At 32.1% G+C, this 72,089-nt stretch overlaps 3 protein-coding genes and 1 non-coding gene across 4 annotated transcripts; all 4 read right to left on the bottom strand.

The window, feature by feature from the left end:
- Positions 1-4,586: 4,586 nt before the first annotated feature.
- LOC124909765 (agamous-like MADS-box protein AGL80) lies at positions 4,587-5,090 on the bottom strand. Its single transcript, XM_047450410.1, has one exon. The coding sequence runs from the start codon at positions 5,088-5,090 to the stop codon at positions 4,587-4,589; it is 504 nt and encodes a 167-aa protein (XP_047306366.1).
- A 20,905-nt stretch (positions 5,091-25,995) lies between these two features.
- LOC124909764 (agamous-like MADS-box protein AGL80) lies at positions 25,996-27,003 on the bottom strand. Its single transcript, XM_047450409.1, has one exon. It carries the CDS (start codon positions 27,001-27,003, stop codon positions 25,996-25,998), a length of 1,008 nt encoding a protein of 335 aa, XP_047306365.1.
- A 17,779-nt stretch (positions 27,004-44,782) lies between these two features.
- TRNAK-UUU lies at positions 44,783-44,855 on the bottom strand. Its single transcript has one exon. It is a non-coding gene; the product is annotated as a tRNA-Lys (tRNA).
- Positions 44,856-61,304: 16,449 nt separating this feature from the next.
- LOC124945597 lies at positions 61,305-63,310 on the bottom strand. Its single transcript, XM_047486060.1, has 5 exons — positions 62,884-63,310; positions 62,469-62,804; positions 62,074-62,383; positions 61,930-61,998; positions 61,305-61,852 (listed from the first exon to the last, which is right to left on the bottom strand). The coding sequence occupies exons 1-5, from the start codon at positions 63,139-63,141 to the stop codon at positions 61,716-61,718; spliced, it is 1,110 nt and encodes a 369-aa protein (XP_047342016.1). The 5' UTR covers positions 63,142-63,310; the 3' UTR covers positions 61,305-61,715.
- Between the last annotated feature and the right edge of the window lie 8,779 nt (positions 63,311-72,089).

Below are 72,089 nucleotides of genomic sequence, written 5' to 3'. Positions count from 1 at the left end.
TTTTAACCGTTTTAAATTTAAAAACGGGTCAACCCACAATCCGACCTAAGTATCCAAATTAACCACATCTCTCGACCCGGCAATCCGGACACTTTAAAAATTAAGCATCATTATATATATATATATATATATAGATTAGATAGTTAAAAAGTTGAACTTATATTAATGTTAAAACGTCTTTCATTTATCAAATTTGGTGTTGAATTTAAAATATAAAGTATTAGTAGCCTAGTTGGTTAAAGAGTTGGACTTGTTTTATTAGGTTTCAAGTTTGAAACATACCTCTAGCATTTTTAATTTTATTTTTAACCGTTTTAAATTTAAAGGCGGGTCAACCCACAATCCGACATAAGTATCCAAATTAACCACAGCTCTCGACCCGGCAATCCGGACACTTTAAAAATTAAGCATCATTATATATATATATATAGATTAGTTAGTTAAAAAGTTGAACTTATATCAATGTTAAAATGTCCTGCATTTATCAAATTTGGTGTTGAATTTAAAATATAAAGTATTAGTAGCCTAGTTGGTTAAAGAGTTTTACTTGTTTTATTAGGTTTCAAGTTCGAAACATACCTCTAGCATTTTTAATTTTATTTTTAACCGTTTTAAATTTAAAGGCGGTTCAACCCACAATCCGACCCAAGTATCCAAATTAACCACAGCTCTCGACCCGGCAATCCGGACACTTTAAAATTTAAGAATCATTATATATATATAGACTAGTTAGTTAAAAAGTTGAACTTATATTAATATTAAAACGTCCCGCGTTTATCAAATTTGGTGTTGAATTTAAAAAATAAAGTCTTTATAGCCTAGTTGGTTAAAGAGTTATACTTGTTTTGTTAGGTTGCAAGTTCAAACATACCTCTAGCATTTTTAATTTTATTTATAACCGTTTTAAATATAAAAATGGGTCAGCCCACAATCCGACCCAAGTATCCAAATTAACCACAGCTATCGACCCGGCAATCCAAACACTTTAAAAATTAAGCATCATTATATATATATATATAGATTAGATAGTTAAAAAGTTGAACTTATATTAATCTTAAAACATCCCGCGTTTATCAGATTTGGTGTTGAATTTAAAATATAAAGTCTCAGTAGCCTAGTTGGTTAAAGAGTTGTACTTGTTTTGTTAGGTTGCAAGTTCGAAACATACCTCTAGCATTTTTAATTTTATTTTTAACCGTTTTAAATTTAAAAACGGGTCAACCCACAATGCGACCCAAGTATCCAAATTAACCACAGCTTTTGACCTGGCAATCCGGACACTTTAAAAATTAAGCATCATTATATATATAGATTAGTTAGTTAAAAAGTTGAACTTATGCTAATATTAAAACGTCCCGCGTTTATCATATTTGGTGTTAAATTTAAAATATAAAGTTTTTATAGCCTAGTTGGTTAAAGAGTTGTACTTGTTTTGTTAGGTTGTAAGTTCGAAATATACCTCTAGCATTTTTAATTTTATTTTTAACCGTTTTAAATTTAAAAACGGGTCAACCCACAATCCGACCCAAGTATCCAAATTAACCACAGCTCTCGACCCGGCAATCCGGACACTTTAAAAATTAAGCATCATTATATATATATATATATATAGATTAGTTAGTTAAAAAGTTGAACTTATATTAATATTAAAACGTCCCGCGTTTATCAAATTTGGTGTTAAATTTAAAAAATAAAGTCTTTATAGCCTAGTTGGTTAAAGAGTTGTACTTGTTTTGTTAGGTTGCAAGTTCGAAACATACCTCTAGTATTTTTAATTTTATTTTTAACCGTTTTAAATATAAAAACGGGTCAGCCCACAATCCGACCCAAGTATCCAAATTAACCATGGCTCTCGACCCGACAATCCAGACACTTTAAAAATTAAGCATCATTTTATATATATATATATATATATATATATATATATATATATATATATATATATATATATATATATATATATATATATATATATATATATATATATATATATATATATATATATATATATATATATATATATATATATATAGATTATGGAGAATCACTAGTATTAAGCATATAACTCATATCCTCAAATTCTGTATTTGATTCTTCAAAACCAAACCATTTATTATATATATATATATATATATATATTAATAAACATGCATGATATTTTGAACAGTAGGAAGATGTAATTGTTTTATATATCTGCTTTTCTACTTTAAATAAATCTTCTTACTGTAACACACTCAAACATAAAACTTTTTTCTTAAGATGGTTTTAATTATATTGGTTTCTCCTTGATTAACAGATGACATGAATGATCACTTATACATGACATTGTTTTTTTATTGAATTCAACTACTGTTCATAAGATATTAAAAAAATGTAAGTACTAATAGTTTCTTTTGCCATCATAATTGACCATCATGAAGAAACTTGTCCCATTTTGCAAATGTTACTAATCTAATTACAGGCTAAAATTAAAAATAAGATTGGACAATTATTCAAGTTATTGGATGTATCACAGAGATCTTCCAAATGTATTAATTTTATTGTTTAAGTTAAATGTTCATAAAGCCACTACACAATTGTGTGCCGAAGAATCTTGTTTTCGCTTTTTGAACAATAAGTAGAATAGATTAGCTATCCGCTTTTAGGATTCAGAAGTCATGTATTATTTTAAATATTTTTTGAACTATTTTATATTCCAGATAGGATAATAAATATTGTGATTCATTGGTAAATTGATTTTTAATTATCTAGAAATCGGAAATGTATAACCATTAACATGGTTAAAACAAAACAAAATGAAGTTCAATTTATTATCATTTTGTATTTTGACCTAAATTCCTTAACCTATCGAGTACTCAGTTAAGACCCTCAAACAATATGTGGTTGCCAATATATCTTGTGGTTATAAGAATGTATTTTTATGAGGTATACAAAGGTTCATTCTTCGCTTCATATCATGTCGACTTGTAAACTCTTTTTAATATTATTTTGGAAACCCAAATTCTCAATCTTTATTGATATCTAAAATTGAATGTATGGTAGAATATAATACAATCTTCCTCTCTTTATTTTAACATGGTATTAGAGCTCTCTCAGTGAAAGATCTCAATTTGTTCTTATGTACAGAATCTAGTCTTCCGTTGTTTCCATCAATGGTTACTTTAGCCATTGATGGAGGGCTATAATAAAACATTATTATTATTATTATTATTATTATTATATATATATATATATATATATTTTAATAATAATATTTTTTTCTTTCAAATAATTTTATTGATGATCTTATTTTCTTCGCCAATCATAATCTCTGAGTTGTGTTTTCAATTGTAGTTTTATGATAGTATTCAGTGCCCATATTTTTGTTTGTCTTAATCCAATTATATGTGCGTATTGACGTTATTTAGTCAACACACTACCATTCTTCTGTTACCATTTTATTCTTATAGGGACTACCTTTTTCGCTGGTTTTTAATTTTAGGCAACAGTAATCTCTTTTTAATCACTGAGTTTCTTTTTAATATAAACAGTAAGTTCAAAATATTGAAAATTAAAGGGCAGAATAAAAACAATGACATAATATAATGATAATGAAAAAATATGTAGTTTGGTTATAGGATCGACCATTATAGATTGTTTCCCAATGTAAGATTGTTCCTAGAATTGTGCAGTCTATCTCAGTCATTTGTGGCTCGTTGGATCCCTCTGATTTTTCTTCTATGTACTATCAATATGTTTTTATGTAGCAAAGATAAACGAAAATGAGTATTTCAATGAAATGATGAACTCCTCAATCAAATAAAAACTTATATGATATAAATATCAAATAAACAAAACAAATGAGTCCAACAACTAACAAGCTTAAGACACACACAAAACACAACTAAGAACCTTAAGCAAAACAAACAGACACACAACCTTAACACACAAACCATAAATAACAGCCTTAATCTAAACAAATAAACACACAACCTCGGCACACACAAAACACAACTGACAACCTTAATCAAATCAAATAAAGACACTAAACACAACTAACAATCTTAATCAAAACAAATAGCAACAATCTCAACAAAAAAAAAACTTAAAAAAGAAAGACAAGAAACACGCATATTTGAGAAGACATTCCCTTAATGTGAAGAGGGGTCATGTGGGCCCATGTCATTGTTATGGTAGTAAGGAAATGTGGGCGGGTTTCTCGGGTATGACATTCCCATGTTGGGATCTACCATGTATGGCATGTCATTTTGCGGGAAATCAGTGGGCAGAGGCTGAATTCCCATGTTGGCCGGTTGAAAATCAACATTTGGAACCTGAAATCCCATGTTATCGGGTTGAAAACCCATATTGGGAGGCTGAAATCCCATGTTGGCATGTGGAAAATTGATATTTCGAGGCTGAAACATCATGTTATCAGGTTGGAAATTCATATGATGGGGCTCAAATCCCATATTGTTAAGTTGAAAATCTATGTTGGGAGGTTGAAACTCCTTGATCGGAGCAGGAGGATATGTTATATTGGACGCCATGAAAGAATCAAACCCCCTATGATTTGGAGGCATGAATTCAGCTTGGGTTAAACCAATTTATTGGCTACCACCACCCTCACTGCCGCCAGTGCCAAATTGAGGAGGAGGAGGACGGTTGAAAGAAGAGGAATCCCTCAAACGAATCTCCATCATCCTCTGAACCTCCACCAGGTTCTGGTCGGTAACTCGAGCCAGCTCCTCGAAATCTTCCACATTCAGCCTTGACATCGCTGTTTGTGGATGCATCATGGATTGAAACATGATTTGTGTCATCTGAATATGATGGTTTTCTCTTTGTTGTTTTCTAAGCTTTTCTTGTATCTTTTCAAGCCTCTGCCGAGTGAAGGTCTCTTGATTGACCTTTCGTTTTCCTTGACCAACCTTTGGAAAACTCTGGTACTTTGTGATAATTCTGTGTACTTCTTCTATCGATGGCCAGACAGAATCATCGGCACTATAGATGACAGTACACGCTTTAATGTCACACAGAGTGGTCAATTCATCTAGTTTCTTCACGATGCCAACTTTTCTCTTCTTAAGCTTGACTTTTTTTCTAGTCATGATGTTTCTACTAGGAATTGGACTTTTCTCTTTTTGTTCTCAATGGGTTGATGGTTATGGTAAGACTCTATTATGGGTTTATGGGATTTTGTTCATATTAAAACTCTTCTTATATAGATTTTTTCACAAAAACTTGATGAAAATTTGTTTGAAAGGCTCCCACTTTAGATACATTGTAATCAATATTGTCAACCAAAATTTCAAAAATTAATTTTTTAGATTTTGTATTAATGGTGGTAAAATTTATTACCATAAAAACTAATTTCCTATATTATGAATATGAGTAGATTGAATAAATAATTATGTTATAAAATTAACATTTTTATTTAAAATATTTTTTCTTTTGGATTATAACGGTAATAAATCATAAACACGGTATTTTTATTTTATAATAGTTCAGTCTATCAATGAAATATACTTTTACCAATTCGGTCACCACAGACACAATAATAGAAAGAAAAAATTATTTTCAATGTCATTTAGCATTTAAAACGAAATCTGTGTTTTATATTTGCTTTTAATAGGAGGATATATATATATATATATAAATGTAATAAAAATCTAAAGAGTTTCATTTTGAATGGTTATTAATATATCAAAATGGTTTACTTTTAAATTTGAATCAATTTTTTTTGTAAGACTATGAATTATAGTGTCACTCTATAACCATTGTCATTAATGATAACTAAAATTAATTAATTCAAAATAATATCTATAAGATTTTGTAAATCATGAAAAATATTTACTACCATAAAAGTGTCTCCCCATTTGTTATTATTATAAGGAAAGTAGAATGAAATAATTTTTCATATATTCTCCCATATTCATTTGAATTTTACAAATAAGAGTTCTTAATTTATAGATAATTAATTAAAACATTTCTTATATTTCTATAGAAAGTATTTCCTTGTGTAATAATATAAATATAGTTTTAAAGTTATTTATTTTTAACAAGAAATATTATGTTAATAAACATGATAGTAAGAATCACCCTTTCTCATTTCTCTCGTAAATTTAATAAGTATTTTTTTTATAAATTGAATTTTTTTATATTAAATAATAATTTTACGGTAAACCGTCACTTAAATACAACTTTTTTTTCTTTTGATAATTAAAAAATGTACTTCAAAATGAACAAAAACAAAATAATCCAAGGTTAACCAAGCACCTCAAGGTCTCCAAGAATCATGAAGGTAGTAGATCATATATGCTAGTAGATCTTTTCCAACTTTTGTAGCCAAAGACCCTATTTAATGAAAAATCCATTATAACCAAAGTAAATCATTTGTAACCAAAGGATCATGTAACTCTCTTTTATAATTGTATCCAATTACTCCTCTTGTAGCCATGATGACAAGAAGCCCATTTGTAAACCCTTGAGCCTATACCTTTTTTAGAAAACAATAAAAAAATAAGTACCTTCTTGTAACTCAATTAACCTATTTGTAGCCAAAGACCCTATGTAATCAAGATCTATAATTGTCAACCAACCATTATACATTCAATTATCCAAGTAACCTATTTATAACATATTTACCAACTAACTCTTTTGAAATTGTATCCAATTATTTCTTTTGTAGCCATGTAAACAATAATACCTTTCTATCCTCATAAACATGTACCCTTTGTAGAAAAACAACTACCATTACTCAATTAACTCTTTTGTAGCCAAATATCCCAAGTAATCAATAATCCATTTTTAAAGTCAAGTAACCCTTATATATTCAATTAACCAAGTAACTTATTTGTAACAATTGACCAAGTAACACCTTTGTAATTATATCCAATTATCTCTTTTGTAGCATGATGGCAAGAAACCCTCTAATAGTACCAATCAAAAATAAAATACAAATTCTTTCAAAATGAATTAGCAAAATAGTCCTGGATCTTAATGAATCAACATGAGATGGTAACTAATTTCAAAGAAACCAATGTTACGGAGAACTCTATACAAAGCACAAAATTACCTCATCGATTCCAAGATCAGTCGGGTGCCCCAATCAGTGGAGCCCTGGATGCTAGGACCCATGGCAACAAGTGAATTTTCATTGACTCCATAATTCCTCTCTGCTTTGTGGAACCATATCGCACTAGTGTAAAAGTGCTTAATAGCGACAGTAAATAATGTCGTTATTATACATTCACATGTCGCTAAAGGTCAATAGCCATAGTAAACTGACTCGTCGCCAACTGACACTATTGGTCCCTTAGCTAAAAGTTGGCTACTGGAGGAAATACTGTCGCTAAAAGAGTGGCTACAGGAATAAATTATTGTCGCTAATGAGTAGCTACTGGAATAAATTACTGTCGCTAAAAAGATGAATACATAAATTTAAAATTATCTACTCATGTAGCTATTATTAATAAAAAAAAGAATGTTAAAAAAATCTTGAAAAACAATTTTCTAATATTAAAATTAAATATTTATATTACTCAAATAACCAATCTTATAAAGTGAGTATAAAATACATCAAATCAAAATTTTAACTCTTTAACAAGTTCCATTCAATTCGTTTTTAATAATCTCTTTTTACTATTGTAATCCATAGTCATCAAAGTAATTTCTGCCAAAAATAAAAAAAATAATTAGATCAAACATGATTAGATGTCATTCATTGTTCAATCAAGAGGACGAAAGTCAAAAGAAGTTAATTGAATTACCGATATCTTGGATACTTCTCTTCCAAATACTGCCAAAATTGTTCCAACATCAAAATTCAGTTCAATTAAATGATCTCTATCTAAAATAATGAATGAACTAAAAAAAATTTAATTACGAACCAGAAGAATTGTAAGAGAGTCAGCCACAACAATGTCTCTGTCAATTAGTTCTGGTACAACACAAAAAGATGATTCAGTTTCTCAAGTTTTTCATGCCAACAATAAAATGCCATATTCAAAATAATTATGTTAGGACACATCTATCTCGAGTCTCGACATGCACAACTGGAAATAAATCAGTATTTTGATTTCAGTAAAACCATTGAAACCTCCCCCTAATCTTTCTCATGGTTAACAATGCTCACAAAAGCTTCTTAGCCCCAAATACCACGAATCAAACCTCTCCGAACGAATATTCCACATTCCAAGATTATCAAGATAAACTAAAATGGTTTTCTATGCTCCTAGGTACACCTATCATTTTATATAAATTAAAAATTTCCAAACTTTAACTTAGTTTTCAAATCTGACTAAAAGGGTATTTTACGTAGGTCGTGCAATGAGCAACTACATCCCATTTATTGCAAGTTCCTATACTATTCTCTATCCATACCCCATAATCCATTCTACACAAGAGAGTTCAAACACATTAGATCTTTCAAAATTCTTTAAAAACACTCACCCAACAACAAAGAATGCATAACCGTCCATGTGATAGGTCTGGATATTTTTTGTATAATTATTCTGAAATATAATTTTCATGAAAGCCTTGTAAATTCCATTTATGACAGATGTATAAACATTCAAAGTTTCTACACGTAACATGTTCTAATTTTGTATTCTGAAATTCAAGCTAATGGAGATTCTTATGAACTATGAAATGGTAGTTCTTTCCTGGTTCAATAAATATTCTCTCATAAACATTACATTTAGGGACAAGTGATTGATCATAGTAAGAAAGACCTAATTCGTTAAAAAGAATGTGATCAAGAGATCCAAGATTTTTCAAATAAATAAGACCGATCGGTACAGTCCAACCAAAGAAGATCAATTGACTCTGCCTATAGATAATATAGGAATGAGGCGGCAAAGAAACCCTAGGGCAATCTCTGTAATATATATAAATATATATATATTAATAAATGCGTATCTAATCCTTCTCCAAAACAAACTAAAAGTTACGTGCACTAGTATAATTAAGTGCAATTGCGACAGTATTTAATGTCACTATTGGTTTGATTAATGTCGCTAAAGGTCAATAGCCACAGGAAATTCACCTGTGGCTTAGGGTCGCTATTGGTTCCGTAGCTAAAATATGGCTACAGGAATAAGTACTGTAGCTAAAGGATTGGCAACATATATAAATTACTGTGGCTAAAAAGTGACTAAAGGAATAAATTACTGTCGCTAAAAAGTGGCTAAGGGAATTAATTACTGTCGCTAAAAAGTGGCTAAGAGAATAAATTACTGTCGCTAAAAAATGGGGCACAAATTATTGTGGCTAAAAGGGTAGAATCATCCCCTTAAATATATATATATATATATATCAATACTTTTTTTTAACAAATTTACTATGAATAAGAATAAAATAATAAAAAAATTAATACTAAAATAAATCATTTATAATATCAAAATAAATAAATATAACATTTTTATCAATTACAAATATTATTTCTCAATCTTAAAAATGCATACAAAATATATGAAATATTAATTTGAACTCATAGAACATAAAACTCTCATCCATTTATCAAAATATCATTTTATTAAAACCATCCAAGTAGTCCCTGTCAAAGAAAATACGTCATAATATAAATTAGTTCTTACACATTCATCAATTTAATGTGCAGATGAAATAGACCAATTTTTTATCAATGTCTTTAACTTGAATGAATAATATTTAATTAATAGGCTTAATCTAGTTAAGGAAATCAAGTAATTGACATTCACTGTATATTATTTTATGTCTCTCTAAATGCATGAAGGTTGGTGTTGTTCTTGCAATTCATCAACATGTAACAAATAAACAAAGCAACAAATAAACAAAGCAATGAAGGACATGCGCATGTCTAAAGTTCTAATTGAACAATTTGCAAGTTCCTAGGTACTCTAACACATTCATGTGATTGCGACAACAAGATTAATTTATTTTTTATTTAAATTGCAGATATAATATAACCATGAGATACTACTAAAAACTGGAATCTCAACATTAACCTGTCATACAACAAGTTATATAACTAAAGACTATCACTATATTAACCTTAAAAGACAAAGAGAATTTTTGAAATCAGTTAAAAAGTTTTGGAAACCAGATCAAGGAAACGATAGAAATATGAAGTAAGAAACAAATGAAAGATACATTACCTTCTACAATAGCTCTTTCCTTTTGATGATGATGATGATAGCTATATCATTTCACTGTCCATAACTACAAGACAATAACACAAATTTGTAAATATGAACCTTCATTATCCAGTTTCTTAATAAACTAGCCACCAATCAATAACCCCATTGAATTTTAGAAATCCATGTTTGAAACTTGCAATTACACAAAATAACTAAAATAAAAACAAGAAGTGCCTATAACAGTAACATCACATATGGATTGGTGGATTTCTCATAGTGTGCGCTGCTGCAACATGATTTAAAAGTTGTTGGTAGTAAGTTAGATAATTGTTTATGGTCTATAAGAGGTAACATCAAACTAGTAGAAGTTTTTACTTTTGTGTTTATGACAATGGATCTTTAATAAATTAATTAAAAAGTTTAATGAGTAATCTAATCTCCATCTATAACTTAAAGGGTCTATTTGATCTTCTTCTTTCCAAAAACATTGTATTCTAGATATTATCTTATGCAATCTTTCATCCATCATTAAAATTTCAATTCAATACTAAAAAACCTCAATCATCATATTAAAATCACCCACTAAAGCATATCAATCACAAAATGTCAATAGATTATAAACAAATATTTACAGAAACATCAAAATCTACAACAATTATCAAATTAGTAGAAGATTGAAAAATGAAATTATCTAGACTTAGAGAAAAAAAAATAGAAGCATCAAATATAAAAAATAAATCCACAATCGAGTAACTAATAATTCATACCTCAAAATCTTTTAGTTACTTCATGTCGTAGATCCTTCATCAATATAGTTCTCGGTGAACCAACCCCTTCATTATTGACATTAAAATTAGAAAATATTATTACCAATTATTACATTGAGTTATAAAATTAACCTTGACCTCTTTTGCACCTTCTTAGAAGATGATGCATTCAACTGCACATTAACTTGAATATTGTTGTTCTTTAACAACTCCTTTATAGTTTTAACTTCAGCTTCTAAGTTCTCAACTTTTGATTGTAGCAAATCATTATTTAGATTCATATGTTTAGAAAATATTGGGAAGAAAAAGGATGTACCAGTAATGCAGACAAAGTAGATTTTCCACATCCACTAGTTCCACACAACAGAACAGTCACTAATTGCTTCCTTTCTCGTATTCTGAATCACAAATATAAGGGTCTTGAAGTGATAGATCTACCAATTGATTCATAAGTGTGATTCTAAAGTTGAAGATTATGAACATATACATACTTGCAAGCTAAAATTAAGTAAAAAGAAATGTTAAGACCACTAAGCAAATAAATTAAACATATTTTGTATTTAATCTTTACAATGATATTTGAAATTCAAGGAAAAAGAAATGAATTTATCATACAAAACTATGTACTTACATCTCTTTGAAGTTTCATAGTTGTCCAATATTTGCCTTACAATAACTGGAACAAAGAGGTCTAAAATTCAAGATAGTAGCAACCAAATAAGTATAGTAAGAGTCAATTAATTGCAAATAATTGATATGATGTCTCGTTCATCTTCAAGCATATCAGTTCAAAAAAAGTACAATAAGGGTTGAAATCACGCAGAAGACAATAATTACCTATATTAACACATATCGGTTCAACAACAATCTCATTTCATTGATTTATACGTAAACAATGAGAAACATAAATCAAAAGCAACTAATAAATGATTTATGATAAGCTTAATTAAACACTAAAGCAATGCTTTACTAATGATTTATTGGTCTAAAAAGTGATTACATTCAGACAAAGTTTTTGCAGTATAGATCTAATGTATAAGACTGGACAAAGATTCACAATGTATTTAAATGATTAATAATGACAAGTTTAACCAACAAACAACAAATTATGGATAAAAGTTTTAACAAAACTTAATACTATAATTAATTGATACTTTTGAGTCAAAACAGTTTTATATCCTCTGGATATCTTATATAAAACAGGAAAAGATAAGAGTATCACCTCTTCCTCCTCCACCGTAAGCTAACAATGCTTTTATATCTAGAGACGAGAGCATAGAATAGAGTTCATTTTATTAGTGTTTATATTTAAAATATAGGGGAAATGATATAGTGTGCTTGTATAGTGATAATCAATTAAGAACTTGAGAAACGTAGATAGTATATCAAATAGCCAAAATACTCACCAATGCACTATAATTACCTGCAACTTTCAGACGGATCTTCGACTTCCGATCAGCAATAGACACAACAAACGACCTTCGATTTTTGGAACACCGAAGACGGCCTTTAATTCTTGAGAAGTGCAAATCTTCGATTTGAGAATGATAGTTTGCAATTTGAGAAAATGACAACAGATAGTATGGTTTTCTAGAACATGAGCGCACAAGAGAGACGTGGAGAGGGAGAAATGAAACCCTGGAGTGTTAAAGTTGAGAGAGATGGTCGATACCGGCTGGGTAAGCTGGGTATAAATTATTTGATACTAAATTCAGTTTGGGTTATTTGGGATTTTATTTTCAAATAATATAAGTTATTTTACAAAAAATACTTATGAATATATATATATAATTAAATAATTATCATAAGCAAAATATATGACAGTATTTTTATTTTTTTTAAACTTAAGGATATATTGATATATAATAATAACATATTTTTTATAAATAAAATATATGATATTTATTGTCTCAATATTTCCAAACAGGGCGCAAGGAAAGGCGAGCTTGGGCCTTCAAATTTACGTTGATAATACATACTAGGAAAAAAGCTCACTTAGACGTATGTACTTGTACAACTAGCTCACTTAGACGTATGTACTAATAAAAGATCATTTAAACATATGTACTATCAAAAATTGGCTCATTTAGCCTCTTTTAATAACCATGGTTAACTTTTATTTTTAAATTTATATATTTATTAATTAAATATTAATATATTTTCTCTCTCATTCTTTTTCATTAATATATTTTCTCTCTCATTTCTTTTTCATTAATTACAAGTACATACGTCTAAGTGAGCTTTTTTTTTGGAAAAACGACTTAGCGTCATTTCATTAAAAATTCCCAAAAATGGGAAAAAAAACCACGAGTTTAAGAGATCATTCTAGACAGGCCTAGAATGATTTTGAAGTCGTAACATTCTGAATAAAAGCTAAAAAGCTAAAAACATAAATGAATTATCTGATTACAATATTTTCAATTCTAGTGAGTTTAAAAAACAGTAAATTCTAATTCCTACAGATATTCCAGTTCTGCTCCGTACTTGGAATTCTTGTCCACGTTCCCGCGAGGGCGCTGAAATCCGATACAATATCTTTCCATAACTCTTCAACGCTCCTGCGGGCTCTTCCATATACCCTTGCATTCTGTTCTTGCCAAATGTTATACACCACTGCTCCAAATCCGCACTTGAACACGCTTGTTGCAAATCTATTTCCCTTGGCTTTGAATAGTGCTGCATCTTTGATTTCATTCCATTCGTTCGGGAAACTGTTCAGCTCCAGGTTTTTATAGAATCTGTCCCAAAGCTCTAAAGCAATACAGCAGCTCCTGAATAGGTGATCTATGGTTTCTTCATTTCCTCTACATAGAAGACAGCTCGCGTCCGAGATACTCATATACTTGCTGATACGATCACGAGTGCTGAGTCTTTCCTAGAAGGCGAGCCATAGGATGAACTGGTGTCTAGGGATAATCTTCGTTGACCATACAATAAGAGTCCATTCTACTTTCTGCGCTTTTTCTCGGGTTACCTCCTATATTTACTTCGATATCAGTTTCCCATTGTCCTCAACTTTCCATTCATGAATATTCGGTCTGTCGTGTAGTTGTATGTTACTTATATGATCAAGTATCCACTGTCCTTCTGGATTTCTTCTCAGGAGTGAGTCCCAATTCCCATCTTTAATGTCTCTGATTTTTGCTTCTGTGCAGTCCCTTCTGATGCGGGTATTTTCCCACAGTAGTCAAGCACTTGTGCCTAACTGAATAAGCAAAAGTAGCGCACGCTGCACCTGCCAAGACTCGCGATCTGCCCAATCTTCATAGGTGCTCAAGCGGCTCCCCCTTCACTCAATGGGATCCATTTTTAATCTAGGCTCTTCTACTTCAGCTTTATTTTTATTTACTTATTTTTCCCTCTATTTTATTTTTTTATTTTCCATTATTCCTTAAGTGCCTTAGGTTTGATCCTGTAGAATCTGACTCATTTTCTCATTGAGCGAAAGGTACGAAATAAATAATATTTATTTTTCGATCAAAAGTACTATGTGAAATCTTCGGTTTTTTTCCTCTTTCTCTATCCCGTAGTGGCTAGAAAAGCTCCGAAAATTCTATGGAAAATTGGAAACGTCGAAGTGAGTTGTGCCTTATAAATAGGAAGATGAGGAGATGACGGGCGAGGAACTCAAGTATGCAAGAGACCTGGGCTACAAGGTATTACCAACCAATTTGTGGGTACCTCTTCCAGAAGATAGAAAGCCTATTCAAGGACTACGTTAACTCTCTCTTTGAAAGCAGATCCAATTCTAAGAAGCAGGGTAATAATGCAATTTCTCATGTATATAAGAATCTTTTAAATTCCCTATATAGTTTCGAAAGTAGGTAGGTGCTTTCGGATGTCAAAGCGGAGTCCAAGCCGAAGGGAATCACAGCCGTAGTCAACCGACAGGGTTCATTTCTAAGTAGGTGTGGGCTAGGTAGCACCTCTTTAACCCGCTAAGGAAGGGGTTCGGAGTAAGGCTTCCTGTTCCTGCCACCAGGAATGAGGGATTGATGCCAGCCAGAGAGCAAGAGAGTGCTCGATCGACACCGAGAGAGAGGGTCCTAAAAATAGACTTCAAGTTGAAAAAATGAACCATAATAATGATATCTCGAAGAGCATTGGGTCTTCTAATAGTGGTCTAGCGTGAGGCTAACGAGTCAGGTGGGCTGACAATGTAGCTCTTGTTCGGAAAGAAAAGAACATCCATCATGTTAGTAATGGGAAAGAACGCCTAGTTATTGGCAGCAACATCCCCAATTGTAATGATAATGAGCTTGAAGGTTATGGTCTGTCAAATGGAACCGGAATCTCTTCGAACTAGAAAATGAAAAAAATGAGATCGTAAATTTAACCGGGCTAAGGAACTAGAACAGAAAATTAAAGTTTCAAGTCAAAAAGCAAGAAATTACATTGACAATGGAACGAAGTGAACAATTGAACACCAATTCAATGTTCATTATTGGTAGGATTAGAGCTTGCTTGATAAAAAGCAGTATGATGAAATTGTCAAGTGGTCGGTGAGTTTAATTAAGGAAGTTTCCAAGTGCACTAAGACCCAAGTTTATACGCTTAGAATAAGCCTCATAGAACATGGCAGGAAGGCAGGGTCTGGAATAAATCAGCTACACTAGTTCCGGGAAAAAGAAAGTTTAACTTTGTCCTTGGCAGAAATTACATTGGATTGATCACCCTCAGAAATTCAAACTCCCACTAGAAATTGTGGAAAATGTGTCAAGACCTGGGAATTCGTAATCGTTGGTCACTTCATAGGTAATACCAAGGTTCTGTTCGCTGTAGTTAGAACCACTCTAATGGAATTATGGGAGAAAGTTGAATTTGAAAGAATAATTGTCAACGATTTCGGGTTCTACTTTATCTCCTTCCGCAATGGTGAATTCAAGGGATCATTAAAAGTGAATATACTTTTATCAGGAAGCAAAGGTTCAAACTTTACAAATGGAGCAAAGAACTGAACACAAGCCACAAACCACCGGAATTGGAGCAAATCTGGGTCAACCTAAAATATATCCTGCCACATATGTGCAATCCAACTGGGCTAGCATATATTGCAATTATAATTGGAAAGTCCTTGATGTTTAATCCATCCATGGAAGGTTATAAAAGAGCGTATGTTGCTAGAGTTAGTGTGGAGATACATTCGGGCAGTTATCTTCTCTTGAAGCTTGAGCTGAATGATAGACTGGAAAACTATTTTGATATTGGGGTGCAGTATGAATGGCGCCTAAATAGATGTCATAGATGCAGTACATTCATCCATTCAATCAAGAATTTATCAAGCAATAATGAAAGGGTGCAAGGTTCTACTGGTCGGAATCTAGTTGAAGGGGAAGTGGACGGTCTGAATGAGGGTCGGGTATAAGCTATTCAAGAGACTGATAATCGGTCCAAAAGTCAGAAGACTGAAATGTCAAGTCAGAATCAGGTTGTAAATTAGAAAAGGGTTAAAAGGAAAAGTATGAAAAAAATCAGATGGGTCAAGATTCAGAGGAAAATTGAAAAACGAACTTGGGATCAAAATGAGGTAAAGATTCAAAATATGGGTCAAGACCAGTGTACACAATTGTTGAATCAGGTTGAAGATTTGAGTAGAGTTAGAAGAAAAAATGTTAGAAAGTCATAATGGGTTAGAGTTTAGAGAAGCGGTGAAAACCAGAATATGGGCCAAGGAAATGGTCTGAAAGTTGATTTGTTAGAACATGATCGAGTTTAGGGGAAAAGTAGGTCTAGAATAGTTGATAGATTGGGGGTAATATTTAGGAAAGGATAGATCAAGTTAAAGATCAGAGGATAGATTGTTCAGTTTTGGGTCAAAGTTAGAGGCATATTACAGTTATTATCCCAGGTTAAATTCAGAAGAGGCTAGGTCAGGATGAAAATCAGATGGTTGAGGTTTTGAGTTAGGGTCAGAGTGTTGGAAAATTGGGTCGAGAGTAGAATATCAGAAAATTGGGTCATGATCAAAAGCAGATTGGGAATATTGAGGATGGAATTTTAGGTCATGATTGGGAATTACATCAGGATAACCAAGACCGGGATGTTGTGGACACTAGAAAGTTGAATAGTAACCGAAGAATCCAGGACACTATGGAAGCTGAGGTTGAATAGTGATAGAGGAATGCTGAATCCTCTAGACATTAACAATCTAGAAAGCGACCGAGAATTTCTGGGTCCCAAAAATGGCACAGATCTGAATTGCGACCGAGATCTCCTGGATCCTAAGAATGTTTCAGCATTGAATTGTGACCGAGAAAACCTAGGTCTAAGGAATGTTTCAGTTTTGACAATAACCAAGAGAAACTAAAACCTAAGAAGGCACTTAGCCTAAACTACGAACGAGAATTTCAGAGGACCAAGGGTGTCCCAAAAATGGGTCAAGACATAAAACTCAGAATCTTCAGGATGCTTTTCATATAAATTGCAATCATATTTTGAATCCTTTTAGTTAGGGCGATTTTGATCTAAAAGAGAAGGTTGGATGTGACCTAGAAATTGTTGGTACTCGAAGTGAATTATCTTCAGGTCCTGACCATGAAATTCTAAGCCCTCGGTCTGGGAAACGAGGTCGGTCTGTGATTGGAAAAAGTGTGTAGGCTAACAAGGAAAAGACAGAAATGGCTAAGAAGAGAAGTAGGGTCGGATTACATGTTTTGGGTAATAGGGTTAGTAATGAAAAGATGGTTAGTGATCAGATTACAGCAGATCTTGGGTTGGCAGGGTCTGGGTTGAATGTTTTTGGCTCGACAGTTTCTGGATCTGCAATGTCTGGGTCAGTAGGATCTAATTCATAAGTTTCTAGGTCGGTTGGGAAATGTAATAAAGTAGCTGAAAGAAAGCAGGTTTTGGGTAGGAAAAGAGATGAAGTGTGAAGTCTGGTTGTGAGAATTATGTGGATGGTTGTGAGCACATTTTATGTGGGTGTGCTAGGTAGAGTAAATATGACTCGGATGAAACAGATCTGATCTCCAATGGTAGCCTTGACCAAGACTCACAGTCTTTGTCCATTGGGAAAATGGAGAACCATGAGCATGAATGCAATGAGAAAGGAGATGATTGTAGTGACCCAATCTCCCTATCTTCTAAGGAAACAAATAATTTTGTTGCCATAGAAGATAGACAGGACAGTAACGCTTATAACTATTCCAACGATGAATGCACCATTGGTTGTGAATGTGACATGGCTGAATAGCAGGCTAGTCATGAGAAACCCAAATAGCAGGAAATTAATTCGTATATCCATTCATGAATACAATGACTTGGAATATATGAGGTCTAAATGACCCCATCAAATTCAAGGAAATTAGAAGGATTATCGATGACCAGAAAGTGACTATTATTGGTATTTTGGAGACTAAGGTCAAGAGTCGAAATGTGGAGAGAATCGGTGGACTTTGTATGGATAGTAATTAGAACTTGATGCATAATTCGAATACAATAATAGGAAGGGTATGGGTTACATGGGATACAAAAGAGGTTGATGTTAAATTGTTGCATTCTAAGGACCAAGTTATCATGGTTGAGTTAAAAAGCAAAGGCGAGGAAAGTTGCATTAGGTTGGCTTTTGTCTACGGAAGTAATTCCGGTTCAGATAGAAGGTTATTGTGGAACTCTTTAAGGGCTCGAATTGATGATAAAGAGACATGGAAAGGTTTAGGTGACTTCAATGTCACAGGAACCGGAAATGAGAGGAGCCTAGAATCTGACTTCACGTAGGACATGGTCCTCGGTGAGGGGTGATGATCAAGTTAGGAAGAGCAGAATTGATAGAGGTCTCATTAATGCGAGGTGGGCAATTCGGTATCCAAGAAGTCATGTACATGTTATGAACATGGGGATATCCGATCATTGCCCAATCAAGCTCTTTAGGGAAAAAGAGAAGAAGATGAAACACTTATTTAAGTTTTTAAATTTCTGGATGGAAAATGATAACTTCAAATGTATTCTCTTTTTAAATGTGATTTTTCTCGAATATCATTGAGAATTTAAGTGAGCTTGACTTTATTGTTGGGTCTTTGGGTTCAGCCCAATCAGGCATTTAATTAAATGAGAAAAACCTAAGAATGTTTCTCATTCTATCACTTCTAGAGAGAGAAAACATTCTGCAAAAAAGAGAAGAAACAGAGGAGAAGAAACAGAGGAAGAAGAAGAGAAGGAGACAGTAGATCTCTTACATTTTCACCTTCAGGTTCCAATTTCTTGTTGTCTTATATCTAGACTAGCTTGAGTCTGAATGAAATTGGTTTTCTCTGTTTGTATACCTCAACTGTTAGGTTTAAAGTTGAGAAGAACATTTGTATTTGTTTCTTGTTTATAGTGAAATTTTCTGGTTGGCCCTATGGTTTTTTACCCTCCAGGTTGAGAGGGTTTTTCACGTAAATCTGGTATTGTTTTGTTCTGTGTTTGATCTTCTGTTTTAGACCTGGATAACCTGTGCATTTACCCATCTCACATTGCTAGATTATTGTATAAAAGTAATCTTCGTTTCAAAATTCTCAACAAGTGGTATTAGAGTTGTTAGGTTTATTTTTAAGAGTGCTTTTGTAGGTTGAAATAGAAGGCAATAGCACAATGATCAGGTTGACAAATAATAACTGGCAGATTTGGAAATCCAAGATGGAGGATGTCCTTTACTGTAAAGACTTGTATGAGTCGGTTGAAGGAGATAGTGCGAAGCCAAAAGATATGACTGACGATGATTGGACAAAATTGAACAGAAAAGCAGTTGGAACAATCAGACAGTGGCTTGATGATAGCGTGTACCACCATGTAGCAAGTGAGAAGAGTGCACATGAGTTGTGGAAGAAGCTGGAGTCATTGTATGAGCAGATAACAGCATGTAACAAAGTGTTTCTGATTCGAAAGTTTAGTAAATCTGAAATTCAGAGAAGGTGCATGTGTTGATAAGCATTTAAATGAGTTTTAGAGCTTGATTAATCAATTGTCAGTTATGGAGATGACCTTAGAAGATGAGTTGCAAGCTTTATTGCTCTTAAGATCATTGCCCGACAGTTGGGAGACATTGGTTGTGATAGTCAGTAATGCAGCTCTGAATGGTGTTCTTACTATGAGTATAGTTACTAGCAGCTTGTTCAATGAGGAGACAAGAAGGAAGTCAACTAATACAAATAGTGCACAGGCCCTTGTCACAGAGAACAGGGGAAGAGCTAAATACCAACAACAATCAAGAGGCCATAGCAAGTCTAGAGGCAAATCAAAATCTAAGGGATGACAGTGTTATCACTGTGGTAAAGAAGGTCACATAAAGAAAAATTGTAGAGCCTGGAAAAGACTTCAGAATGAAGACAAAAATCAGAAGAAAGATGATGAAAATAGAAATACCACAGCCACAGTAACTGCAGATGATGTAGTGATTCTTTCTTGTGAAAAAGAACAATATCTACATATAGAAGGTCACCAAGGAGTTGAGTGGATAGTTGATACAGGTGCTTGCTATCATACTACACCAAATAGAGAGTTCTTCACGACTTACAAGGCTGGAGATCTTGGTACATTAAAGATGGGTAATACTAGTCACTCAAGCATTGTGGGTATTGGTGATATTTGTTTGCAGACAGAGCTGGGATATCAGTTAACACTTAAAGATGTGCGACATATTCCTGATTTTGTCTAAACTTGATATCAGGTGATGCATTGGACAAAGATGGATTCAAACATTATCTTGGTAGTGGGGAATGGAAGCTCAGTAAGGGATCAATGATTGTAGCAAAAGGAAAGTCATGGCACTCCTTATACCGAACCCATGTGAAGATACTCAATAATAGTTTGAATGCAGTACAAGATGAAAGCTCTTTAAATATGTGGCATCGACGTCTCGGCCACATGAGTGAGAAAGGGTTATGAATTCTGATGAGGAAGCTTCACATCCCCTCAACTAAAGATGAGGTTCTGGATCTATGCGACTACTGCCCATTTGGTAAGCAACACAGAGTCTCTTTTAGTCAAACATCATAAAGGAAATATAATGTGCTGGACTTGGTTTATTCTGATGTGTGTGGTCCTTTTGAGGAGGAGTCATTGGGTGGCAATCGATAGTTTCTAACATTTATTGATGATGCATCTAGAAAGGTGTGGGTTTATTTCATGAGAACGAAAGACCAGGTATTTAATTACTTTCAAGAGTTCCATGTCATGGTAAAAAGAGAGACAGACAATAAGTTGAAATGTCTTCACTCTGATAACGGGGGAGAGTATATTTCCAAGGAGTTTAAAGCATATTGTGTAAAATATGGAATTCGACATGAGAAAACAGTTCCTGGAACTCTACAACACAATGGTGTGGCTGAGAGAATGAATCGCACCATTGTAGAAAAGGTGAGATGCATGCTGAAGATGACAAAGTTTCCAAAACAGTTTTGGGCAGAAGCAGTTTGCATAGCTTGCTATCTCATAAACAGGTCACCCTCTGTTCCTTTGAAGTTTGAAATATCAGAAAGTGTATAGTTTAAGAAGAATATTTTATACTCGCATCTAAGGGTGTTTGGATGCAAAGCATATGTGCATATTTCAAAGGAGGAAAGATCCAAGTTGGATGATAAAGCAATTCCATGTATTTTCATTGGGTATGAAAATGAGGAATTTGGGTACAGATTATGGGACCTAGAAAAGAAGAAAATTGTTAGATGCAGAGATGTTGTGTTCTTCGAGGGTCAGAATGGGATAAATCCAGAAATCATTGAGAAGTCAGAGAGAGTTGATGAGTCCATAGAACTCATATCAATTCCTTCACATGTACAGTCAACAGTAACCGATGAAGATGAACATAATGAATAAGTAACTGAGGAAACCTCTAACATGAATGGTAGTAATGATGATGAGATTATCTATTATGTTCCTGAGAAGGGGGAGCAACATCATCAAGAGGAGCCAGAAGAGCCCCCATTAAGAAAGTCTAAGAGAGAGCGCCAATCTTCTAAAAGGTACCCTTCTTCAGAGTATATTCTATTGACAGAAGAAGGAGAGCCAAAATGTTTTCAGGAGGCACAAGTTCATAAAGACAAAGTTAAGTGGCAGAATGCAATGAAAGATGAGATGAAGTCATTGCAAGAAATGGGCACATATGAGCTGGTGGAACTTCCTAAGGGCCGAAAGGCATTGAGAAACAAATGGGTGTTCAAGCTAAAGAGAGATGAAAATGGAAAAATTATGAAGTACAAAGCTCGACTTGTTGTAAAGGGTTTTGGACAGAAATAGGGCATCGACTTTGAGGAGATTTTCTCACCAGTGGTAAAGATGACTTTCATTCGTACAGTGTTAGGTCTAGTAGTTAACTTAGACCTTGAGCTTGAGCAACTTGATGTAAAAACTGCATTTCTTCATGATAACTTAGAAGAAGAGATCTACATGGTGCAACCAGAGGGTTTTGAAGTGAAAGAAAAGGAGAACATGGTTTGCAAATTGAAGAAGAGTCTATACGGTTTGAAACAAGCCCCGAGACAGTGGTACAAGAAATTTGACTCTTTTATGATGAGTCATGGGTACCAGAGAACCAAGGCAGATCCATGTGTTTACTTCAAAAGATTTTCTAATGGAAAGTTTCTGATCTTTTTACTTTATGTTGATGATATATTGATTGTAGGACATGATGCTGAAAAAATAGCAATGTTGAAGAAGGAGATGTCCAAGACATTTGATATGAAGGACATGGGCCAAGCACGTCAGATATTGGGAATGCAGATTATTCGTGACATAAAGGCTAAGAGACTTTGATTGTCACAAGAGAAGTACATTAAAAGGGTGCTTGAAAGATTCAACATGCAAGGAGCAAAGGAAGTAAGTTGTCCACTTCCTAGCCATTTTAAATTGAGCAAGAAGATGTGTCCATCAACAAAGAAAGAAAATGATGAAATGTCAAGTGTTCCATACTCCTCAGTTGTAGGGAGTTTGATGTATGCAATGGTTTGCACTAGGCCAGATATAGCGCATGCAGTTGGTGTGGTAAGTAGGTTCCTCTCTAATCCAGGAAAACAATATTGGGAAGCAGTGAAGTGGATTCTTAGATATCTAAGAGGCACTTCCAATTTGTGTTTGAGTTTTGGACATGGTGAAGCTGTGTTAGAAGGTTACACAAATGCTGATATGGCTGGAGATCTAGATCACAGAAAATCCACTTCGGGTTATGTGTTTACTTTTATAGGGGGAGTCGTGTCATGGCAATCCAAGTTTCAGAAATGTGTGGCTTTATCAACAACAGAAGCAGAATATATTGCAGCAACTGAAGCTGGTAAGGAGTTATTGTGGATGATTAGATTTCTTAGAGATTGGTATGCAACAAGAAGATGCAATTGTTTTCTGTGATAGCCAGAGTGCCATAGATTTGAGCAAGAATGCTACATATAATTCCAGAACTAAGCATATTGATGTGAGGTTTCATTGGTTAAGAGATGTAATAGAAAACCAACAGATGAAGCTGAAGAAAATCCACACGGATAAGAACCCATCAGACATGTTTACGAAGATTGTTCCAAAAGACAAGCTCGAGCTCTGTTGTCAGCTTGTCGGCATGAATACCAAGTGATGACTTAAAGATCGGTATGCCTCTCTCCGTGGGCTGGAGGGGGAGATTGTTGGGCCTTTGGGTCCAGCCCAATTAGGAATTTAATTAAATAATCAAAACCTAAGAATGTTGCTCATTCTATCACTTATAGAGAGAGAAGATATTCTGCAAAGAAGAGAAGAAATAGAGGAGAAGAAACAGAGGAAGAAGAAGAGAATGAGACAGTAGATCTCTTACATTTTCACCTTCAGGTTCTAATTTCTTGTTGTCTTATATCTAGACTAGCTTGAGTCTGAATGAAATTGGTTTTCTCTGTTTGTATACCTCAACTGTTAGGTTTAAAGTTGAGAAGAACATTTGTATATGTTTCTTGTTTATAGTAAAATTTGCTGGTTGGCCCCGTGGTTTTTTACCCTCCGGGTTGAGAGGGTTTTCCATGTAAATCTGGTATTGTTTTGTTCTGTGCTTGATCTTATGTTTTAGACCTGGATGACCTGTGCATTTACCCATCTCACATTGCTAGATTACAGTATAAAAGTAATATTCGTTTCAAAATTCCCAACATTTATTTCTAGTCATCTTATCTACACGTGACTAGAGAAAGGAGACTTTTATATATTTCTGAATTTGTTGGGATATGGTTCATAACTAGAGCTCTTGAGTTATTTTAACGGAGAATCAAACCTCATTTGATCTTTTAGAACGATTCTGGTTATTTGAACTATCATAATTGGTTACAATTATAAAAAATTCTAATAAAATGTCACTGGTTCAATCTAAAGAATCCACTAAAAAATATTGTCTTGTTTGTAAATACATAAATATACTTTCAAACTTATTAATTTTTAACAAAGAAAAAATTATATTAATTGTGAAAAATGAACACTAGTGTTAAGCATAATAACTCATATCCTCAGGATAATGTGTTTGAGTGTTGGCACTCAAACCATTTAATATATATATATATAGGTGGAAGAAATAATTGTTTTATAAATAGAGCTCTCTCAGTGAAAGATTCGTTTTGTTCTTGAGCACATAATCTAGTCTCCCGCGGTTTCCATCCATGGTTACTTTAGCCATTGATGGAGGGCTATAATAAAATATTATTATTATTATTATATATTTTAGTAATAATATTTTTTTCTTTCAAATAATTTTATTAATGATCTTATTTTTTTCGCCAATCATAATCTCTGAGTTGTGTTTTCAATTGTTGCTTTATTACAGTAGTTAGTGTCCATATTTTTATTTGTCTTAATCCAATTATATTTGCTTATTGACGTTATTTAGTCAACACTATCATTCTTCTGTTAAGATGTTTTTATTTTCAGGTGTTGTTTCACCCACCATTTTATTCCCATAGGGACTACCTTTTTCGCTGGTTTTTAATTTTAGGCAACATTGTCATCCTGTTATTGGATGGATATCTTGAGATTCACGAGTAACTTCGGAGTTTCTTTTCGGTTGTTGTTTCACCCTACATTCAAAGGTCGTGGGATTCTACTTACTCGCTGGTTCTTTTTAGTCAACACACTGCCATCATGTAATTTGAAGAATTTAAACAGCTCAAGAGCTTATGAAGTTTGAAGAATACATCATCAACAGTTCAACATCTCGATTGTCTTCAACTTCAAATTGTTCAAGCGTTTTTTTATCTTAAGTTTGAGGAGGGATGTAGAATATAATATAATATAATATATGTACGATATTATTACAATATAATAAATTGTGATAATATCAATATTATATTATATTATTATATTAATTTTCTTATAAATTTAATTATGTAAAATATTATAACAATATGATAAATTGTGATAATATCAATATTATATTATATTAGTTTTCTTATAAGTTTAATTTAATGTCTATATATTAGACATAACCTATGTAACTCTAGGACACATCATTCAATAGAATTTTTTTCTTTATTCTAATATTTAAATATAATATAATATTTATATTATCACAATTTATCATATTATAATAATATCTTACAGATATATTATATTATATTATATTATATTATATTATATTATATTATATTATATTATGATAATATCTTATATATATTATATTATATTCTACATGTATTAAACACGTATGAATGGAGGAATAACATGAATTTTGTAGAACTTTTTACGAAAGTGATTCAAAATCATTAACTTTCCCAAACCCGTCTTCAATTTGGATGTCAGCCGGCTGTTAGTGTCAATTTAAATTCAAATATGAAATTGATTCACCCCCTTCATCTTTGAGACCTAGTTTAAAAATTCCAACAATAAAAACTTATATGATATAAATATCAAATAAACAAAGCAAATGAGTCCAACAACTAACACGCTTAAGACACACACAAAACACAACTAAGAACCTTAAGCAAAACAAACAGACACACAACCTTAACACACAAACCATAAATAACAGCCTTAATCTAAACAAATAAACACACAACCTCGGCACACATAAAACACAACTGACAACCTTAATCAAATCAAATAAAGACACTAAACACAACTAACAATCTTAATCAAAACAAATAGCAACAATCTCAACAAAAAAAACTTACAAAAGAAAGACAAGAAACACGCATATTTGAGAATACATTCCCTTAATGTGAAGAGGGGTCATGTGGGCCCATGTCATTGTTATGGTAGTAAGGAAATGTGGGCGGGTTTCTCGGGTATGACATTCCCATGTTGGGATCCACCATGTATGGCCTGTCATTTTGCGGGAAATCAGTGGGCAGAGGCTGAATTCCCATGTTGGCCGGTTGAAAATCAACATTTGGAACCTGAAATCCCATGTTATCGGGTTGAAAACCCATATTGGGAGGCTGAAATCCCATGTTGGCATGTGGAAAATTGATATTTCGAGGCTCAAACATCATGTTATCAGGTTGGAAATTCATATGATGGGGCTCAAATCCCATATTGTTAAGTTGAAAATCTATGTTGGGAGTTGGAAACTCCATGATCGGAGCAGGAGGATATGTTATATTGGACGCCAAGAAAGAATCAAACCCCCTATGATTTGGGGGCATGAATTCAGCTTGGGTTAAACCAATTTGTTGGCTACCACCACCCTCACTGCCGCCGGTGCCAAATTGAGGAGGAGGAGGATGGTTGAAAGAAGAGGAATCCCTCAGACGAATCTCCATCATCCTCTGAACCTCCACCAGGTTCTGGTCGGTAACTCGAGCCAGCTCCTCGAAATCTTCCACATTCAGCCTTGACATCGCTGTTTGTGGATGCATCATGGATTGAAACATGATTTGTATCATCTGATTGTGATGGTTTTCTCTTAGTTGTTTTCTAAGCTTTTTTTGTATCTTTTCCAGCCTCTGCCGAGTGAAGGTCTCGTGATTGACCTTTCGTTTTTCTTGACCAACCTTTGGAAAACTCTGGTACTTCGTGATAAGTCTGTGTACTTCTTCAATCGATGGCCAGACTAAAGGTTGATAATCATAGGCACTATAGATGACAGTACATGCTTCAATGTCACACAGAGTGGTCAATTCTTCTAGTTTCTTCACGATGCCAACTTTTCTCTTCTTGAATGTGATTTTTCTAGCCGTATCATTGAGAATGTAAGTAAGCTTGACTTTCTTTCTAGTCATGATGTTTCTACTAGGAATTGGATAAGAAAACTCTTTTTGTTCTCAATGTGTTGATGGTTGTGGTAAGACTCTATTATGGGTTTATGGGATTTTGTTCATAATAAAACTCTTCTTATATAGATTTTTTCACAAAAACTTGATGAAAATTTGTTTGAAAGGCTCCCACTTTAGATACATTATAATCATTGTTGTCAACCAAAATTTCAAAAATTAATTTTTTAGATTTTGTATTAATGGTGGTAAAATTTATTACCATAAAAACTGATTTCCTATATTATGAATAGGAGTAAATTGAATAAGTAATTATGTTATAAAATTAACATTTTAATTTAAAATATTTCTTCTTTTGGATTATAACGGTAATAAACCATAAATAAAGTATTTTTATTTTTAAATAGTTACAGTCTATCAATGAAATATACTTTTGCCAATTCGGTCACCACAAACACAATAATAGAAAGAAAAAATTATTTTCCATGTCATTTAGCATTTAAAACGAAATCTGTGTTTTATATTTGCTTTTAATAAGAGTATATATATATATATATATATATATATATATATATATATATATATATATATATATATATATATATATATATATATATATATATATATATATATAAATGTATTAAAAATCTAAAGAGTTGCATTTTGAATGGTTATTAATATATCAAAATGGTTTACTTTTAAATTTGAATCAAATTTTTTGTAAGATTATGAATTATAGTGTCACTCTATAACCATTGTCATTAATGATAGTTAACTAAAATTAATTAATTCAAAATAATATATATAAGAATTGGTAAATCATGAAAAAGATTTACTACCATAAAAGTGACTCCATTTGTTATTATTATAAGGAAAGTAGAATGAAATAATTTTTCATATATTCTCCCATATTCATGTGAATTTTACAAATAAGAGTTCTTAATTTATAGATAATTAATTAAAACATTTCTTATATTTCTATAGAAAGTATTGCCTTGTGTAATAATATAAATATAATTTTAAAGTTATTTATTTTTAACAAAGAAATATTGTGTTAATAAACATGATAGTATAAATCACCCTTTCTCGTAAATTTAATAAGTACTTCTTTATAAATTGATTTTTTTATATCAAATAATAACTTTACGGGTAAACCGTCACTTTAACACAACTTTTTTTTCTTTTGATAATTAAAAATGTACTTCAAAATGAACAAACACAAATAGAAAATAATTCAAGGTTACCCAAGCACCTCAAGGTCCCTAAGAATTTTATATGCTAGTAGATCTTTTTCAACTTTTTTAGCCAAAGATCCTATCTAATGAAAAATCCATTATAACCAAGTAAATCATTTGTAACCAAAGGACCAAGTAACTCTCTTTTGTAATTGTATTCAATTACCCCTTTTGTAGCCCTGATGAAAAGAAGCCCATTTGTAAACCCTTAAGCCTATACCTTTTTTAGAAAACAATAAAAAATAAGTACCCTCTTGTAACTCAGTTAACATATTTGTAGCCAAAGACCCTATGAAATCAAGATATATAATTGTCAATCAACCATTATGCATTCAATTAACAAATTAACCTATTTATAACATATTTACCAACAAACTCTTTTGAAATGGTATCCAAATATTTCTTTTGTAGCCATGTAAAAAATAATACCTTTCTATCCTCATAAATAGGTACCCTTTGTAGAAAAACAACTACCATTACTCAATTAATCCTCTTATAGACAAAGATCCCAAGTAATCAATAATCCATTTTATAGTCAAGTAACCCTTCTATATTCAATTAACCAACTAACTTATTTGTAACAATTGACCAAGTAACACCTTTGAAATTATATCCAATTATCTCTTTTGTAGCATGATGGCAAGAAACCCTCTAATAGTACCAATCAAAAATAAAATAAAAATTCTTTCAAAATTAATTAGCAAAATAGTCCTGGATCTTAATGAATCAAAATGAGATGGTAACTAATTTCAAAGAAACCAATGTTATGGAGAGCTCTCTTTCCCTAAACACCAAACTGGATCCAAAACTACCACATAAACATCAATACAAAGCACAAAATTACCTCATCGATTTCAAGATCAATCAGGTGCCCCAATCGGTGGAGCCCTTGATGCTAGGACCCATGGCAACGAGTGAATTTTCATTGACTCCATAATTCCTCTCCGCTTTGTGGAACCATATCGGTACAGTCCAACCAAAGAAGATCAATTGACTCTGCCTATAGACAGTATAGGAATGAGGCGGCGAAGAAACCCTAGGGAAATATCTCTAATATATATAAATATATATATTAATAAACGCGTATCTAATCTTTCTCCCAAACAAACAAAAAGCTACGTGTCACAATTTGGTTGATCAATGTTACGCGTGTGACGTGTAGACTATTCTCTTTTTATTTATTATAATTAAAAAAATTAAAATATAAGTGCCTCTCTTGTATCCATATGCTATATAATCACGAGTCTACTATGGTCTTGTCCCGTATAGCAGTGGCGGACCTACAAGGGGGGCCCGGGCCTCCCCCAACCTTAAGATAAATTATTTTTTATATATATATTTGACAAGTAAGTCTTAGTCCAGTTGGTTAGGTAACCAAACTCTGAAGATGAGGTCAGGTGATCAAACCCTGGCCTCACCTTTAATTTATAAGAAAATATAAATTAGATTTTCATATTTTGCATTTGATGAAAAAATTATTGGGAATTACAAGTGAGTTGTCACTTTACTTTGCCTACAAAGAGGAGAGCAAAATATAGTTCAAGGCATGTCATTGATTTCGAGTTCGAAAAATCAATTACAAAAATTTAGAGAAGATGGATGACATGATATTTTGGACCAAGTTAACAGTTTTTGTCAATTACACTCGATCTTAATATTTGATATGAATAAACATATGATAATTGATAGCAATGATAGGCGGAGAAGAAAAGAGGAACTCATCACTAATCTTCATCATTATCGTGTGGAAATCTTTTGTCAGGTATAATAAAATTGGCTGCATATCATGTCTTCCTCCCAGAAATTCATTCTCCCAATTTGATATTCGTAAACTCATTCGTCTTGCCAAACTTTATCCCAAAAATTTCACAGACAGTGATTATTTATTTTTGGAACAACAACTTCGGGCTTACTTATTTAATTTGCGGGATGATCCTCAATTTTCTTAAATTGAAGACTTGGGAATTCTTGCTCAAAAATTGATTGCAACAGAAAAACATATAGTCTTTCCATTGGTTTATCGATTGATAGAGTTGGCTTTAGTTTTATCAGTTGCAACTGCATCCGTTGAAAGAGTTTTTTTCTGCAATGAAGACCGTGAAGACTGATTTGCGTAATCGAATGGGAGATGAATAGATGAATGATAGTTTAGTTGTATATGTTGAGAAAGATATTTTCTCAACAATTGAAAATGTGCCAAATATTGTAATATTTTCAACAAATAGAATCTCGTAAAATAAATTTGTCTTCTTCTGAACCGACTCATGAACAAGAATAATTTAGTGATTGTGTTTATTAGTATTTTGTAATTGTGTTTGTTAGTATTTTTATGTAATTATCGAGTAAAATTTTAATTAGAAGATGTATTTAATTGATCACCAAAAAATGTTACGTTACTATATATTTGGCCCCCCCGAGAAAACATTTCTGGGTCCGCCACTGCCGTATAGTCCGTGTCTAATATTAACATATTTTAATATTATAACACAATGATATAATAAAAAAATAATAATATATATATATATATTACAAAATCAACTAAAGAAAAACAATCAAAACATTCTTTCAATTTTGGCTCTATTATTTCTTTCAATAAAATTAGTCAAAGAGTTTATGAGAATATGATATATAAATTACACCAAGTTGAGATTGTTCCAACACATAAATACCGACGCATAATATGCGTCAGTAATCTAAGGAATTAATAAATCCTTAACCAAAACACAATTATGTATAGCCTTATATAGGTCCCTTTATGAATTATTCCATTCAATTAATAAACATTTTTAATCAACCATCGTACACTTTTTTTATTTCCTTCTAAGTTTATTAACTAAAATCCGGTTCGAACAAAGAATTTTCTAGCTAGCTTGATTAACAAACTAGTTAAACTATAAACTTAAAAATATATTTATTTATCCTATTAATAAATAATATATATGTATAATTATTCTTATCAAACAAACCAACATATAATATATATATATACATATAATTAATAAAATAAATAATTAGTATATTTTCTCTTTAACATACTCATATTACTCATTAAACTACTTAATATTATTAAAGTAATTATATTATTTTGTTTCTCAACTTTGTAAAAGAATTTTTTCACCACTATTGGAATTAGATCCTGAATCAAGGGTGCATATGATGAGAAAATTATTCATGCCAAGTGTCCACTAGACTCTCTCTCTCTAGAAGACTGACCCTGAACTCGGTCTCATTTCTGCCTTGGCAACCGTTCTCATTATGTACACAACTGTCCCCCCTTCGATCGACTTTTTTTGGCCCCTGGCTTACTTTTCCCACAGTAGTCAAGCACTTGTGCCTAACTGAACAAGCCAAAGTAGTGCCCGCTGCACCTGCCAAGACTCGCGATCTGCCCAATCTTCATAGGTGCTCAAGCGGCTCCCCCTTCACTCAATGGGATCCATTTGGAATCTAGGCTCTTCTACTTCAGCTTCATTTTTATTTACTTTACTTATTTTTCCCTCTCTTTTATTTTTTTATTTTACATTATTCCTTAAGTGCATTAGGTTTGCTCCTGTATAATCTGACTCATTTTCTCATTGAGCAAAAGGTACAAAATAAATAATATTTATTTTTTTTATCAAAAGTACTATGTGAAATCTTCAGTTTTCCTCTTTCTCTATCCCGTAGTGGCTAGGAAAGGTCCGGAAATTCTATGGAAAATTGGAAACGTCGAAGTGAGCTGTGGCTTATAAATAGGAAGATAAGGAGATAATGGGCGAGGAACTCAAGTATGCAAGAGACCTGGGCTACAAGGTATTACCAACCAATTTGTGGGTACCTCTTCCAGAAGATGGAAAGCCCATTTAAAGATTACGTTAACTCTCTCTTTGAAAGCAGATCCAATTCTAAGAAGCAGGGTAATAATGTAATTTCTTATGTATATAAGAATCTTTTAAATTCCCTATTTTTGTTTCGAAAGTAGGTAGGTGCTTTCGGATGTCAAAGCGGAGTCCAAGCCGAAGGGAATCACAGCCGTAGTCAACCGACAGGGTTCATTTCTAAGTAGGTGTGGGCTAGGTAGCACCTCTTTAACCCGCTAAGGAAGGGGTTCGGAGTAAGGCTTACTGTTCCTGCCACCAAGAATGAGGGATTGATGCCAGCCAGAGAGAAAGAGAGTGCTCGATCGACACCGAGAGAGAGTTCTGAAAATAGAGTTTATGTTGAAAAAATGAACCCTAATAATGATATCTCGAAGAGCATTGAGTCTTCTAACAGTGGTCTAGCGTGAGGCAAACGAGTCAGGTGGGCTGACAATGTAGCTCTTGTGCGGAAAGAAAAGAACATCCATCATGTTAGTAATGGGAAAGAACACCCAGTTATTGGCAGCCGCACCCCCAATTGTAATGAGAATGAGCTTGAAGGTTATGGTCTGTCAAATGGCACCTGAATCTCTTCAATCTAGAAAATGCAGAAAAATGAGATCGTAAATTTAACCGGGCTAAGGAACTAGAACAGAAAATTAAAGTTTCAAGTCAAAAAGCAAGAAATTACAATGATAATGGAACGAAGTGAACAATTGAACACTAATTCAATGTTCATTATTGATAGGATTAGAGCTTGCTTGATAAAAAGCAGTATGATGAAATTGTCAAGTGGTCGATGAGTTTAATTAGGAAAGTTTCTAAGTGCACTAAGACCCAGGTTTATACACTTAGAAATAACCCTCGTAGAACTTGGCAGGAAGGTAGGGTCTGGAATAAATCAGCTACACCAGTTCCGGAAAAAAGGAAAGTTTGACTTTGTCCTTGGCAGCAATTACTTTGGATTGATCGAGGAAAATGTGTTAAGATCTGGGAATTCATAATCGTTGGTCACTTCATAGGTAATACCAAGGTTCCGTTCGCTGTAGTTAGAACCACTCTAATGGAGTTATGGGAGAAAGTTGGATTTGAAAGAATAATTGTCAACGATTTCGGGTTCTACTTTCTCTCCTTCCGCAATGTTGAATTCAAGGGATCATTAAAAGTGAATATACTTTTATTAGGATGCAAAGGTTCAAACTTTACAAATGGAGCGAAGAACTGAACCCAAGCCACAAACCACCGGAATTGGAGCAAATCTGGGTCAACCTAAAATATATCCCGCCACATATGTGCAATCCAACTGGGCTAGCATATATTGCAAGTATAATTGGAAAGTCCTTAATGTTTAATCCATCCATGGAAGGTTATAAAAGAGCATATGTTGCTAGAGTTAGTGTGGAGATACATTCGGGCAGTTATCTTCTCTTGAAGCTTGAGCTGAATGATAGACTGGAAAATTATTTTGATATTGGGTTGCAGTATGAATGGCGCCTGAATAGATGTCCTAGATGCAGTACATTCACCCATTCAATCAAGAATTTATCAAGCAATAATGAAAGGGTGCAATGTCCTACTGGCCGGAATCTAGTTGAAGGGGAAGTGGACGGTCTGAATGAGGGTCGGATTTAAGCTATTAAAGAGACTGATAATCGGTCCAAAAGTCAGAAGACTGAAATGTCAAGTCAGAATTAGGTTGTAAATTAGAAAAAGGTTAAAAGGAAAAGTATGAAAAAGATAAGATGGGTCAAGATTTAGAGGAAAATTGACAAACAAACTTGGGGTCAAAATGAGGTAAAGATTCAAAATATTGGTCAAGACTAGTGTCAAGGAACATAATTTTTGAATCGGATTCAGGTTGGAGGTTTGAGTTGAGTTAGAAAACAGAATGTTAGAAAGTCATAATGGGTTATAGTTTAGAGAAGCAATGAAAACTAGAATATGGGTCAAGGCTAGGACCTGAAAGTTGATTTGTTGGATCGGGATCGAGTTTAAGGGAAAAGTCAGTGTCTAGGTCAAGAACAATTGATAGATCAGGGTAAGATTCAGGAAAGGATATATTTTTTAGTTTCGGGTCAAGGTTAAAGGCAGAATACAGAGTTATTATCCAAGGGTCAGATTCAGAATAAGTTGGGTCAGGATGAAAATCAGATGGCTAAGGTTTTTGGTCAGGGTCAGAGTCAAAGTGTTAGGAAAATTGGGTCGGGAGTAGAATATCAGAAAATTGGGTCTTGATCAAAAGCAGATTGAAAATGTTGAGGATGGGATTCTAGTCATGACTAGGAATTTCATCAGGATAACTAGGATCGAGTACTATGAACGTTGGAAAGTTGAATAGTAACCGAAGAATCTAGTACACTATGGAAGCTAAGAGGTTGAATCCTCTAGACGCTAACAATCTAGAAAGAGGCCGAGAAGTTTAGGTCCTTCAAGGTGCTATGAACTCAAGAAGTGATCATGAAACCCAGGGTCCTAAGGAAATTCATAAGTTAGGGTGCAACCGAGAAAACGGAAACACTCAAGATGCTAGAAATATGAAAGAAGACCGAGGGTTTTTAGATCAATAAAGTGCTAAAGGGTTCGGTCAGGACCGTGAAACTGATAGCATTAAGGACTAGGAAAAATTAGGTTATGATCAAGGATTACGAAATATTCAGGGTGTTAAGGATCTGGGTCGCGATCGAGGATTTTGGAACCGCTAGGGTGCTAGAAAAATGGGTCTCGGTAGAAGATTTCGTTAGGGTGCTAAAACAATGCACCCCAACCGGGAATTTCTAGGTTCCAAAAATGGCACATATCTGAATTGTGACCAAGATCTCCTAGATCCTAAGAATGTTTCAACATTGACTTGTGACCGAGAAAATCTGAGTCTAAGGGATGTTTCAGTTTTGGACTATAACCAAGAGAACCTAAAACCTGAGAATGCACCTAGCCCAAAGGACCGAGGGTGCCCCCAAAATGGGTCAAGACCATAAAACTCAGAATCTTTAGGACATTTTTATATAAATTGCAACCATATTTTTAATCGGTAATTTTGAACTAAAAGAGAAGGTTGGATGTGACCTGGAAATTGTTGGTACCCGGAGTGAATTATCTTCAGGTTTTGACTGTGAAATTCTAAGCCCTCGGTCAGGGAAACGGGATTGGTCTGGGATTGAAAAAAGTGCGCAAACTAACAAGGAAAAGACAGAAATGGCTAATAAGATAAGTAGGGTGGGATTACAATAGGTTATAGGTAATAGGGGTCAGTAATGGAAAGATGGTTAGTGATCAGATTACAGCATGTCTTGGGTCAAAAGGGTCTTGGTCAAAATTTTATGGCTCGGCAGTTTCTAGGTCGGCAGTTTTCTCGGTCTGCAATGCCTAGGTTAATAGAATCTAAGTTAGTAGTTTCTAGGTTGGTTGGGAAATGTAATAAAGTAGTTGAAAGAAGGCAACTTTTGGGTAGGAAAATAGACAAAGTCCAAAGTCGGGATGTGAGAATTTTTGTGGATGGTTGTGAGCACATTGTTGTGGGTGTGTTGGGAAGAAATAAATGTGACTCGGATGATACAGATCCGGTCTCCAATGGTAGCCTTGACCAAGACTCAGTTTTTTTCTATTGGCAAAATGGAGAACCATGAGCATGAATGCAATGAGAATGGAGATGATTGTAGTGACCCAATCTCCCTATCTTCTAAGGAAACAAATCATTTTATTGCCATAGAAGACAGATAGGATAATGACGCTTATAACTATTTCGACAATGAAGGCAACATTGGTTGTGAATCTGGCATGGTTGAATAGCAGGCTAGTCATGAGGAACCCGAAGAGCAAGAAATTAACGTGTATATCCATTCATGAATATAATGACTTGAAATATATGAGGTCTAAATGACCCCATCAAATTCAATGAAATTAGAAGGATTATCAATGACCAAAAAGTGACTATTGTTGGTATTTTGGAGACTAAGGTCAAGAGTCAAAATGTAGAAGAAATCGGTAGACTTTGTATGGATAGTAGCTGAAACTTGGTGCATAATTCGAATACAAGAACAGGAAGGGTCAGGGTTGCATGGGATACAAAAGAGGTTGATGTTAAATTATTGCATTTTAAGGACCAAGTGATCATGGTTGAGGTAAAAAGCAATGGCTAGGAAAGTTGCATTCGGTTGGCTTTTGTCTATGGAAGTAATTTCGGTTCAGATAGAAGGTTATTGTGGAACTGTTTAAGGGCTCAGATTGATGATAAAGAGACATGTACAGTTTTAGGTGACGTCAATGTCACAAGGACCGAAAATAAGAGGAGTTCGGAATCTGACTTCACGTAGGACTTGATTGATTTTAATGAGTTTATTAGGGACATTGGCTGCATTGAACCCGCCATCTCCAGAAACTTATTTACATGGTCCACAATGAGGGGTGATGAGCAAGTTAGGAAGATTAGAATTGATAGAGGTCTCATTAATGCGGAGTGGGCAATTCGGTATCCAAGATGTTATGTACATGTTATGAACCCGGGGATATTCGATCATTTCCCAATCAAGCTCTTTTGGAAAAAAAAATAGAAGAAGATGAAATGTCCATTCAAGTTTTTTAATTTCTGGATAGAAAATGATAACTTCAAAGGTATTCTAAATGGGGTAGAGGAAAAACAAGTTGACGGCTCCAACATGTTTCGAGTTTTGGGTTTCGGAAAAATTGAGAATCCTTAAAAATCAGGTCATCAAGTTTGATAAGAAAAAATATTGCATCATCTCTAAAAGGGTGATGGCTGCAAAGGCTGATTTGGAGGAGGTTCAAGGTCGATTACTTGGAAATGATGGTGAAGTTCAACGCCAAGAGGAGGAGAAAACTGCCCTAACCTTATTTAGAAAACTGAGTTCAATTGAAGAGAGCTTTGCAAGGCAAAAGTCGAGGTAAAACTGAATTTCTCTTGGTGACAAGAATAATGCATTCTCTATCGGAAATTCTCATCTAGGAACCTTCAAAACAGCGTCCATAAACTTAGGAAAGACAATGGGGAATTTGCACAAGGGCAGGATCAAATTCAAGAGTTGGTTGTCCATTTCTATCGGGGTCTTATGGGTACAAAAATCGGGCAACAACATAGTCACCTTAACACGCTTTATCATATTGTTGACAAGAGGATATCGATTGAGGATAGTCGGGGTCTAATTGAGGTTGTTACAAGGGAAGACGTTAGGAAAGCTTTGTTCAGTATTAACAGGAATAAGAGTCTGGGTCCAGACGGTTTTAACGTAGAATTCTTCAAGGAAAACTAGTACGTTGGTCACAATAATATTGAGGGAGTGTGGAGTTCTTTAGGAATAGGAAGATACTAAAATAGTGGAATATTACTATATTAAACCTAATCCCAAAGAACTTTGTGCCTGAGAGGATCCAAGACTTTAGGCCTATCTCGTGATATACAAGATTATTTCAAAAATACTTACTAAACGTTTTCAAAAAGTGATTTCTAAAATTGTTAGTCTAGGTCAATTAGTATTTATTCCCGGTAGATCGATATCACATAACATTCTCTTAATGCAGAATATTCTTAAGGATTATGGTATGAGGAATATATCTCCGAGAGTTGCGTTTAAGATCGATATCTGTAAGGTTTTTGATTTTGTCAAATGGGAGACTGTCCACAATTTTCTTGTTGTTTCTTGTTTCCTGAGCATTTATATAGAATGGGAGACTATCCTCGTGGAATGGAGTGTTTCCTTCGTAAGCCCCAATCTGAAAGGACTTTCGGGTAATGGATTTGAAGAGCATCAACTTCTTCCCACGAACTGTCCTCCAATTCCCTGTCAGCCCACTGAATTAGTATCTGGTGTCGGCGCCTCCCATCAACCACCACATTTCTCTCATCTTGTATCGCCGATGGTATATGGTTCTATTTGTTTATGAGAGGAATAGTTTCAATAACTCTGTGTGTGCCTTGGTAGCGTTTCAATTGGGAGGTATGAAAAACATTATGTATTTTAGCTCCTTCTCCCAAAGCTAAACGGTAAGCCACTGCACCCACTTGTTCTGTGACTCGAAAAGGACCAAAGTACTTTGGTGAAAGTTTGTGACATCGTTTACGCACAGACAATTGGCGATAAGGTTGCAGTTTCACTAGGGCCCAGTCCCCAATGGCCAATGTAGCATCCATCATGTACTTGTCTTGCGATTGTTTCATTCGATTTTCAGCTCGTTGCAAGTGGAACTTAAGCAACTGTAGTGTGGCCTCTCGCGATAATAAAGCCTAGTCCACAACTTCTACCTTTGAATCCCCTACCAAGTATGGAACATGGATCGGTGGTTTACGCCCATATACAACTTCAAAGGGAGTCATCTGGATAGCTGAATGGAAATTGGTGTTGTACCACTACTCTACTAAAGGAAGCCATTGGGACCCATTCGTGTGGACGTTGACCTTCCATACAACGCAAGTAAGTGCCCAAAGATCTATTCACCACCTCCGTTTGACCATCTATTTGTGGGTGGTAAGCGGTTGAAAGTGATTCTTGCACCCCTTGAAACTTCAAAAACTTTTGCCAAAAAGCACTTAGGAAGATCTTGTCCATGTCACTGATAATAGATAAGGGCATGACATGGATCTTGAAGACGTTGGTCATAAAGATCTCAGCCACTATTTTGGCTATGAACGGGTGTTGCAGTCCCATAAAATGAGCCATCTTTGACAATCTGTCTACGACTACAAAAATCATTGTCTTCCCTTTAGACTTGGGTAAACTTTCAATTAAATCCATGGAGATTGATTCCCAAAGTTCATTAGGAATGGGTAACGGCTGCAAGAGACATTTGTAAGCCGAGTTGTCCATAACTTTCAGCTTATCTGGGTCTACTGCAACTCCTTGCTTGTTTATAATGTGACCCAGATATGAAATTTGTTCACAACCAAATTCACACTTTTTCTTGTTCAGGAATAAATTGTGTGTCCTTAATGTCTCCAAAACATGTTTCATATGAGCCAGATGGTCTCTCAATATTGAGTTGTACACCAAGATATCATCAAAAAAACTAGGACACATTTCCTTAAAAATGGTTTGAGAATGTTGTTCATAAAGCTCTAGAAGGTAGAGGAGGCATTAGTGAGTCCAAAAGGCAATACTAGAAATTCATATAATCCTTCGTGAGTTCTGAAAGCTGTTTTGTGACAATCAGGGGGATGCATTCGAATTTGATGGTAGCCAGACCTCAAATCCAACTTCGAAAAGAACTATGAGCCATGTAACTCTTCCAATAACTCCTCGATGATGGGTATAGGAAACTTATCATTGACTGTGGCTGAATTTAGCTTTCTGTAATCAATACACAGCCTCCACGATAAGTCCTTTTTTCTGACTAAAACAACAGGGGCCGCAAACGCGCTATGACTGCGGCGGATGATTCCTTTCTCCAACATTTCGTCCACCATCTTTCAATCTCGGTCTTTTGCAGAGTTGGATATCTATAGGGTCTAAGACAGATTGGCTCAATACCCTCTTTAAGAGGAATATGATGATCGTGTTCTCTCATTGGAGGAAGTTCCACTGGCTTTAGAAATAGATCTCCAAAATCCTGCAGCATCCTTTGGAGTTCAGTGTTTAATTTCCCTGTAGTTGTTGCCATCAATGAAAAGAATTGTCCTTCACCACTGCAATCCCTCATTTGTACCAGTGCAGCATTGTTCCCCTTTTTCAGCAATTTAGATAGTTGTGTTCCTTGCATCACCTCAATTTGAACATGACTGACACCCTGAGTAGAAGTGTCATTCCTAATGAAGGATAGTGTTAGTTTCTCAAAATCCCAGCAAGATGGGCCTAGAGTGATCAGCCACTCTATTCCCAAAACAATATCATAACCGGTCATGGTCAACACTTTCATGTCTGCAATATATTCTTCTCCATTCATGGTCCACTGCAGATTATGATAGTAGCATGTACTAAGTATGTTGGAACCATCAGCAACCTTCACGGAAAGGGCTTGGGTAGGTTGTGTGGGGTGGTTAATGTTTTTTAGAATCCGGCTATTTATAAAATTGTGCGTACTTCCAGTGTCTATGAGAATGATCATAGGAAGAAGACCCACTAGGCCTGAAATCTGCAAGGTTTGATAATGCTTGGAACCTGTCAAAGCATGTAAAGAAATGGATGGTTCATCAATTGAGGCTGGTTGAGATGGGTAGGCAGTAGAACCAGTTTCATGGTTTTCAGGTATGGCTAAATTCCAAGCCTCTAGATCGCTAGTCAAGACCATAAACAATTTTGTCCTTGTATTGATGTGTTCTATCCCATTTTTCGTCGCAAGTATAGCATAAGCCTCTTTTTCTCTTCTCATCCATACTCAAGTGGTCCACTGGTTTCATTTGATCTGGTGAGAATGTTTTGGTTATAGGATTATAAGGTGTGATTACTTTTTGGCTGGAATATGTTGATTTAGAAGGGCTCGTCCAGGCTGATTTAGAGTAGGGTGATTTAGGAAACAAGGGAGGTTTAGGGATGTATAGGTGACGACTGTTCATCAGCGATCTGTATGTAGATTCCTGCACTTTAGCTATTTCCATGACTTCATTCAGGGATTGGGGAATCATTAGTCTTATAGCATTAGCAATTTCTTCTCTCAGGCCACTAAGGTAACATTCAATAATATACTCTTTAGGCATTTGTATTAACTTTTGAGAGATAGACATATACCTGACATTATATTCTTGCACAGAAGTTGTTTGTTTCAGGTTCATAAGTTAATTCATCGGCGTCTCATGAACTGATGGTCCAGATTGCTGCAACAGATCACTCCTGAAGTTGTCCCATGTAATGGCAACTATCAATGACCTAGTTTGTAAGTAAGAACCATACCAAGTTCTTGCATCACCAGTAAAGTGGATTGGAGCTATGTCCACCTTCGTTGCATCTGAGGTGCGATCGACTCGGAAGAACTGCTCGGCGGAAATCAGCCAGCCTTCCACGTCCGATCCATCGAATTTTGGGAAGTCCACCTTTGTTAGACGAGTTGGAGGGATATATTGTATTTCCCTTGGCAAGGGTCCTCTCGACAATCCTTCTGAGTCGAAGGTAGGATCTCGATTGGGTTTGGAAGAGAGTGATTCAAGGCATTATTCAAGGTGTCCAAACTTACCTTCCAGTGAGTCCACTCGCTGATTGAAGTTGTTCTGCATTTTGCTTAGGGTTTGATTCAAAGTTTCGAAGGTAGCGCACAACGTCTCGTTATCCAACTGATGGAGAGTCTCAACCATCGTAGATCGTTAGCTCTGATACCAAATGGTGTGATTCACAGTAAGAAGAGAGGGAAGAAGATTGTTAGACAAGAAAATATTATACCAAAGAGAGAGATGAGAGATTAGAAAATTGAGTCTAGCTCATTCATTTCATAAAACATTCCAACTGAAAGGAAGTCTTAGGATATACCCTAAAATTCCTTCAGCTATTTGACATAGGTCATATTAGACCTAAAAGAAATACAGGTGTTCAAATAGAAATTAAACAAAGTTCAAGGACGAAATTAGTAAATTTTAAAAACAGAAAAACTAGTTCTCATGGTTTCATCTTCAACATTCACGTGTCGCCTTTCTAGCCCTTCGATCAAATATCATTTGTATCAAGAACTTAGATACAACAAGTAAGTTGAAGAGTCATAATCTAATGTTTACAATTTCATTTATATTAAAAAAAACAAAAAGTTAAGATTAACAATTCTATATTTTATTCCTTAACATTATAATTCAACATCAATTTCATATAGACTAGGAATTAGAATTCAATATCAAATTCCCCTCATCTAAACATAATCTAATGAAAGTGGTATCTACTAGGGATTCTGATTAGAAGGACAAAAAAATAAATGAATGAATATACAGAAAATTGCGAAAAACAAAATGTAACGGTCACATCAGATAGAGCGTTGAGGTATTTTCTCACGTGTAATCAAATAACGAATCCCTAAGAAATCTCTTTTCGATGGCGTTATTATTTTACCCAACAAAAATTTTCAAAATAAGTGGCGACTCTTAAATCACAAACTGATTTTAACCGATACTCCAATTTGATTAAATTTAATTATTTTAAAATATTCAAATAGATTTATATATTTATATTTATTTCTAAATTATAAAAAAAAAAGCAGTTTTCGGACATAATGCTTTAAACGCGTACAAATATCATTCAAATTTGTAAGGTCTCTCCAATCTATTAGCTATATTTCCTATTTTTCTTTTTAAATTTTTTTAACAAATGGTTTGTAAATGTTAATGAATAGTTGTCTATACATATGTTAAATTGTTAATTTTTTTTATTTGATGTTTGAATTTTTATTATTTATTTTTTTGATATATGTTGTTTTATTGTAATATATTTGTAATTGGTGAGTTAAAATTCACATTAATCCATTCTATATGAATGAAGACAAATTTAAATGATTGAAGTGTTTTGGTTAGTGTTATGTAATTTTCAGTTTTTTCAATGTAATGAAATAATATTGTTTCTCCAGCGGATCACATCTTCTTCCTCGCGACATAACTTAGACGTGGCTTATTTGAACAATCTTATCTTCTTGGTTTGTAGACTAAATTGAGTGATTAAAAAGGTAAATGATTACGGTTAGAATATAAGATAATATATATGTAAATATTATCATAATTTATATAATAGTGTGTAATGTCTATATAATAAACATTCTTTATGTAACAGAAATACCCTTCAATAGAATCTTTCTTTATCCTTTTATTCTAACAATCACAATGAGACAAGGATCATTTCCCCTAGATTGTCATAGGATCACTATAACCTATGGGAGAGAATTTGGCGAATGAAGGGATCAAATACAGAGCTTCTCTAAAATTATAGCAGTAAGGGTGTAGGCTCGAGGTTGGGACTGCTTGATAAAGATTACTAGGGGAGAGACTTGGAGAGCGAAAGGAGGCCCGGAGCCAAAACGGCCATTGTCGACCATAAGCTTGAAGTTCGGATTTTTTGAATTTCATCAAAGAGTGACTTATGGAGTCTCTCTGATCCAAAAGGTTGGCTAGAGGTTCATAGAAGTAATCTCAATCATTTGTAAGCTTTGAATCTAGTTGTAATCCAATATACAAGCAAAAATATTATTTTATACATTTGAGTTTGTGTGTTTCTATTTAATACTTTTTCTTCAAATTGTTAAATGGAAATCAATCCTTGGATAATTTAGGAACTATTAACGAGTTAGAATCATTTCATTCATCATACACACAAAAAAAATGTCTAATTTCAATTTTAAAAAAAAATGAAAGTTGAGTTGTTGTTAGAATGACAACCCAAGAATGATGTTCAAGTGTTCTTGGATGTGTTAGAATAGATGGTTTGTTATTGTTTTGATTCACGTTTTAGAAAATTTTGAAAAATATGCTATGATCGGGTTCTTCATTTGTACATGTTGTTAGGCAAGAAGGTTAGTTTGGTTGCTTGGTTAAGGGAAATTTTTGGCAATGTTAGAATTTGAATTTAACTCGAAATTAGCATTTTCCAATTTTCCAACGAACGCTTTGTTTATCTGGTGAGTCTTTGACAATCCTCCTGCACAATGAATATTGACTTCTAGAAAACTTGAGGATCATCAGCAAGTGAAGGGGAAGCATCCTAGCTATTGGGGTCTATCGTTAAAGGTTTAGAGGCGAATCCCGAAGGAGTGGTTCAGGGCCGTCTTGTTCATTTTTTAGGCCATGGGCGATCTAAGATTTGGGGCCTAAATTTTAGAGAGAGAGAGCCAAGTAGAAAGAAACATAAAACCTAATTTATTTATTTTTTATAGTACTACATAAAAAATTTTGAGAGAGAGAGAGCCGAATAGAAAGAAACATAAAACCTAATTATTTTTTTATAGTATTGCATAAAAAAAAATTGGGCCTTCTTAATTTTGGGGCCCTGGGCGGTGGCCCATCTTGCCCACCCTAATAGCCGGCCCTGGAATGGTTAGAGGTTGAAAATGAATCCGAGCTCGACCAAAACTCGTCATTGCATCTATGTCGACTCGTGATCGGTGTGGCCAATGCTCTAGCACTATTTTCGACCGAGAATATCAACACCCCAGCCTCCTTTCCAACTTAGAATGCCCTACGCCTGGCCCCATTTTCGACCGAGAACACATGACATCCTAGACTCCTTTTCGACCAAACACTCCTAGCTATTTGAAGACTCTTCAATTAGTCAACCAAAAACACGATCACGCCATTGAAGACATTGGCATCACTTTCGACTAAGTATCTTGCATTGTCTCCTTTTTCGACAGAAGGAATCCAGCCCTTTGGACTCGCTTCCGAGAAATTTGACGAAATGACCCAATAAGAGGTCAAATTTTAAAAATAATTAGGGTGATAATGTTTGCAAATAATGATATTTTGAGCCTGTGAATGTCATTATTATCCTTCATCGTTATGAATAATTCAGATATAAACTGAATTTTCTGTCTTAGCTCAGCTGGTAGGGTCATGGGTTCGATCCCCACAGACGGCGTAAGAACTATTTTTTGTTAAATTCTTTATTGAAGAAATTCTCTTTTTGCATGCTAAAATGATTGAATCCTTTGAGCATGAAAAAATAGATTTGCCGTCTTAGCTCAGCTGGTAAGGTCATGGGTTCGATCCCCACAGACGGCGTAAGAACTATTTTTTGTTAAATTCTTTATTGAAGAAATTCTCTTTTTGCATGCTAAAAAGATCGAATACTTTGAGCATGAAAAAATAGAGTATAACGCCGTCTGTGGGAATCAAACCCACGACCACATGGTTAAAAGCCATGCGCTCTACCAGCTGAGCTAAGACGGCTTGCCATTTAAAACTCAAAAGATGTTAGTTCAGCTTGAATCTGAATCGTCGTACAATATCAAATCGTCAAGAACTTATAAATTTCAGTGGCTAATCAACCAACGCTAACGGAATATGAACGCGAGGTGGCTTATGTTCAAGCTATGCAGGCAGAAATGCAAGCCCGACTAAATAAGATAGCTAATGGAAAAAGCACTGAGGAACACTATGATTAGAAAGACTCTATGAAAGTTTTCGAACGAGCAGTTATTCCTTTAGGCATCACACTTCCATCCATATTCAACTACATCGGAAAAAGCAATCCGTCAATCTTTTTCAAAATGTACACTTCCGCAATAACTCCATTGCGACTTAGAGAACCAACTATTCTCCGCTTATTCTCCTTGTTAGCTTTTACTAAGATTTATCTGTTGATAATCTCGCGATCATGCACATATGATCACCCTGAGTGTTACTTGTTAGTAACCCAAATGAAAAGTTACTAAAACTTTCATGTTCCCCTCATATCTCTTGACAAATAACCTTAGTCATTTATATATGACTAATCATGAATAATTTGTTGATATTCTTGCCAAATAGGAATTGATGTTTCAATATCTATGACAATCATTACCCCATGGATTTTACGGATACTTTGTTAAGATCTGTAAAACGGGATCCCCAAAAAATTATCTTTCTTAGGATAATCACCAAAGAAATATCCTTATATCAACACTTGAAAACACTTCGATGAACTGTTATACACAGCATCACCAAATCACTCCAATAATCAGCACGCTATAAGTTCTATCTTTCTAAACCCCATGTTATAAATTGGATTAGATAACCTAGTGTTAGATGTCATACACGAATCAACATTTTCAAAATAAGTTTGTTATATTTAAACTCGGTTCGAGAAGAGCACTCTATAAACACTAAAAATCTACACACCAATTTATAATATTAAAATGATTATTTTGATTTATTTTTGAATAAATAAAATCAAAATAATGAACCCCAAGGCCAAAATACAATTAAAATAATTAATTAAGCTAATTATTGTGATAATTAAAACTTAATTAATTAATGAAAATAGCCTAAAATCAAAACTAAAATTATTTGGGATAAATATTGTACTCATTTTATCATAAAATAAATTTAGAAAAATCAAGGGAATTAAATAAATAATTAAGGATGAAATGAGGTACCCATTTCATCCCCAAATTATTTATTTAACCTTAAAAATATAAAAAAATAAAATAAAAAAATTGGTAAAATATTTGTCATATTTATTTTCATATTTTGTGTATTTAAAAAATCAAAATTAAAGTCAAAATGGTGAAAGAAAGTGTTTTAAATAAAATAAAATCAGTAATCGGGTGTAGCCTAAATCCGGAAGGAATCCTACAACCGTAACCACGCCCATTGGATCAGCGTTGGATTCTCATCCAACGCTCCAAGTGCGCCTGTGTTGCCCATTGTAGCGGAAATAGTGTGCTCTCGCGCCACACAAGATTGACTAACGAGCGTCTCAACGTAGTTAGCCGAAAATGCCCAAACACAATGGCGCATAGACGGAACGTGGATGGAACGCTCTGCGTCCGCGTTTTCCCTCGAAACGGTGTCATTTCCACATGCGATCATCTTCTCCAACGCGTCATCGGAAGGATAAGAACTATCCATTTTGATTTTCCAAAAAATGGAACTTTCTCATTAGTCAACCTTTCTGACTGATTCAAAAGGAAGAATGATCACCCTACCATGGTGGTCATTTCTCCTATAATAATAGGGATGAATCATTCCTATTCTGGTCAGTTGACTTAATAACAGCCAAATCACCATTAATGGTTTTTCGCTAATTCGATCCACTTGGATGGATCAATCGATCTTGGGAGGCTATAAATAGCCTCCTTGAATTAGGGGTGCAAACGAACCGAATTGAACCGAATAATACAAAAAAATTGATATTCGAGCTCGATCTCAAAAATTATGAATGGTATTCGAATTCGATTCGAAGTTCAAAAATTAAATAAAATTTGGCTCTAGCTCGATTCGAAGTAAAGTTCAAACTCGAGTTCGATTCGAATTGTTCGAACCTTGATTCAAACAACTTCGAATCATAGCTCAAAATAATTTAAATTCGAGTTCGATTCGAAATATGTGAACATATTTGAATTAAATTAAGTACAACAGAATAAATATTTAGAATTACACCAAAATAAGAAAGTGCATTTAGTACAGTTTTCACCATAATATTTTCATCAAAACCAACTAAATCCACCATTATATTTTCATCCAAAATACACAAAAATCTCATGAGAAAAAAAGCACCATGCTTTCACCTCTTCAACCTATACAAAACCAAATAGATAGTCATAAATTCATAATAATATAGAAATTTATCATTAAAAAAATATTCAGGTCTGCTGTAGAATAGCTCTAGTTTCAAAAGAAATAATTATATAAATTTGGTCAGAGCTAATTAATTAACATGAAATTTAAGGATACTCAAAGGCAACTCACTGGCCATGCAACTAAAATATGAATATATTTCTTAGGGCCCAAATTAGCTTAGAGTTCAATATTGGGTATCAACAATTATTTAGAATTGGAAACTGAGAAACGGGTAGGAATATTAATTGTTACTTTGAGTTGTTCATTCCTATCTAGCTAGAGAGATTATGGGTCTAATAATGAAGTGGAGATGGATATTAGGCTTAGCATATTTTTTTGTTCTTGTTTGTTTGATGTTAGTTGTAGTTTCAGACATTAATTATCATTCTCTATCACAATATCCTCTTGATTTGTAATCTCATTTGAATCCAACGAATCTTGAACGTTGGCTGAATTTGCTGCTGGAGCGGAATCAGACATACCTGAAAAAGTTAATCATCAAAACATTAGAAAATGCAATAATGACAAGGATGTCTAATTTCCTAATAAACTAAATATTTCTCTACTAATTCATATCCAAAATCCAAAAGGAGAATATGCAGGATTTTCTATAATTGGTAATCCATAAGAGAAAATACAAAAAAAAATGTAATCCATAAGAGGAAATAAAAAAAAATGAAAAAAATCTCTAAACCAATCATAAATCAATCCTTCCTTCAGATTGTAGTGTTCTAAGAATCTAAATGCATCAGAATTCAGATCGTAATGAAGCCATTGCACAGTAAGACAGAAACTCTAACTCTAACGTAAGACAAAAACCCTAAGTAAGAAACCCTATATATGAATAATATAGATAGATCTAACGTCTTTTTCTTTTAGATGTGAGATTCCAAATAGGAATATCTACGAGTTTAACGCAAACATGGAGTTATAGAGATTAAATGTGAGTACAAGTTTATTTATTGGAACTTCTTACCGGCGAATACGAGTTTATCGATTGGAGCTTAACTATACCTTCCGATCACCTTGATAACTAAAGGATGTCGCTGCAAACTTGCAAGTAGAGGCGATTCATTAGAGGAGAGGAGAGGAGAGTAGACGGATTTCTCGATCAGGGGAGAGAGGGAGATGAGAAATTAGGTTTAGAAAAGAGTAGACGGATCCCTATTCAGTATTCACTATAGTCAATTAGTCATAGTAGATTACAGCTGCCCTAATGTATAATAAAAAATAAAAATATATAAATATTAAATGAAAGTTCGCGAGCGGCTCGTGAACAATCAAACAAAATAATTAGGGTTCGAGTTCGGCTCAAAATATTATCGAACATGTTCAAATTCGGCTCGAATTCGATAGATTCGAACTCGAATCAAATATATATAAAGTCGGCTCGAAAAGCTCGTGAGGCAGCTCGGTTCGTTTGCACCCCTATCTTGAACAAATCTGAAACCAAGAGATCCACTTTTCACCTTCAAATCGAAGAACATCATAAATCTGGAAATAAAGCTTCAAGATTTCGGATTTTTTGAATTTTCTATTTAAGGCCTTAAAGCTTGAATCTGAGCATCCCAAAAGATTTTTTAGGGATCTAGGAGTGTTCTCCAAACTTGGTAAGATTCCCATCACCCTCTAATTCATATTTACAATTTGAAATTGAAATTTTTATATTTCAAATTTCATAAGCTTATATGCTTGTTGTTTATGGTGTTTTATTGTTGGAAATTGATAATAGGATGCTTTATAAACTTTCTAAATAGGCTAGAGACAATCAATCAACCTTAAACAGAAAAATCCAAATTTAAATTTAAAAAATCATAAAAACGTATTTGGTTGTTCTTGGGCTAATTCTCTTGAATCACAGCCCAGAAAGTTTCCCAACATGATTGTAATGATGTTGGGCAACTATTTGGATCATGTTTGATCCATCTTGGTCATGTTTGATCAAAATCAATTTTTTCAAAATAATTGAAAGTTTTGAGTTCTTAATTTGGTCAAAATGAACAGGTATTGTTCTTATTTTTTTTGGAAAATGGTTAAAATCATTTCATTAAAATCTCAAAAGTGGGAGGGTCAGAAATTAAACTAGACAACCCCAAGTTATGATTAAATATGACAATCAAAAGACCCTAAAAAACTGATTAGTGGCATTCATACATTCTAAGAATAAAAACAGAGATTACAAACAAAAAAGACTACATTCAAACATAACCATCGCAGCCTGGCATTTTCGCATGTCATTCGTTTTCATTGAGAGACCTTCTTCCCCTTTCTCTTCCTCTTACCCTTCCTATACGATGAAAGGAGATTGTATTGAAGACGATGATGAGTATTGTTGTTTCTCATTTTGAATTCTCTCTTTGTTCGAGCCCGTTCTGATTTGATAGAAAGAATTGTTTCTGGAAATTTTAAGACTTTTACCTTTGTTATCTTCAACTTGAATTTTTTTTCTTGTCTTCCTTATCTTTGGCTTCAGCTTCAGAATCCACATCAAAATTGGAATCTTCTTTATTGGCTTTAAAATTCTCTGTTTCAGCTTTGAAATTTTGGGTGTCTTACTCTTGAGTTTCATCAACAACAACTTGAAGTTCATCTTCCATTTCCATCATGATCCTTCGCATTATAGCAAATTTTCTTTTCCTCTTCATCTTGATTTCCCTTACTTTCTTTCCTTCAATGCTTTCCTTTTTCCTAGAATCCTTCTCGTTTTTTTCTACAACTGTTTGATCTTTGAGTTTAGCTTCCTCTATTTTCTTCTTTTTCTTTTCTACTTCTTGGCTTTTCTGGTTTTATGCTCTTCTTCTTTAGCTTTATCATATTTATTGTGCAAGAAAGTGTTACAGAAGCACACCTTTTTGGTTTCCATTCATAAGATGTTAGATTAAATTAAAATAAAGAAAAAGGTAAACTAATTAAAAGAGAAATAATTAGTTAAGGAAAAACATCTTAATCAACTTAGGTGAATAAGTTTAATTTAATATGACATAGTTTTAATGATGTGGTCTGAACAAAACTAAGTTGTAGTCTAAACAAAACTAAGCTATGGTCAGAACAAGAACTAAGTTACGAAATTTTCTTTTGTGCAGGTACAACCTAAAAGACGTATGTCTTCAGATGCATTCTATAGCAAACGCGAGCAGACGATGTCTGAACTTCATCAAACGGGTTATCTAAAGAAATGCGCGAGCAGACGTAGTCTGAACTTAATCAGACGGGTTGTCTAAATAAGTACACGAGCAGACATAGTCTGAACTTCATCAGACGGGTTGTCTGAAAAAGTGCGCAAGCAGACGTAGTCTAAACTTCATCAGACGGGTTGTTTGAAGAAGTTCGCGAGCAGACGTAGTCTGAACTTCATCAGACGGGTTGTCTGAAGAAGTGCGCGAGCAGACGTAGTCTGAACTTCATCAGACGGGTTGTTTGAAGAAGTGCATGAGTAGACGTAGTCTGAAATTCATCAGACGGGTTGTCTAAATAAGTGTGCGAGCAGCCGTGGTCTGAACTTTAACAGACGCTCTAGTCTGAAGAAGCGCTAGTAGACGTCTATGCTTCAACAGACGATCTGGTCTGAAGAAGCGCTAGCAGACGTCTACGCTTAAATAGAAGACTAATTCAGCGGCGCCCATTCATCTCCCTTTCTCATCGCCCGATAAGCGGTAGACTGTCACATGAGCACGCACAATAATCAACGGAATAATGCCACATTTCAATATTCAAATTCGACCGTTACATTAATTGTTGTGCATCATTTATACAAACCTTCTAAGAAGCTCAACAATCACACGCTATTCAAGTAGGGCTATGATAATCAAGTGTGGCTACATCACTCAAGTAGAGTTACGCTACATCAGAACGCGGAGCTCTACAACAAGTCATCATTAATTGCAAAGCGGTTGTGACTCATATATATAAGTGGATCTTAATCAAGAAGAAGGTTACCGTTTTTCACTCTATCACCAGCCTAGTTGTAATTCATATACTCTGTACTTTCCATTAAGATAAGTTGGGAGAGAAATTGTTGTAATATCTGTTAAAAATATTAAGTGTTGTAAGTTAAACAAAAGGTGTATGTTCAATAGAGTGAGAGATAAGAGTTCAGAACAGGCATTGTTAAGTCATGGGTTTCTAACCGAGCTTGTGTAGAGGCTATACAAGTTAAATTCTTCTAGTGTATCCTTATGGAAACAAAAGGGGTGACGTAGGAGTTTTTATCTCCGAACATCCATAAATAACTCGGTGTCCATTTATTACTGTCTTATTCATCTTGCATCAATACGCTTCAAATCTTGTGAGTCATTCCGCACTTGAATCTAATTCAAGAGTTCGTAAAGATTTTTCACGAGAATAGAAACAGGTCTTAACCTCTAACAAGGCTATAACCGAATTGGAAGTCGATAGTCGTTCAACAATACTCAAAACCCACCGGTTGTTGTTGACGCTGATCCCATCATAAGAGATCTCCATGACATTGTGTTTTCCTTTCCTGTAAACAACTGTCATCTTCATTTGTAGGAAACTTCTATAATGCACTTCAATGCTAATTCTACCAAAAGGACAAGTGCTCTCTTTCTTCAGTTATTGGGTCAATATATAATGGTTTCCCAATTGTACCTGCAAAATGACTAATTGCTTTAGCATTGTACATGTGGGTTAGAATGTTTCAAAGCTTAAACCAAATTTAGGATGTTTCCTTTGGTCTGCTCTATAGATTTATCTCTTCTGACCACTTTTCCACCTTCATACAATTTGATCCTATGTAAGTATGCCCTTTCTCCAGAATTTCTTTCAGATTTGAGCCCTTTTTAAACTGTAGGAAGTAGAGGTCATGTATGTTTATAAAAACTTTTTCAAGCTCATTTTCTCCCCCACTATTTAATTAGATCCTCTTTTGTAGTTGGGAATGATACTCTATTTTTTCCAATGAAGTTTCCAACCACCACAAACTCCCAGTCTTCATTACATTTCTCCTCTACTTTAGAAGGCAATTTGAATTCAAAAGGAAAATTAAGTACCTCTACATTTGTTTGGATATCCCCCAAGTAGAGTTTTCTTGTAGGCATGGTCTTTAGATTTCTTTTCTACTTTATTCTTTCATACCTCGTTGACTTTCCATGTTGAATTACTCCTGATAGTGTAGGTCTTGGATTAGGGAGTCTTCATCAACTCCTTTATTGCATCAACTGACCATTTAACTATCTCCTCATATTCTACTTTCTTCCACAAATTCCAGTCCTAGAAATAATGAATGTTGAGTTGGACTATTATTTGTTGAGTTTTCTCTTTACTAATTGTAATTTCTCTCTTTTTAGCATGAATCAAGAGTTTGGTAATCTGGTTTTAAGACCAAGTAGGTTGGCTCTTTCATTATAATCAACCTTCCATGCTTCCTCTTTATTGCCCTGTTTTCTTGCATTCTTTTCTACAAGAATTTCTACATGATATGTTAATTTAACATTGTTTTCCTCCTACTTTTCTCGGATAACTTCATCAACTATCATTTCAATCTCTTTTCCTGCAACATTCTTAATTTATTTCGTAATGAAATCACTTACTCTTTAGATTTATTACTTTTGTTCTTCTCATTCTCCATTATGGAAAAAATAGAGTAATAGAACAAGGTAATTACGGAAACTCTAAGAGATGGTCACAAATAAACTGCAATTGAGGGCAAATTCTAACGCTGCTTACAAATGCACAAGAAACCCTAGACTAGAAACACTTAATGGCTGACTTACGGTGCAAGATTATATTGTGCCGCTAGTGCCGATCGTGTAGTGTCGCCTATGCCTATCGTGCCTCTTATGTCGATCGTGTTGTGTCGCCTGTGCCGATCGCGCTTCTTTTAATTAATGGTGATTCCGACACTAATTTGATTGGTGTTCTTGTTTTGGTACCAATCAAGTATATGAGATATAAGGAAGCTATTTGATAGCTCATTTCTCCTCAAAATATCTTTAAAATTAAAAATTAAATTTTTGATCACAAACTGTTTGAATGATTTAATCATCATCCAGGTCAGGTCAATTGATACCATGAGATGATGATCAACATGTTCTTGGGAGATTTGTGAAGTTATCCAACCTCTCGGATCAAAGAATCCGAGCTTAAAACAAAATTTTCAAAACCCTCACTTTTGTGTTCTTGAGGACTGAGAGGTTCAAACGACAATCATCGGTCTGGACCGAGACCTATGACCAAAAATTTGAAACTAGGACCGAGAGGTCCAACCGAGAAATCTGATAGGACCGATAGGTTCGATCGATGTTCTTGAGCTAGGACTAAGAGGTCCGACCGATGTTCTTGAGCTAGGACCGAGAGGTCCAACCGATGTTTTGAGCTAGGACTGAGAGGACTGGCCAAGGATTTGTATATTCAGGACTGAGAGGTCTAACCTAGGATTAATAGGTCTAAACCTAAGACCGAGCAATCTTGACCCTAATCGAGAATTCCCGAGCCTATGATCGATGAACTTAGCCTATAGCTAACCTAGGACTGGTGGGTTTATACATCCAAACTAATAATCTCAGCCAAGGACCGAAAGTCCTAAGCACCTAGACCGAGGGACTTCGGAACTCCGACCGAAGATCCTGAGCCTTGACCAAGAGGCTCCTCAACCTAGATCGAGGGTTTTTAGACCCTGACTGACAAAAGCGAACCCAAGGCCTAGGACTCTGGTCCTAGGCCTGTTTGGTTAGTTTTGTGATTTTAGAAAAACATATAATTTTCTAAAATTTCGAAAAAAAATAAAAAATGTTTTCAAAATAGTTTTAGGATATTTCCACAAAAAAATATTTTGACTAAGGTGTTTATTTCTAAACTCTAACACCCTTAAAACTGACTGGTATTCTTCAAGTATAATCCTCCATAGTTATCATCAGTAACAGGTACAAATATTTAAATATATTATTTTAATATTTTAAATAACACTAAAACATAGAAGTATTACTAGGACCGGAAGAATAATCGATTAAAATAAAACGCTATACAACCGATTTTCAAAAACCAACTTTATAAGTAGATATCGTTTTTAAAATGGGTGCGAAGAATGAAGCATGAAATCCTTTCCCGAGTATCACCAAACTACGAACTAAATAAAACTTTGATCAATATGTTTATACACGTATGTCAATTTTTATTGATTTTCAAAAATCAATTGACAACTTTATTTTAAAATAAATAATCTTCTAAATTAATTATGCTTAATTAATTTAAACAAATGAATTTCTAAAAATCAAATTTTACTTTGATTACCAAAAATTCCTGAATTATTTAAATATTGTTTACTTATACTAATATATTTATTTAATTGGCAGGTTGATTCGTCTTGTTTTAACTCTTCCCGTTTCTACAGCAACAACGGAACGAGCATTTTCAGTTATGAAGCTCGTGAAAACAACTTTTCGTAACAAGATGGAAGAAGAGTTTTTAACAGATTCTATGATTGTCTATATTGAACGAGAGCTGTCTGAAAACATTGATAATGATACAATAATTAAATAATTTTATTCTAAAAAGAATAGAAGGGCACAACTTTAATAATGTGTATGCTAAATGTTTTGAATGTACTGTTTTGTTTCATAATTTCATAAAGTAAATGTTCATACATCTTTTATTTTATATGTTTGAATTAATTAATTTATTGTATCAATTACAGGGGGAAAAAAACGGAGTATAGAAGGTTAATCTGATGTGCAAGTTGGAGTCAGCCCCAGATAATTTTTCATGGCTCCGCCCCTGTTATAACTATACCAAATTTTATTGGTTGATTATAATTGTTCCTCCTTAATATTACATTTGTAGTTTCAATCCTGCAACACACTAAAGTCTTACTATTATTAGGAATTCTCTAATGACTATCTTCTCAAGCTTAAACATTCTAAATGAGGATTTGTTTTTTTTTTTAATTGATACCATTATTCTGTTTTATTTGAACATTTCTTCAATATTTATTAGTTATTTGAGACTATAAAAAATTTAATGAATTATTGTAAGATTTGTTCCTAAAGACAACCAATCCGGAAAATTGAAGACTTTAGGATAGGGACAAGATTGTGAGTTGATTAATCATAAAAAAAATAAAAATGGTATCTTGAGAACATCATTAAACAATTTAGTTATCAAAGTAAAAATAATAATAATAATAAAAACAATTCATAGGGAAGAATTGACAAATGGAACTCAGACAAACAAAGAAAGGGAGAGGGAGGGAGAAAAAGGGCTTCAAATTAAATAAATTTGGAAGAAAACTGTCACAGGCCAAGATGAACAAGAAGAGTTGAAGTTGAATAAAATCAAAATAGTAAATATAAAATTTATAATACACAACCTAACAACTACCAATAATAAATAAGAAGTTGATCAATCAACAACCAATCCAAATACAACAAAATTCAAATAATTTTTTAGATGAACATGAAAAAAAACAAAAATGAAATTTTGCATAATTTGTCTTGAAATGGAAGAAGTATAGAAACAAAAACCTTGGCGGTATGATCAAAACCGTCCAAAGTGGGGCCATGTGTGCACAGCTGGCCGGACCCAAACACATGACCACCACATGCCCGCCGTCTCAGCCTCAGATCTCCGATTAGATTTAGACCCCCACCAATTTCCAAACCTAATTCAATAAATTATCAGATGATAATTTTATTTTATTTTATTTTTGATAAAGAATCATATACTAATTCCATATCAAACCAAATTTCCTATTTCATTTCTGAATTTTGATCCAAGTCATTTAGTGCATTGAATAAAATTTTGGTTTGTTACGTTTAAATAATCGCGACCACACAAGCGCATTAAATTGACATCTCAATGAGACTTGTTATTGTCATGTATTTTGTAGACTTGAATTGATATGGGTAGGGGTGAGCATTATGTGGTTTAATCCGAAATCCAATCCAATCCGAATCTTAAATACTAATTCGGATTGGATATTTCGAATTGGACTGAATCGGATCGGATTGAGATCGGATTGAATTAAATCGGATTGGATTAAGATTATCCAAACAATCTAACTAAAAATATATTTTTTAATTAATTTTTTTTAAATTAAATTTCTCTAAATATAATATATATTTTACTTATTATCACTTGACAACAATATTTTTTTATTTTTTTTTTATTATTATTATTATTTTTATTATTTTTTTCAGATTCAAATTTAATAATAATAAAAAATTTAAATTTTAAAAAAAAAATTAAAAACAATTGTTGACTAATTTCAATATGATATATATAAATATTTTTTAGTTTGAATTATCCAAATTATTTTCAATCCAATCTGTATCCGATCCGTATTAATTAGTAAAATGGTTTGGATTACGGATGGGATAAACTTAGTTTGGATTTAATACGAATCGGACAAAACGGATTGGTTTTACTCATTTGCTCACCTCTAGAAATGGGTTACAAAATTATTTTAATATAATATAAATAACCAAATAAAATAACTCTAAGGAGGGAATAACAATATTGAAGAAGAACCCAAAAAAAAGTGTCAATGTCACTTATCACTTAAATATTTCAATTTGAAGTATCATTAAAAACACTTAGAATTGAAGTAGGTACTATGTTAATAAGTTAAAATTCTTAAAAAGATTATATTTCAAGTTCATTGCACATAAACATAGATTCTCCCACTATGCATCTCATTTAAATTCAACTTTCACTATAGTAAACTTTTTACTATAAAATAAAATTTTAGGTCCATTTTGAATATATTGTGATACTTTAGGTCCTGTTTGACACTCTATATAAAGATTAATTATTAGTATTGATTATAATAAAAATGTGGAAGCAAAATGATGGGAACAAGACTTGTGAAGGGGAGATACCAGTATACTGCCTATAAAGATTCACAAGCAAAGATTTGCTGACCCCATTATTAAATATCTTGACCATTGAAGGATCAAAACCCAAATAGTGACAGCACCCACACAATATTCTAGGGAAACCAGATTAATTCCTTTTGAAAACAAAAATTTCATTAATGAGATTAAGTTTTGTTTTTCAATTTAGGAAATTATTTTTATTTATTTTATTTAAAAAGTTAACATGGTCCACACTCTAATTACTCACATTCAAATTTAAGACATTTAAATTGAAATTTGACATTCCATATATTAGACCCCGATTATTGATACTTGACTTACCATATAGGTTAAATTAAGTATTATTAAATTATTTGTGTATGAGTGTGAATATTATTCAAAGAATAAGATAATAAATAAAAAATAGTATTACAACTATTTCCCTATGGTGGTATCAATTAAAATTGAACATAATAGGTTAAATATCAAGCATCTTAGTCTAATCATCTTCTCAAAACTAAAAAGTCCTATAATTTAAATTAACATTCTATATGATGTTCATTAAATGAGTTTTTGAGAAATTAAGGGTTTCATGACTAAAATGCAAATAAAAAATTTAAGAGATAAAATTCTAAAAGTTGGTTTTAATTGATATTTAGGTTGATTAAAGATAATTTTTTTTTATTAAAAATGGTTTGTTGAATATGTATAAATCAACTAAAAGATCAAATAATTTCAGATAATAAAATATTACATTAATGTTTGACTTTATTCTCAGTGAATTGTTGTTATTGTTAAAATCAAATATTATATTAATCTTTTGTTCTCAAATAAATATTTAGATGTAAATTTATTTATTATATTTCATGAATATATACTAAATAGGATATTACATTTAAATTTTAAAAAAAACATCGATACATCGCATTCATTATTATAAGATACTATAATAAATAGAAAAAAAAAACACACATGAAGACAGCTCACTGCCTTCCATTCCATCCACTCATGCTTCCAAATTTAAAATATACACATAAGGACTTGTTTGGTTTGAACTATTTAGGGGAAACAATTTTTTTTTTTTGAAAGAGACATTTATTTTTTACCGATTTTGCCCATTGTACCCTTGTTGTCTCTTTCAAAAACAAATGTATCAGATATTACCAAATAAAATAAATTTATTAAAAAAAGAAAGAAAATATTATGTTATGAAGTAAATCCAAACAAGGAATAAAAAAAGAAAGTCCATAAGTCACAACACATTTGAATTTTGATTGACAACACACTTCCCCCTTAAGCTAACCAACCTGTTTTTTCCACTTTACACTCTTGCTTTAATTTTTTATTTTAATTTTTTATTTTCCCCACAAATCGTAATAAATAAATAAAACATAGTAATGTAATAATGATTAAAGTTATAGTTTTTTACAATTTTTTTATTTATTGGAGACTTAAATTTTTATTGTAAATTGAACTAAATAATAAATAAATAAATAATTAAGATTTAAAACCATGTATTTAGTAAAGACTATTTGCATTTCAATACACTTAGCTAGCTTATCAAATTCCTTGATTTTTATTTAAAAACTATTTTAGGTTTAATATAATATATTTTTTGGTGGAGTGTAATTTAAGTATTTTGATTGATAAAATATTAATGATGTGTTTTATGGTTATTTGTTTTTACTTACCCTTGTTAGAGATATTTAGTCATACTTGTCTTAAAATTTTTTAATAAAATAAAATAATCTCTTCTTTTTTTATTGTAATAATATTGTTAAATTAATATTTTTTTTAATCTAGAAAGTTATAATAATTTTCATATTTCTTACTCTCATTTTTATTTAAGAAATAATTTTAAGTTACCCGAGCTAAATATATTTAAAATTGATAATATTTGAAATGATAATTGAACTATGTCGTCAACTCTTACACTTAACCCACATAGAACTAGTCATGAGTATATTTAAGTAAAAATTTAAATTTAATGAATGAAATATATATATATTATTGAAGAATAGGCATATAAAATGAAGGTATTACATGTCCAACACAAATAGAAAGAGGGAGACATGTTTGTCTTATAAAATTAATTAATTTATTTATTTTTGCTAAACATAACTAATTATACAAAGTACTGGTTTAACCACTAATCCATAGTGGACCCCATAAGACTCACTCCATTGTACCTAGTTTGATTGTTATTGTCCCACACCTTATGGCCTACATTTTGGTTGATTAATTAGATATTTTATTTATTTATTATTAACTTTATAGATATTTTTTGAATATTATAATATAAGATCTGAATTTGAATTATTAATGAACCATTATCTATAAGCTTGTTTGATTGATCTTAAGTTAATTATTTATTTATAACCTTTATATTTACATTCAACCGTTTTCCAGGAGTCCTGAATTCGAATTCGTCATGCGCCAAGTTCATTGTCTGTTTAAATTATTAAATAAGTTTGCGAATTATATACTTAACCTGCGAAAATTAATCGCAATTCAAATGATAAGCGAAAAAGCGTTCTCAAAAATTTAAATTCGATTGATCCAATATATTTTTTATCAATTTATAAAAATAAAAATTGATTATTCATTAAAAAAATAAAAATTACTGAGATGTTGGTTCTACTTTTAAGAAAATGAAGATGGTCATATTAAAGAGAAAAGGAAAAAAGAAAAGAAGAGAAGATTTGATGCAAAAGAAAAAGTGGTGGAGACTGGACTAGAGAGTGAGAGGCTGACATTGGGGAGAGTAAGGTCTTGTTTGATAATGATTTTTGTTTTTCTTGTTTCTATAAATTTAGCATAAATAATATGTTTGGTATTTATTAGAAATCATGGATTAAAGACAAGAAGAAAGATTTTCAAAATATAAATTTCATTTTGATAAAAAGTGTATTTGAACTAATTTAAGCTCAGATTCTTATAGATATTTTGAAAACACTTTTTATAATTGAATATCTATTTGAATTTAAATAAATGATATCTATAAATTTATTTAGATTTTTTTTTCAGATTCTGATCTAGATATTATTTTAAATTAAATAATATTTCTAAAAATAACTTGATTAAAATAGATATTCATTCTTTTCTTAATAATGTTTTCCTTTAATTTCAAAAACTAGATCAAAATATATTTTCAAATGAGTTCATATATTTGGGGATGAGAAATGGATCTAGATATTAGATATAAAGTTACATGAACTTTATTTCAAAAAATAATAAAAAATCATATTTTTATAAAATAATTTAAAATTTTATTTTTTTTTCATTTACTTTTTATCTAAAAATAAGTTTCATTTAATTCAATCATCTATAATAACAGTAAAAATAAAATTATTTTTACATTTTACTTTCACAATTAAAAAGAAAAAGTTAAAAATCCCAAATATAATCAGTTAGATATTTGTTTTAAAACAGCTATAAACTAACATAAATATATTTGGATTGTTTTTTTAATTTTTGTATAAACTAACATAAATATATTTAGATTGTTTTTTATTTTTATATAAGAATGTTGGGTTAGATTCTGCTTTTGACACTTAATCATTTAACTAAAACATAATTTGTCGCCTAACGGTTTAAACTCGGGACTTTAGAGAAGTTAGGATATCCACCTTTGTTTCAACTTAAATTGTTCTAAATGAGAATGAAACTATAATATTCATTCTTTTAAAATCATTATCGACTCTTGAGTTATCTTATTAAGTTAATTTTAAATTTTATAATTAATTTTTTTACATTTTCACTTTTAGAATTAGTGATTGGGTATATATTCCAAACACAGATTTCATATATTATTGTACAAAAAAAAACAATTAACAAAATTTAAACAAAGATAATGACATGCCAAAACGTCCTAGAGATACAAGTCATAGATTGACAGCGAGAGGAGAGAGAAAGTAGCATGTTTGTGTTGTAGAAAAAGAAAATAAAAGTGAAAAATGGAAACAACCCTTTGCCAGACAAGCAGCAATACTAGTATTATTATTATTATTATTATTATTATATCCTCTTTTCTTTTCTTTTATATTCTTTTCTCCTTTAAGCTGTTTTAGTCAAAGTTAGGCCTTTAAAATCTTTAATCCCCCCTCGATTATTGCAACATGTAATGGAGCCCCATACCCATTTCCATTTCACGTTCTTCCACACCCCCAAGAGAGATAGATAGAATATATCAATTTCATCGTGCTACCCCCCACCTCAAAACTAAACAAATTCAAAATATCATTCTTTTATTACAAAAAAATATTAATAATAGAAATAAATTTAATCATTCATTAATTCTTCTTTAACTAAAAATAACAATGCCCAATACAATTTCCATATGAGTTCAAAAGAGGAAGAAAACAATGGTTGTGCAAACCATACAAAACATCACTCCCCCTTCCTTCCATTCCATCCCACCCATCTATTATATGATATGCTTCAAAACAAGCAAACCCTCCACTTCTTTTCTTATTATTATCATCATTATTATATTATTATTATCATTATAACTATCATTATTATACTAATCAAACCGCTCGCCTAAAACAAACAAAACCAATCTTCATCTTCTTCTTCTTCATCATCTTCTTCTTTTCTATCTGTCACTACTAACCCTAAAATCACTGGCTATTTCATTCATTCTTCAGTATTGTAGATACCCTTTTTTCCTTCTCCTTCAATAAGTCCATTCCTGTGGAAGTTGGATTTCTTGATTAACTGCGTGTTGCTGCTTCTGCTGCTGGAGTATCATATTGTTACGCCTCTGGGCCATCATTGCCATTTCCACCCCATTGCGATGTTTCACAGCAGCATCTGTTGTTACAAACATTAATGATGATGATGCAATACTAAAAACTAGGGTTAAATAAAATAGGTAAATGATTTCTCACCATATTGAGATTCAATGTTGAGATTCAGAGCCTGGACAACTCTCTCTGGAAGCAAAACTGTAGAGCATTCTGAATGAAACAAAACATTTATGAATATGGGTATAAACTAAAAATGCATAAAAGAAACAGGGGAAGAATGTTTACCGGATTTCCTGCGGTTTTCAGCAGGGGTATTTGCTTGCCGGGGCAAGAAAACACCAGTACCGGCGCGTTCAGGTTTTCCACCGGAGTTTCCAAGGAAAACAGCTCTCATACCAGAACTGGGTGGAGCTTGTTGAGATTGTTGAAGAGTCGGCCAAGCAGATGGGGAAAGCCCTAATGGACGGTTAAGATTCCTAACCCTGTTTTCGATTGCTTCACGGTGGATTTGTTGATACATGTTAGCAGTTTTCATCTGTTCCCAAGCAGTTAATGCTTGTTGTTTCATCATCTGCTGATGCTTCAACTGTTGAAACTGAAACAAGAAATCAAAAACGTGAGAAACAGAGAAGGAATGATGAAGATTAGGGTAAACGAGTGTAAATGAGAAGAATCATTACTTGTGCTACTTGAAGTTGCTTATAAGTAACAGAAGAATCATTATGGTAAAACCCAGGATTCAGCTTCTGTGATGAAGGAGGATTCTGATAATAACCACTCACATCTTCCAACATTCTCATCCTAGCAACCTCACCAGCAGCAGCAAATAACAGATCTCGAGCACCATCACTTCGATTATTCATCATAACAGGTACTGCACCAGCAGCCGCCGTCGCCGGCATCGGAATCGGCAGCGGCGGCGAAGTTACACGTGAAGGACAGTTTGGACTTATACATCCACAACCTCCCAAAACATCACATAAAGTAGATTGTGGAGAACCAGCCATACCCATAACCTAAATCCATAAAAAAACACATCTCTTAAGTCCAAAATCAACAAAAACAAACTAAAACAGAAACAAAATACAAACCCACCTTCTGATTCTCATATCCGAACCCAGTATCAGATTTCCAAAACACATCATTAAGCTTAGTCTGCGCCATTTTCCGATTCAATCCAGCAAGATAGTCATCTTCATCACTCTCAGTTTCCGGCGAGGTAAGACCGGAAGACGGCCAATCAAAAGGAGAGTAGAGTGCATCCTTCTTAACCTTATAGTCCATGAGTAAGTCACCGTCAGTAAGTAACTCCGGTAGAAGCCAAATCTCTCCGTTTTCAAATTCCTTCGCCATTAATAACTTCCAAGAAGAAAAGTGAAGGAAGTAGAAGAGACAGCGGAAGAGGATTTGATGATGATGAGTGAGGATTGCTGGTTCTGTAAGGTATAATAATTACTCTGTGCTTTGCCGGTGGCCCAGCAAAGAAGAGTGAGAAACAAAGATTATACAGAGCAAAGATAATTTGAGAGAGAGAGGCGGGTATTAGAAGAAGGGACTGCCTTTTTATATCAAAAACAGAGGAACCCTAATTACAGGTGTCAATTAAACTCACGCGTATAGATTAGGGTGTGATATTCACGCGCTAAATTTATAAGGAAATATAATAAGCCAGGTAGGATTCGTCAGATTGATATATCTTGTTATCAAGATTAAATCTACACCGTTGATAGTGCTTGCTGTGGGTTCCACTGACAACAGGCAGTTGGTTTTCCATGTGAACGTTTTCTTCAGAAAGAAATTGTGGGCTTCCAATTATGCCCTGTTTGGTTGTGAAATTAAATATATTATTTATTTTTTATTTTTTAGTTTGATTTTATGTTAATGGTATTAATTAATATAGACAATTTTAATTTTAATTTGAATTTGAATACACGTTTTTATTAATGATTTTAAATCTACAACAGCTATACCCTAAATCACAACATTAAATATATTTAATGTTTTTATTCTCTATTAAGTTTGATTTTTAACTTAACACTGAAGTGTATGTTTTGGAGGGAAAACGGTTCGTGTAGGAATTAAATATATTTTGATTTTGAATTACAAAAGTTATGGTCATGTTTGGTTTTGGTTATTTTGGATATTCTGAATATAGAATTATTTTGGATTATTTCAATTGTTTGATATTTGGTTATTTGAGATTTTCAATGAGTATTTTTTTAAAATATAAAAGCTTGATAGAAAAATAAGTTAATTTGTTTTTATTTGGTTAATTACTATACTATTTTTTTATTTAGATTTTATAAAAAAAAACATTATAGGTTGTTTGATTTTAGATTATTATTAAAATATTATTTATATTTAATATTTAATTTATAAAGTTAAGTAAAATAAATAAATAAATTGAATTATTAATTGTCTAAAGATAAATAATAATGTAATAAAAAAATTAGATTAAATTTAAATAATTACATATGAAACAAGCTTTTAGAGTCTTAATCAATAATATATTAGTTAATCATCCTTCAAATAATTAATAAAACATTTTAATTTAAAATATTTGTGTATTCATTATATATCTATACTAGTAATATTTATACTGGTATAGCTTAAATTAAGGTAATTATTTGAAAATTATCTAGTTATTCAAATAGTCTTAATTCTCTAATATTTTGAATTGAAAATATTATACAAGACCTAATATTTGTAATAGTCAAATACATCTGTCATATATTTACTTACTAAAATAATAATATTTACTAAGTTTACAATCAAATTTGACTAACTTCAATTTTTTACCTTTGTAAAATATTGGTTGTAAGAAAGAAATAAAGTTAACTGTACAGCACCATTGACAGATATATTTGACCGTTTGAACCTGTTGAAAATAATTTACAAATTGATTTTTCTTAGTAATTCTTTTATGTTCATTTTGTTAGCCAATAAAAATACAGAAACAATAAATAAAAGGTAACTGTATTTTTCTTTCTATTATTGGTTATTAAGGCTAGTTTCATTCTTATTCGGTTGAATTTACTCGTTAAACATTCGATTATATTTAATAGTATTAATCTTATTCGAAATTCTAACCTGGTTAGTTTAAATATGTTCAATTAATTGTTTTATTTTATTATTCTTATTAATTTTTAAATTATTAATTTTATTTATTAAAATTAGGAACGTTAATGAGACAGTTCAGGACGGGTAATGCATTTATCCTCCCACCCCGTTCCATTTTGGAGAATCCCCGCGGACACATTTTATACCATATTTAAAAAAATATATATATATATAATAAAATTATATAAATTTTTTATATAATATATATTGTTATTTATTGAAATTTTATACTATTATAAATAAATAAACTTAAAACTATTATAAAATATAATAAATAAATAAATATATTGATAATTTTATATATTTAATTTTGTATATATTATTCGGGATATAATCAAAATGAGATTGAGACAAAGACACAAATACCATCACCGTCTCATCCCCGATCAAGTCGGAGAAAAATCGTCCCAAACCGAATAATTCGGTTCGATTACCGCAGAACAGTTTCAAATTAACATCCTAGTTAAAACAATTAAATATAATATATTTTATTTTATTTATTCTCGATAATTTATGGTCTAACATTTGCACCAACTTAGTCAATTATATTTGAATAATCCACAACATAATGCATAAAATCTTGTTTGTTTTATTAATTTTCGTAAATAGAATTTAATATATATATATATATATATAGAGAATAACATCAATTTTTTTTAATATTTGTAATTGACAATCATTCCATTAGTTTTTATTTCATTTAAAAAATATACATTTTATTTCATTTTCATAATAAATACAAATAACAAAAATTTGAAACAAATCCTACTTTTAGAAGTGAGAGAGGACTTCTATGAATAAAAACAAACTTTATTGATCATCATTTTATTTACTTTCTTAATAACTACAATATTTAATTTATTAAAAAAAATATTTTATTATTATATGTTAAGAACTTATTGAGTTTGAGACTATTTAAATAAATATTGATTTATTTAAAAAATGTTAGAATGGTAATAATTTTTAAGAAATGAATTTTTTAATATAAATTTTAAAATATTAATATACAAAAATATTATTTGTTTAATATATAATATTTTAGTTAATGAAATAAATAATATGATTAATAAGAATACTTAAAAACAAAAGAAATTAAGTTTAAACAAACCTTAATTTATTGAAAGGATGTTGAGTGATAAATTTTAAAAAATGAGTTATTTTTTTTATTAATACTCAAAAGTATTAATATCTAATGATAAAATGATATTTTTAATATAAAAAAAAAAAACTAAAAAGATTTGACCAGATTACATAAGTCGTGGATTCAGCATTCACTCATATCGTCCTACTTCTAGATAGATTCATTTTTTAATCAGGTATAATCTTACGTTGCGAATGCTAATTTCACTTTTTAATCGTTTTCGTACCAGTCTTAAATCACTATATTTCTTTTTATTAATTCTTGGCTAGATTCCTTAAATAATGGGAAAGAAGACATTAACTAGGCATAGACATGCTATCGGAGTTTCGATCACTTAATACGAATAAGTGCACCATATATAGTATTTTTTTTAAAGACATACCTAATTGGTTAAGAGAACAATGCAACTCAAATAGAGTTCACATTAGACTTGTTAGTAGGTAAGGAAGATTTCAATGTATGTTTTATTTTCATTAGAACATGTTTTGGGAATTTTTCTTTAGTAACATTATGTCATTCTTACAAGTGATATCCCATTTAGGATTGAAAAATGTGTCATACGAGCACTTCAAAATTAAATAGATTATGTTTAGTCTCATTTCTAGTGAGACACTTATTTTGGAAAAAATAAGAGAAAAAAGATTTTTCATTTTTTTTCCAATAAGTTGACGACCTTACACCATTGGGATACATCAAATAAACTGGAGTACAATCTTCGTTACTAATGGAATCCAAATGATCTCGGAATTGATTAAAATATACTTTTAATTAATAGAGTCTATTACTTAAACGAAATTAAATTTTGTAAAATCATGTTGAATATTTAACAGTACATTTCGTACATTGCTAAAATCCGATCATTGTTTACCAACCAAACATGGTGTAATCAAATCTAATTCTCTCAATCCATTCAAATTCGATTCATGCGGATTCTTCCAACAACTCATTTTAATTAATGAGCTATAAGAGATTATAATGAATACAATTATATTTAACTTAAAAATTTAAGAAAACAACACCTAATACTTTAAATATTAAAAATAAATCACTTTATCAATTACTAAATTGAAATCGAATGTTTCCTAATTGAACATTAGTTTAACTATTGTTTCCAAAATGATATTGTTTGTTTTCAATTATTTTAATTGAATTGTCTACAACTTTTTTATTGAGAGTAAATTGAATTTTTTCTTTTAACTGCAAGTTTAACTAGTTTAACGGGTTGTTTCCAAAATATATTGTTTGGCGTTCAAATATTTTAGTTGAATTTAGTAAATATAATAAATATAATATTTTAGTAAATTATTATTATTTTTTTTTAGTGTCATTCACTTTCTCTAGTTCCTTTGGTTTGGAGCAAGGGGTGCCCCTGCCTTCGGATTCGGAACAACTGGTGCCTCGACTTTAGCCGTTTTCACACTTTCCTTTGGAATATCTGGTGTCTCGGCTTCAACCGCTTCCACACATTCCTTTAGATTTGGCGCAACTGGAGATTCTGCTCCTTTTAGATATAGATTAACCAAGACAACGAGTTCCACAACCTTCACTCCTTCATTAGGATTTAGATAAACCGTCACTAGTTCTTCGCCATATCCTCCTTTTGGGATGGCAACTAGTGCATCATCGTCTCATTTTGATGCATCTACTTTCGGATCATTTGCAATCTCAGTAGCGCTTGAATCTTCATCTGTTGCTACTCTAACTGAGACACCTTCCTCGCCTTTGGCTGGTACTCTAATTGTTTTATTTTATATTTTTAACTGAATTCTGAGGTTTAAAAGAATATATCCATAATCCCAATTAATTTTATTAACTATCCCAAATTTGATAATTTAGCATTTTTAAATATAATTTTTTTAATATATTGATTAGAATAATACAATTGAGGAGAAAATAGATAAATTATATTTAACTAAAGAGAAAATAGATACAATTATATTTAACTTAATAAAACAACACCTAATATTAAAAATATTAAAAACAAACCTCTTTCATTCCTTAAAATTGAACATTAGTTTAAGTGATGAGAGACACAAAATAATAATCCTGAATGCTTTTAAGGAGTTAATAATTATTTTTAATAAAAAAACTCAAAATGTATTAATATGTTTAAATAAAATAAAAAATAATAATTTAAAATAAAAAATATTTTAATATTTTGGTTAATAAATTTAGTGATATATGATAATGGATTGAAATAATGTTTAATTTTGTTTAAATTATTAAAATAATCCAAACAGGCCTCATATATTTTATTTATTTATTCTCAAACTAACTTAATTTATTATTCAAATTTAATTTTTATAGTTTTTTTTTAAAATTGGTTAAATGTCTACTCTGATATATATAAATTATTTAATCACTTTATTAAATAATAAAAATATTAAATAAATTTTATTTTATTTTTATCAAATTAAAATTTTAATTATAAAAAAATATTACAATAATTTAACAAATAAAAATCCCAAAATAACTAACATTTTCATCTGAATAATTTTTTTCTTTCAAAAAAGATTTAGCCCGTGTTTATTTTATTTTAAAATTTAATTTTAATTAAATATCACTTAATTTATTAATCAAAATACCTAATATTTTTTTAATATTTTATTATTATATATTAAAAATTATTATTTTATTAAAAAATATATACTTATTTAAAATAATTACAAATTAATATATTTTAAATAAACTTAAATTTATTTACATAAACTCTAACCAAACAACTACAAATAACTAAATATCTAAATATCAAACAAGTTATTATAAAAAAAAAAAAAGATCACATCAGTATCTATAATGATTTCGGCTGTTTGGGGACCTAAAGGTGGTGCATGGGCCCACAATAATAACGTTCATTCAAACACAACCTTATTTTGATTTTTTAAAAACAGTTACACATATAGGTTATAGTTTTAGTTTGAATTTTAAAAATTACCTTCAATTTTTTGGCGGGCTTTATAACTTTTTACCCACAGTATTAGTAATTTATTATTTACTACAATGTATTTTTTTTTTTTTAATTAAGAAAATAGTTGAAACGCGCGATTGATATTAAAGGTGAACGCGTGAGGCAAGTAAAAAAAAATATTGATGATGGTTTTGGGTGCCAGCGAGCAAATGAACTGGATAACAAACGCACTAATTACGGATTATAAATTGATTTTATTTAATAATAATAATAATATAATAAGTGTCCCCATTTTAATCCTCACGACCACTTTACAACTGAAAGTACTGAATCCCCTGATATATCTATTCGAATATTCTCTTCTAAATCTTTCGTTAATTAATTAGAATTTTAATGTTTTAATAATATATTTATATTAGATATAAAATAATTGTACTTAGGGTTTGGCAGTCTTTAGTCTTGTAGCATTTACTTTGGTGGGATTTCAGGCTGGGTTATTTTAAGAGTTTTATTATTTTTTAAAACCATATTGTTTTTATGAAAAATAAGTTATGTCAAGTTAGTCAAAATTTATAATTTATCTAAAATTGTTAAAGATTTTTAAACTTGTAAAATTCAGAAACTAGTAAAATTTATTCTAAAATAATATTAATTATATATTATTATGATTATTTTTATATAATTAATTACATGTGAAAGACTAATAATTCAAACACATGAAATGAGATCATTGTCATTGTCATTGTGATGAGTTTCCATAAATTAAAAAGTGAGGGTCATTTTATTGTATAATTCAGGTTAGTTTCTTAAATTAAAAAAAATAAATTTAAATTTTATTATTTTATTAAATTAACATTTTGTTAATCAATATTATATATCTCATGAATCATCTAACACATTAAAATGCTCGATTAATATTAATAAATAAAAGATATAATTTGTTAAAAATATGCTCAAACAAAATAGATATTGTAAGACCTGGAAATCCCTTCATTTTCTGGAGAGATTTTTAAAAGGCTTTATTTTAAATTTATTTATACTTGATTTGTGTGTAAAAAATATTTTATTCAAAAGATTTATAAAAAATGTATTTGAACATTTTAAAATTAATTATGGCACTGGTCTTATTTGGGATCACAAATCCCAAATTTGTAACGGATCTAATTGTATTAGTGTTTAGAATAAATTTCTTTTGTGTAATATTAATTGATAGGACCTCATTGATAAATGCTACAAGATATTGTGCATTGGAACCCACAATAATTAATTTTTGATCAAATCTAAACCATTTTTTAGATTAAATCAAACTACAATTTGATTAAAAGAAAATTTTATTTTAAATTAATTAAAAACAATTAATTAAAAAAATTATTTATTTGATTAAAGAGTCGCTAATTGTTTTTTAATTTAAAGTTAACGATTTTTTTATACGTGTACAAACGTAATTTTATCATAGATTCTATTGAGTTCGATGTTTTTGATGATATTTGGGAAAAACTTTTGCACTATATCCTTCGTACCCGTTAAAAAACGGTCTGCAATTCAATTTTTTTAACTATTTTTTTGAAAATTTGGTTTTATTACGTTTTATTTGATTAATTAATTTTCAAGTTCTAAACATGTATTGGTTTTTCTTGCATTTAAAATTACAAAATAATATATAAATTCTAGTAAATACGATTGATGTCGAGAATTGTTGAGTAAAATACCTAGAAAATATCAGTTTAAGGTGTTAGAATTTAAAAATAAATTCAAACATGTCTTTATTAAAATATATTTTTGTTTGAAAATATTCTAAAAGTATTTTGAAATTGTTTTCTATTTTTTTAGATTAAAAAATAGTTTAAGGTTTCTAATTATTAAAAATTAGAAATTAAAAACCATGAACAAATAGGCCCTAAGACAAGTGTCCGTGTCGCGAATCGGATCAGATGCGCGAGTTTGGGTTGGATTTGAACTAGAGTCAATGGGTTTGGGCACCCAGTCAACACGAAGACTGAGCTCTCGGTCACACGCGTTGATTCTCGGTCGAACGCGGAATTCTTCGGTCGAATGTAGGAGATGTCTGATTTTCTCAGTCGAAAACTAGACCTAGGCAAAATCCTTGGTCAGATTCCTGGATTTCTCGGTCGGTCGCCAAGAACATCAACTACAAGTTTTTCAATTTCGATTGAAGCTTCCATCGTTCAATCTGAAGGCATGGAAAGTTTTATATATACTCTCATGGATCAATTTTAATATCATCCTGATGTATCAATCAACCAGAAACAATTCTTTTGTGAAAAATAGGATTTTGATTTTTAGGTTTAATTTAGTACAAGAAGCTTACAAATAGCTTTCTTATACATTTTATAATCAAATGAAACCAAAACATGAACACTGACTATCCGTTTTAACCAATTCAAGAACTGAATTTTTCAGATTTTTGGAATTTTCTGTTTTGTGTAAACATACCTTAAACCGATTGGAATTGATCCAAAACTATTCCTAACACATTTTAAAAGATGTTAGGAAGCTTTTTAAATCATTGTTCTTGAGCTAGAGCTAGAGCTAGAGCTCAAGAACAAAAACCCGATTTTGAGAATTTTAAAAAGTTGAATTTGGGTGTTTCTAATTTAGCTTTATTCGTTCAGATTGATTTTAACATAAAGTTTTGAAATGATCTTAGTCTTGAATTCAAATCTAGAAAACGGATAATCAAGCATTGTTAAAGACTGGTCGAGCTGAAATGTAAAATTTTTAATTTGAATCTGTAACTTAAATTACAATGTGAATTAAAACTTATTGTGAGTTGGAGAAACTCTTGAACTCTTTATGAAGCTTTGTAATGATCCATAAACAAGCCTTAGAGCCTTACACAAAATTTCCAAAATTTTCAAAAGTTTGTGAAAATTTATTTGGCAGCTCTTATGAAAGATGGATTGGAGGATTATGATTCTAATCCTTGCCTTCGTCTTGACTTAGGAGGGCTATTTATAGCTAGCCAAGGTTGGTTGGATGATCAAGTTGATCGAATTCGAGACAAAAGACCATTAATGTGTTTTGAATCTATTTGACCATTCTCATCTAATTAGGCCATGATTGCGCCTATGATCACATGCGAAATGATCACCATGTTAGAGCGATCAATTT

Source organism: Impatiens glandulifera, chromosome 7 (assembly GCF_907164915.1).
Source record: "Impatiens glandulifera chromosome 7, dImpGla2.1, whole genome shotgun sequence".
Taxonomy (NCBI): domain Eukaryota; kingdom Viridiplantae; phylum Streptophyta; class Magnoliopsida; order Ericales; family Balsaminaceae; genus Impatiens; species Impatiens glandulifera.
Note: the sequence above shows the minus strand (reverse complement) of the source record. Positions and strands in the feature narration are given on the sequence as shown.

Excerpts from the sequence above, each read along its gene's own strand:
- LOC124945597 (XM_047486060.1), bottom strand. The coding sequence starts at position 63,141 with ATGGCGAAGGAATTTGAAAACGGAGAGATTTGGCTTCTACCGGAGTTA. Across the intron at positions 61,999-62,073 it reads TGAAAACCGCAGGAAATCCG|AATGCTCTACAGTTTTGCTT; the intron begins GTAAACATTCTT and ends TGTTTCATTCAG. Across the intron at positions 61,853-61,929 it reads CAACATTGAATCTCAATATG|ATGCTGCTGTGAAACATCGC; the intron begins GTGAGAAATCAT and ends TTGTAACAACAG.
- LOC124909764 (XM_047450409.1), bottom strand. The coding sequence starts at position 27,003 with ATGACTAGAAAGAAAGTCAAGCTTACTTACATTCTCAATGATACGGCT.
- LOC124909765 (XM_047450410.1), bottom strand. The coding sequence starts at position 5,090 with ATGACTAGAAAAAAAGTCAAGCTTAAGAAGAGAAAAGTTGGCATCGTG.